The 72,089-nt window shown below is 35.8% G+C and overlaps 2 pseudogenes across 1 annotated transcript; both read right to left on the bottom strand.

Moving 5' to 3' along the window:
* Nucleotides 1-26,301: 26,301 nt before the first annotated feature.
* Nucleotides 26,302-27,201, bottom strand: LOC149204190 (pathogenesis-related 5 protein Cup a 3 pseudogene; annotated as a pseudogene). Its single transcript, XR_016253011.1, has 2 exons — nt 27,129-27,201; nt 26,302-27,014 (listed from the first exon to the last, which is right to left on the bottom strand). The product of XR_016253011.1 is annotated as a pathogenesis-related 5 protein Cup a 3 pseudogene (transcript).
* A 67-nt stretch (nt 27,202-27,268) lies between these two features.
* Nucleotides 27,269-53,383, bottom strand: LOC149204189 (pathogenesis-related 5 protein Cup a 3-like; annotated as a pseudogene).
* Between the last annotated feature and the right edge of the window lie 18,706 nt (nt 53,384-72,089).

Below are 72,089 nucleotides of genomic sequence, written 5' to 3'. Positions count from 1 at the left end.
TATCACCTCTAGAATTTCCTGAACTAGAAACCCTTTCAACTCCATAAAGAGTGATTGGAAATGATGGAACCCCTCTTCCGTCATGCCATTAAATGAGAGAACCAAAGAATTGTACATATTTCATTTCACAAATTGTGTTTAAATGTTTTTAATAGTTTGGATACTGATGAAAGAATTCAATATTATTATAACCATCTTTGATCCAAATGGCGTAACTCTTAAGCTACCAAGAAACTAATGAGTGTCCAGAAGATTCCAATGCATGTAGCTATAAATCTAAATAAGATAGAGTGCATAACACATGGAATTCATATGATGTTGTAATACTTAACCTCCTATAGTTGTTCTTTGTACTTTTCTCTAAAGGATTTGAACCATTTCATTATGGTTTCTTTAATTCTCACAATATTATCTGCAAATCGACACATAAAGGAAAATGGAGAAGAGGAAGTTGGATGTTCTTGCATATCCTCAATTATCTCTCTATAATATTCTTATATGAGACAAGAATGATTGAAATTTAAAGGATATGGGGGCTTCTCTCCTCTATAATCCATTTGAAAGAATATCAAAAAATTATTAGCTGACATTGACACAAAAGAATTGAACTGTCCAAAAGTTCCTTAAATGCTAGAAATCAATTTGGCCTTCTTGAAATCGTATCCTTTTTCACATGGAAGTTTCTCTATGTTTGCACTAACTTCACTAGTTCAACATGCACCAATCTATGATTAAATATCCTCCGGTTAGCGAGATAGGGTATTTCAATATATTAGTATCAACATAAATTTCCTAGAAAGAAAACTGATATGAATACGAGCCATAAATATTCAAAACAAAAATCCTTAGTCATAAATCTTTAATTTCCAACTAAATCAAAATGGTTGAGTTGAGTGCACATACAAATTTAGCCCTAAATGTTGTATTCCAACCCAACATAAATCTATCCAACTGAGCATATGCATCAAAATTACAAAAATATCAAGTTTGTAGCCATGGCTGCAAAATATCTTTGGTTCTAATTTTTTCCATCATTGTTTCCTGATTAAAATAATGTCTAGATTATTTCTTAAAATGACATTCTTTAGGGCTAGTTACTTACGATCACTTTCATCCCCTTTGGAACTAAGGATAAAACTTTCATGTGGTAACCCTTTTAAGGGATTTCCCTCCTCCAAGGTTCCTAGCAATAATGGACAACCTTCCTTTCTATATATATTCAACTACCTTCTATTGACCCTCCAATTGATTGTCTTTCCTTCTCGCTAGGTTGGAATGGATGGGATTGAGGAAAAACCCCCTTACGAATATGAATCATCCTTAAGCTTAACACAAGGCCTAACGACATAACCCTTCCTTATTGAAGGGCCATAATCCATGAAAAAAGTAGAGGCACTAGACACCTTTACCACTGCAACATCTAAACTATCAAACTTCAGAGGTGATGGGATGTGTTGAAGACAAAGGCAAGGACAAGTTTAAAACTTCGTAGAATTGTTAAGAAGGAGAAGCTAGGGGAGTGGCCATAGAAATGTGTGAACCCCTACCCAAGAAACAAAAATATTTGGGCCAACAGGAGAAACAAGAAACTCAGGAAGAGGGGATATGGGAAGAGAATTACCACAAACAGAATTTGAAGATCCATCTCCTTCCATTAAGATGGTCCTTGGAGCATCACCTATATATGAGGAAGGACCCCCTCCTATGACCATCATCTATGAACCTAGAGCCTGAAAACCTCCCTCCTAAAATCCGTTATGTCTTTCCACCTGAACCTTTCTTTCATTACTCACCAAACAAAATATCTTTCGACACTGTCTCTTCATATTGTTGACTTCATGATATATGATGCACCAAAATGGTATGCTCCAATAATAAAATTCTTGGATCCACAAAAAACCACTAAATACTATAGTTGTTTCTCTAAATGAACCATACTTAATTTCTACTTCAACTTGGACCCATGCCTAATTATGATTGGCCTGTGAAACATAGTTTGAATCTATCCCAACAAACCTTTCAAGTTTGTTACCAATTGTGACCCTAAAAATCTCATTCTAGAAAACTAGTGAAAGAGTAGGAAGGATGCCCCATTCCTACTGAATTCTAACTAGAGGCCTAACTTGGTCAAAATCAACCAACCACTTTTGAAGGACTCAACTTGAAGGACCACATCTCCATCGTCGACCCATAGTTATATTAACATCAACTTTTGAATCAAGCATAAAATAGATTCAACCTCAAAATTAGAACTGTATGAAAGACCATAAACTACAGTAAGATTGATGACGAATTAATTTCCAACCAGTGATTTAGGGAATCTTCCCTAACTGATTTCCAAATAATTAGAAAACCATAGCTTTGTGCAGAAAACTTGTAATGTCTTCAAAGTTACCTCACGTATTTCCTAACAACCATTAATATGTTCTCTCCATAGCTCAAATGAACTTCTTTTTAGACATAGTTACTGGAGAATCCACAGTAAAAACCATTTTCCGTCAATGTTTCAAATCCCAACTAGGATCCATCAAGATAGTCATGATGATGGATCCCAGTTGGGATTTGAAACGTTGACGGAAAATGGTTTTTACTGTGGATTCTCTCGTAACTATATCTAAAGATATATACCACAGATGTCTTAAATCCAGAACTTCTTTTTCCTTGTAGAACTTGACCTAAATTTTTCCCTCTTACTGAAAAATGAATCTACCATTTTTCTATATCAAAGCCTCTCAAAGGGTATGTATGAGAAAGACAATTGAATATGGGAGGGAATAGACGAAAATTAATTTAAAATGTTGATAAGAAAGTTCATCCAAATGGGGATCCTCTCTATCCTCATTTCTAGCCATTGACCCAAAAACAAAAAAAAGTCCTAGGAATATCTCCCACCTCCTACAAGAAGCCATCTGATCAATCTAACACCAACAACCTATTTCATCGCATGTATCGAAATGATCAAAATAAAAGTCAAAATGTAGCCTAGAAATGATTTTCCAGACATTGAATACCTCGACAATCTAGATCTTTCTCTTCCATGCAAGATAAAAATGATGGATGGCCACTAGAAATGGATAATCAAGGAGAAGATAACCACAATCTAATTGAATTGAAAGTCCCTTAGCATAAAAAAAAACTTCATTCTTGGCATTAGCACTTGAAATAACCATCAAATGGCATTTTCGATTGCCTAAAACTTTAATCAATCATAATAGAAAAATTTAAAACCCTACACATAAAAAAACAAATACAATAGTAAATACTATTTTTTTAAGTAAATTGTATTTTAAAAAGTGATGATATTAATTGGAAAAATAATAAATTTCTATTTTTCAAAAATAGTCAAACTAAAATAAATATATACTTACTTTGAAGGAAATTATATTAGTTACTTCGAATTTTCAATTGATGCTTATTTGTGAATGAAACCATTTTGTAGTTGATAAATATTAATAAAGTTGAAATTGCTATGGTATAAGTATTATGCTTTAATACTCACAAGATATCTCATAGTCATTATTATGCATTCATGTTGATGGCATCACATGAATGAATGAATTCATAACAAATTTGGACATATAATGTACTAGTATTTATATAATATATTGTTTTGTAGAAATGGAAATAAATTTGTTAACACTGATGAATTCGAACTGAAACAAAAAAGATACAAATTTCTTCTACAATTTGCGCAATACAAAATCAGAAGATAGAATCACATGCAATGACATGCAACCATCAAAACCCAAGGAACACAATGATCTACAAGGGAACCCAACCGAGAAAACCCCTCTTCTTCTTTTCATTAATCAGATGAGAGTGGGAAATTATTACAATGTCAACATCAGGATCTAAAGCACACCCTACATTATAAAATTGTTCTCTTGTTGAATGACTATCTTTGGCCAACACTTAGCCTATTCAAGCCCCCTATCTTCCTCATATTTCCTTGTGCTATCCTGGAGAAATTGATCTCCTAAAGAATAGGGTAATTCCCTATTTCCTTGTGCAAATATAAGTGAATTGATCGCTTTCTTAATTTCCAAGCCTATACATTCAACTAGTATGACTACAATGTGCATTTTCCTCCACTCCATCTAGGCAATTTGAATTCCATACATGACTAGGATATTTTTGGACACCATACCCAAATATCCGATGGACACCCTAATATCTAGGCAATTTGAATTCCATATATTGGGTAGGGTGTCCATCGGATATTTGTGACAAGTTTTGACTACAATCAAAAGATGCATTATGTTATGGGAGAACACATGTTCTCATGATAGATAACATTAACCAATGCAAAAGAGTGCACTAGAGCTTCCTCTAAAAGGTGTTCCAAGGTGATCTTAGGATATACAAAACAAGTTAAAATGAGACATGCAAGAGTGAAATAAACACATGTGAAAACTAAATAAAACACAAGTGACACATGCAAGAATGAAATTGGGAAAAATGAAACTTACAAAAGAAATAGCAAGCGAAAACAATAGATGCAAAAGCAAATACAATAGTTGAGAAACTCACCCTGATGATGGCACACTTACATACATGAGTAGGACAATGCTCCTTGTGCTCCAAAATTATACAGAGCTCAAAAGCAAAAGATGATTGTGAGATGAAATATGAGTTAGAATTTTTATATAGGGAAAGCAGACATGCAATTAGGATTTGTGAGTGTGCTTAGTGTATGTCAAGAAACTAGGAGTCAATAGTGAATTGATTACCACTAAGAGGTGTGATATTATTGATTTGAAGAAGTATACTCTCACCATCAACTAGGATTTTTCAATCACTATTTTCATAGGATGCCCTTACAATGTCATTGGGAACTGCACAATGACTATTAGTGAGAATGGCACAATCACTATTGGCAGGGACTATATAATGACTGATGGTAAGGATTGTGCAATCAATTTTGAGAAGGACTGCACAATCACTGTTGGCAAGGACTGCACATAGACTACTGATAAAGAGTGTGCAAAATTGTCATTATGAAGTGCACGTAGCCTATCTTAGCATGTGTGCTAGTGAAGACATCAAGAATTGGGCATGTGAAAGTAAGTAGATCAACACGTAGGTTTCCCTAAGGAAGACTTTAAAACGTAGAATAGATGTCTGGGAATGACATTAATTTCTTGAAACAGAGGATGGCATGATCATAAGGAGGCTCCAAAATTTGAATATAGGAAAAATTTTGGAGGAGTTTGTAGCAGCTACAACACTTAGTGACACACATGAAGAACCCCTACTTCTCTATTTAGGTCTAACTTTAGGCATGGATTCTTGATTTTTGGAAGTATTATCTCATCCTATAGATCACCCTAGATTCTTTACTTGGTTATATATGTAGTCTCTCCTATTCCTCTCATAAACTCAAACACATTTACAAAACTTTTGATATCTTAATTGTTTCAATTGGGGAGAAGGATAGTACATATTCACGAGTTTATATTGAACAGAGTCTTAGTGTCATCTCTAGTGTTACTCTGCTACGAAAATTCTTATTTAGTACCCTGATGGAGTCACTTCAAGGAGTAACAAGCATTGATTTTCTACCAATAAGATTTTTTAGTTCCCTGACAAAGTTGTTTGTTTCACCACTCTGTGTTGGAAGCCTTTCTCTTTTTTCATCCTTTATTATTTTATAACTTTATGCTCATCGGAATTTTATAGTCCTTTATTTCACTAAGGGAAGAAGAGGGATCCCAACTTATTAATGAGCACGAGAGGTTATTCCTTGTTCTGTAGAGATTCTTGTATATATACCTCTAAAATTAGTGTGCTCGCTTAAGTATTTTTCTTTTCCCTTCTCTTCTCGATTTCACTGAAATGTTAAAAACCCATTAATATAAACAATTGATTCAAGGAATGAAGATCATATCATAGTTATGAGCAACATAGATCCGCTAAAGATTTTTTCCAAATGAGTCATACTTTCCATCTAAGCATCATGGACGCATAATATATTTAGGCCTAAAAAAAAAGGGATTAAAATTTAACCAATCATTGTCAGTCATCATCGTGCCCCCTTTTAATACTTTACCCACATTACTTTAGAGCCAAACGAGGCAGCTTTCACACAAAGCCTTATTAAAATGAAACATGTGGAAAGAAGTGAAAGAAACATGAATAACATAGAAAGAAAGGATGAAAGAAAAGTAACATGTAAAAACTTGTAAGGGGATGCAAAGAATAAAAATCAAACGAGAAAGGGGATGCGGGAAAAATTGTTATAATGTGATGAAAAAGTGACTATAATGCAACTAAACCTAAACTTTGATTTATTTAGCTAGAAGGTCAGGATCATGTAAAGTCAAATTTCCAATGTAGCCACTTAATTTGTTCCCAACCTGCAAGTAGAAATATATATGTGATTAGAAATAGTATAAAACAATGTGTAGAAATAAATATGTCAACCTGAATAAGTTTCACAGGTAATTGAAGTTATTTCCTGCTAATAAAAAGGTGTGCCATAAATGCTTCCTTTAATCAGTGTGAAAATTTACCTTGTTTATTAGCACAACGATCATACAAACCTTGAATATTTCTCATGAATGTACATTGATTAGGTTTTTTAATCTTAGAAAACATCAAGCAATATCAAAACTTATTATTGGAAACAAAGTTTTCCAAGTAAGATTCCTCTATCCAACTAGCAAATTGATCCTGATATTTGAAACAACTTATTTGAAAATCCTGAAACACATAGGAAAATGAACTTCCAATCAACACAATCGAGTCATGGGGAGAATCTTGTAAGGGAAATTTTGTATGATCTTGTTCAAAAACCTTGTCAAGATCATGTGGACCTAACACAACCATCAACAAAAGTTGAAGTGCCTCAAATACTTGATAAGCATTTGAGTAGTAAAATGATGAATCATAAAAATTTATTGCCTTAACAAGATCAAAAAATTTAAAATAAATATCATGAGATGCACCGTTGCGAAAAGGATTAGTCGAAATACATTTGTTATAACTGGTGTTATGATTAGATTGGTGGGTTGGAATATAAGATTCTTAATTCTCCAATTGTTTCCTTTGTATTCGATTACAAGATAGACAGGAAACATGAAAGGTTGGGGGATTAGAAACAATTTTTGGCATCATAAATTGGGGAAACCAATCAGGGTACCAAGCTGAAAAAATATTAGAAGCATATGTTAAATCACATCGAACATTCATATCAATGTAAGTAATTTGTTTGTGAGCACACAAATTTTCTCCGCCAAATGATTCGATCATTGAACGAGACTCAAAAGGATTGATTTTCTCAGAAAATTGATTACTTTCATAATATTACAAGAGAGATAAGAAACTGATCATTCACAAAAAAAAATTGACATGGACAAATATATCAGTTGGTGATGATTTTTTTCTTAATAATCTTATCACAGGCTTTAATGTTGACCGGAATTTGTTTAAAATATGCACTGTGACCCTGAGTTTAATACAAGGGATTCCACGAAGAAGAATTAGCCAAACAAGAATCTTTCAGCCAACCTAGAAAATTTATCTAGAAGAATAAGAAAAAACATCTTGAAAATGCTTAAAATACTTCAAGAGTAAGTTCAAATCTAGTGATAGAATACTAAGAAAATAATTATGCACGAAAAATATAATCTCACCTAATTCAAAGGTCTCATCAGGATTGTGAGAACCTAACATAGCCATTAAATAAAGTTGAAGTTCCTCAACTTCTTGATATGTCCCTAAAATTTCCAATGTTAGATTATTGGATTTTGAGCAAATGTTCATATAAGAATTTGTGTGAGGACATCTATCATCAATTATGTAAGCAATTTCATTATGAATCAGATGGAAAGTGTTGGAACCAATAGTTTTAGTGGATGTCTCAACATCACCAAATAGATTAACCAAATTGTAAGAAATATATTCAATGACTACCACATCATCTTATTCATCAAAGGAAGCCTTAATACCTTGTATGGTATTTAGATCTAATTCATCTAAAGTTGCATTGGAGGAACATGATATATTAATTCATTTATTACACACATCTTGACATAAGGGTTGGTGGGATGAGAAAGAAATTCCTATGAGAAACTCTTCTATGATCAAATTAGATTCTAGATCAAATCTTTGCAAATACAAGTCCTCTTGCGGAAACAAGATATCATCCAATGTACTTGGGTGATCATCGTAATTTGTAGTGATGGAGTTATTCTCATCACAATGATGGTTTCCTAAGACATTATCTTGGTTAAGATATTTGGTTTTATTCAACTAATTTCCAAGATAAAAATATCCTTGATTCACCAAGAATGTAGAAACATCATTTCAACATAAAGGAATTTGAAAAAGGGAAGAGATATGGAAATATTCTTCATCCTTTTGGTCCTCTGCCTGTGAGATATTACCACCTTGTACCTGATCACTATTTCAACCACTAGATTGAAAATGAAGAGTGTATGAAGAAAATGGTGGTGGAGTGGATTGATCAAACAAATCAAAGTACATGGATCCATGAAGTGTAAACGATAAAGGATGACAGGTATCCATGGAAGAATCAATACTTTCAATAAAATCAGATTCAAGATTTAAATTATGCATGTTTATGTCACCTTGAAAATTATGGGATCAACCTTCACACTACGATCCATGAGATTATGAGAACATTCAAAGTTTTCCTTGATAAAATCTTGATCATTAAAATTGGGTGAATGAAGAAGAGGACCAGGAACTTGATTTTGGAATTTCCCAAATTCAATAATAACACTAGAGACTAAACTTTTCAGTAATGACAAGGGGGAGGAGAAGGGACATAATGGGGAGAAGATTCCTCCTTTGATATTTGAGGTGTATTATGACTGGGAAAATTTGGAAAACCAAATTAGGGATGAGACTTAAATATGTTTCAAATTCAAATTGTCCAATAGATATCTGAACCAAACACTGAAACTTTCCACTTGTGAAATCGCAATCCACATCTTCTTCTAAAAATTCATAGAAAAGGTGATGAAACTGATCAAGAATATCTTCTAACAATTCATCCAACTTCATTCTAAGCTAGTTGATCCTTCTAAGAATATCTTTATAATTTTACCTATCAAAAGCTTGATGAAGCTCTATAAAACGTTTTTTGAATGAATGAATAGATGCAGATGGTAAGGGATGACATCATTTCTTACCACAACCTTCAAATGTGAGGATGAATAATATGCAACAAACATATTCAAAATTCGCTTTATGAAAATAATAAAACTTAAGAAACAAAAATGTATGTTTGAATTTAGATCTTTCACCCTCACCACTGAACTTCAAATGTGACAAGCCATGAATTAGTTCCATGTGGATTGTAATATTTCCACTTTTAACAAAACAATGCAGGATTATGATTTTGGGATGAGCCATTCAAGATGAAATATTCAAAACAAAATCAATGGGCTCATCTTGTCATCTAGCCCTCCTTCTAGCTCCAAAATGTTGATAGTACTAGAAACTGCTAATATACAGGGGGTCTTTCCAATATGAAGTCCCAATTACACCTCACATCATTTGGAGTAGGAGACCCATCAAAATGATAGTCTCGACTACCATAACTTAAATATTTTCCTTGGTTACAATAAACAACATAAGAGATTATTCACACAACCTTTGAAACAAGCAAGTATGCTGACACCTTGAAGCATACAATGCAATTCATATAAGGTACTTTCACGGGAAAGAAGAGAGAAAGTGAGTTCTTAGAAGAAAATTAATAGTAATATCCTAATAAATATGCATAGGAGAATAGAATGGGTCGTTAATTAACCTGAAAAATGCTTCACGACGCAACAACGATCATGAATGCAAGTAACAATGCACATTCAACAAGATGTATACCAAATCCAATTAAATAGTTCATTCTCTTTAGCATGGATGAACATAAAAATATACCATAAACATTAAAATAATAGTCTTACAACATCCATGATACATGCATGAATGTGTGTCAACTCTTGGAGCTTTAAATATTAAGTGAAGATTACAAGTACACAATTAAAATGATGCAACACTAGCACTAGCCCCAATACTGGAACATTAATCCACAACTTGCTTATCCAAAGAATGATCTTCTGTCATATGGCTAGATTGAGAAGTCAAGGTGAAATGTCACTTTCCTAGGCTAGGAGGCTTTATTTATAACAAATGAGGTGATTATTCACCTCCCATATGACTCTTGACCTCCCTCATAACTCTTGAGTTCCCATGTGACTTTTGAGATCCTACATGACTCTTGCACTTCCTAGTGACTCTTCATATTCCATGTGTGACGCTTGGGATTCCACACATTTTACATTTTCCAATTATGTGACGAAACAACACTATTGTGTTGACACATTAAACAATTACAATTCGGCAACTATGACATGGGACTTCATTTTAATGTGTCAATGACAATCTCTTCTATTTGTTGCTATGTATTCAATATTCATGACTGATCTGACTTGTACTTCATCTTCACCATCTAAAGGTTTTGGATAATTATTAGAACCTTCTAATTCAACATGAGTTGTCATCTCTTTTTCATGGTCCAAGATTCATTTACTCCTACATCATAGCATCTTTGTGTCTTATCTCCACAAGTCTCCTCTTTAAAACCTCCTTGAGCATCATCTTGCCATGATAGGATGATAGCACCTAGAAATGAATTTCACTCATGAAATGACAACATCAGTCCCCAAAATCACTTGTTATATCTTATTTTCTCATGTAAGGTTCTTACTGTGATGATATAATGCGCAAATACTAAGAGAGGGGCCTTCTTGGATGCAGAGCGCAGAGTCAGGAGATAAGAGATGGAGGTATTGGCACTAGAAGTGTCCATTACACAATGGTAAGAGAAAGAGGCAACGCCCTGCATAATGGGCAAGTCTAGGAGACAAGGGTGACATGCTTGGGAATTGTGATTGTGCAATGCAAAATTGATTGAGGAGGAGGTTGTGGGGAATTCGTACATCACCAATTCAAGGGCCAAGGAATGACCCTATTTTCCTCTAGGACTGCACAATATGAACTGAAGGCAAGAATAATTAAGGAATTACGCGGAGGGAAAGTGTAAGCAACAAGGGTTGATTGATTATGCTCTAACAATGCACAATGCGCAATGTGAAGGGAGATTTCCTCAAGATGGGTGCAAAGGGAAATTATAAGCAACAAGAGGATCATAAATGCGAATTTAAAGTGCACAATGTGCTTATCACTTGACTAAATGTTAAAGGTGTTCATAACTTGCACACAATGTGAGGACAAGGAAGAAGCCCAAAATTAACTAAGTGTTAGATTAGTGAGACAAGAAGGAGAAGCTAAGAGCATGAAAATAGGTCCCAAGCATGATCACACATACACATTTACAATCAAACACATTTCAAGGATATGCACAGTACCAAAACCAACATGCATACATTAAAGTGGCAATAAAATGACACTTTCCTCCAAGTGTGATAATTAGGAATTAAGCCTTTGTGACACAAGTGTCAATTGTAATCAAAAGGTGTTATGCTATGAGAGTTTCCATCACATGTTCTTATGATAGATAACATCAACTAGTGCAAGAGAGTGTGTTGGAGCTGCCTATAAAAGGTGTTCCAAGGTGCTCTTAAGATATGCAAAAGAAAGCAACACCAACATATGCAAGAGTGAAAGCAACACATGCAAAAACAAAAGAAAACACAAGTGACACATACAAGAATTAAAGCAGGAAAAAGTGACACTTGAAAAAAGGAAGATAAAGTGAAGATAAAAGATGCTAAAGAAAAAGCGACAATTGAGAAACTAACCCAGATGATAGCACACTTCATCCATGAATGAGAGAATGCTCCTTGTGCTCAAAATGTGTTTATAGCTCAAAGGAAAAAGATGAATGTGATATAATCTCTCAGCTAGACTCTTTATATAGGGAGACCAGACATGCACTTAGGATTTGTGAGTGAAATTTGTGCATGTTGAGAAACTAGGAGTCAAGAGTGAATTGAATCCAACTAAGAGGTGTGACGGTATTGACTTGAAGAAGTATAATATCACTTTCAACAAAGAGTGATCAATCACTATCTACACAGGATGTCATTACGCTGTCATTGGGAACTATGCAATCATTGACAGTGAGAATTATACAATCGTTGTTGGCGGGGACTACGTAATCACTAATGGTAAGGATTGAGAAATCACTATTGGCAGGACTGCACATTCACTGTTGGCAAGGATGACACATTGACTGCTAACAAAGAGTGCGCAACAAAGTCATTATGAAGTGAACTTAGCCTAACTTTGCATGCACACTTGTGAAGACATTAAGAGTTGGGCATGTGAAAGAAAGAAGATCGACACTTAGGTTTTCTTAATAATACTTGAATACTTAGACAACATGACCGATCACGACATTAATGGTTTGAAATGAAGGATGACATGATCATAAGGAGTCTCAATAATTTGAAGATAGGAAAATTTTGGAGGGGGTTGTAGAAACTACAACAATTTCCTAACCCCACTTAATTGTATCTTGGTCTTGAGCAATGTTAATTTGATGACTTTGTAACCCTTGAGCAAGAATGGGCCAACAATTCAAGGTTGGGTGTGTCATCCAATCCTCTATCATTTTCCACCCTCTCCAAATCATATAATTAGGTTATTCTTTCCATAAATATTCTATTCTAGTGTACTGTTGCTCTAAAGTAAATTCATCTAGCCCTCGAAGTTTCCCATGGTCCCCGAGCCATGACATCTATTTCCAAGTGTATTCTAGAAGAGAGTGGTTTTCCTATTCCTGATCTCACATAAGGCATGGATTTGGATAAGAATATAGTTTTCACATGCTAAATTCCATATTGAGGAGCCTAAGTGATACTCTGTAACTCTTAAATTTTCCAACTAAGAAGGGGTGTGATAATATTTCATGTCCCAAATTATTTCCAATTCCATTGCCTCCCTAAAACCATATCAACCATAGTTTAGCTCCCAATGACATGTTCAAGATCTTCGGGTCTCTCAGTCCAAAACCCCCAAGCCAGTTTGGGAACATAAATATTTTCCCAAACAACAATTGACCATTTTTTTCTTTCTTAGCTCCTCTCCATAGAAAATATCTATGGAGGGTAGCAATGGATTTGAAGATTTTATTCATTTGTTAATGAGTTTTCCTTCTTCCATTATCAAGGCATCAGTGCATCATTCATAATGATATGTTGTTTCACTTGCTACATCCAGGTCTTCAAGGCATGTTTTCTTTGGATATATGAACAAACTCCTTTCTATTCCATTCTATGTTTGACTTTAAATTCATTGAGATTAAGTAGAATATGTGCATAGAATTTTGTCCTTGGACCTACAATTCTTCCCACCAACTTTTGGATTTGGACCATAAATCAAGATATTGTAGCCAGATCCTTCAAATTTAAAGGGTCGATTATGAGGAGCCATTTTCAAGCTAGCTTCAAGTGAATTGGCTAGTGGTTTGAGCTAATCCTTGGCAGAATAACGACTTAAGAAAAATGATCGTGTTCACGTAAGTATTCAGATAGTACAAATCAATCCAGTCTACTAGATACCTGATGTCTCCCTCCCCTGCTGTTATTCCAGTTATACACACTATTAATAGTATTTAGATTGTCCACTTGAAGTTGATGAACAAGGTTAGAAAATTGTTGTGCCTTAGGATCGATTCTTTTGATTCCCTTTCCACCCCTTCTTCTCTTCCAAGGATTTAATAAGGTTGAAATCTTCATCGACAACACAAACCTCATCTTGGTGGAGGGATTTAATAAGGTTTAAATCCCCACCAACAACTCAAAGTGGTCAATATACTATGTGTGGAAAAGGCTATAAAATGGAGTTACATGTTAAATATCATTTCTCCTCCATTGCTTTTAATTATAAATAGAAATATGGTATTTACCTATTAGATTTTAATTATCCAATATGATATGTAATTGGAAGTAGATTTTCATTATCCATGAGTTCATTAGTTAATCTATGCACTTGCTAGAGTGTCTTGGATAAACAATTGAAATACTGTTTAATTTTATGTTGAATTTAATCATGATGATATTTAAGCTCCCATGAGGAATAAAACTACACAAAAACAAAAAATCTTATTGCTTTTATGTGCCATTAAAAGCATCATTTGTACCATTAACTAATGCATAGGAAAAAAATAGTTTATATAAAAAAATATAAACTTATTTAATTTATAGATAAACATTATAAAATATTAAAATGAATATATAAATTTTCATAATTATTGTTAATGTGTAAAATAATTCCATTTTAACAACAAATTTACAAAGTGCAAGAGGGATCAAAGTCTTTAAGATGCAAATTTATTTTAGAGTGTAAAAATTGAAAAATAGTTTTCACCTCAAGAGATTTGATTCCTTATATATATATATATATATATATATATATATATATATATAATTAATTTAATTGCAACTCTGAACCTATAGATAGATTAAAATATTAAATTCAATGATTCGATGCCTTGAAAAGAGATTACACCTTGCAATTACACCAAATCTCTAATAATTTTTACATAAAATAGATTAAAACATATATTTAAAAAAAGCAGAAATGTAAAATAATAATACCATTTAAATGTTTTTAGCATAAGAATACTATTTAAATGTTTTGAGCATATAATTTTTTTGTTAATTTTTTTATATAATATACAAATATATTTGGTTTAGATAATAGATTTATTTTGGAATATATATAGATAATGATATTTTTCTTTTTATGGGTCCACAAGGTTTTATTTTTATTGGTCCACATGGTTTTATTTTTATTTTGAAAGATATTAAAAAGAAAGAATCATACAGAGTTATAGAATGCACTTAGCAATTATATAATTATATATGAGATTATCATCTTTTCTTGGGGCGTCATGAGGAAGATTCCAGGGATACAATAAACCACACCACAAAGTAAACTAATCCTCTCAGTAATTTACCTGCGAACCCTCCTTTGGCCATCAAATTTACATGAATGGACAAAAATTTGAAGCATAATTGCAGTTTTACATGTTTAATTTTAGTGTATAAGATCGCTATCACACTTTAAAAAAATTGGCTTCTCAGTAAATACCTGTGAACCCTCTTTTGGCCATAAAATTTACATGAATGGATAGAAATTTGAAGCATAATTGCAGTTTTAGGTGTTCAATTTTAGTGTATAAGCAAGATGTTTTCTTGATCCCTATCACACTTTAAAAAATTGCCTCTACCAAAATTTGTGATGCAGAAAGTGACGCCACTGATTGACGATCATAGAGGTCGGTCCCACTCGATATTCCTCCCTCTTTTTGGTTTTTCAAAGCTCTAATTTGGTTGTATGTTGAATGCAATTTGTGTAAGGAATAACAACTAGAATTGTATTCATGTTCGTCACTCCTCTTGGCGTTACGACGTGCCCAAAAGAAACCTCTACACGCAACCGTTAGAATCCAATTTTTTTGAAGTCCTGCGAGTCCTATATTGTACACTTCATCAAGCTCATGTGTCACGAGGAGTCATCTTTATTATTTACATTCCACGAACTATACATGAAAGGAATGAAAAAAATGGCATCGTATCTTTCAACGATTTCATACTGCGGTGTCACATTGAAAATATATGAGTGTTTAATAGCGAAAAAAGGAGTCAATGGATAGGAATGAAAATTCTCGCATGCTTAATGCGCAAGACTACATGACAATAATGGTAAAAATTAGTACTATGAGATTTGACAATTATCCGATCAAAACATTCATGATGATGAGATAATCTTATGAACATATGGGCAATACAAATTGATGTGGTTTGTAATTTTATAGAAATTTCTCCCTCATGCCTTCCTGTCCTATATGTCTACATTTTCTTTTCACTTTCAATATTAGAATGTCATGACTGAGATTCTTTTCATTTTTCCTTGGGTAATTCTGCACTCACCTTGATCTCTCTTAATCTCATAGCATGCAGAAACTGAAATCAAATTGTCTGCAATATTCATTACAATGTATGGCACTCTTTTTACGGTCCCTAATTCAAATAATAATTCACAGCAATTTAAGAAAAAAATAGTTTCAGGGAATTATAACGGTTGATTTTGCATCTTGGCAGTTAATGTGGCTTGGAGGGTTTTTGGAGCAACATGGTTGTTGGGTTGGCACTTTGACGTGAAAATATATTTTTTTTGATTTACCATTTCCTGTGGAGTTATAACCCGAGCTCGAGGGTGAATCATGCTTGAAATCTATGAACAAGTGTCATGGTTATTTTGTGGCATCTGTTTCTATTACTATTTCTTGTAATTATGAATTCGGGGTTAAAACCCTAAAATTAAGTATTTTGTGCAAATAATTGTAATTTCTTTATATCTTGTGTTGCAAACATTTGTGTTACTAGTTAATGTCATGATTAATTTATCATTAAGTGGCATTTCCGCTATACAAATTAAAATTATGAATTAAATGTGTAAATTTGGCCTTTATCAGAGTTTAGGTTTTCACTCCCATGTAGCAGTTGTGTGTTTTTTAATTGTGGTGGTGCTAGTAGTGTAGTTTTGGGCTTTTTAAGTGTGGTGGTTCAAGTAGTGTCGCCTAGTGGGAGGCTGAGGACATTGCAAAAATAATATGATCCACCTCGACATCCTCCCAATAAGCCCATTCAACAACAACATCTTCCTTGATGTGCTAGAATGAAGACGACTTCAAAATAAGAGGACCTTAAAACAAAGACCAAATTATAAAAACAAGAATAAAAAAATTACTAGAGAGAAATCTTGTCATGTAGAAGGCATTGAATAAATTAGTTGATTTACTCTACATAGGGGGTTACATGTAATGAACAAGCTTCCACATGTTGGGTGAGAGTTTCCTTTCTTGAAACATTATTTCCCCATCCTCCCAAGATTCATGTAACATGGAACTCTCAACCCACTTCCTTCATTATACCCCAATTACATGAGATCATTGCTAAAGGGGTTGCTAAAAGAGCACATGGTGCTCGGTAGTGTACACCCAAGATTGTTTTCAGGATGCTTTATTATCACCTCATGCGAAACTTTTAAGGCTTGTATTAGTTGTATATGAAACTTATTTTTGAATTAATTCAACATTGATTCAAAAGTTGTAAAAAATATATAATTATTGTTGTTTTTTTTATTTTTTTCTCAAAAGTAACTTTTAAGTTTATAGTTTTTGTTAAATATGTAAAATTTGTCTTATTTTAATGTCATCTAATTGTACATATCGCTTTTGTATTGTATTTAAAATGTATGGCACCACTTCTTAAAATCTATAAGGTCATTGTCAAGTTGGTATTATCTTGAGAGTGGAAAATTTTGGTTCCTCAACCTCATACATTTATTTATGTGACAGTTAAATTATTATTACTTTGTTATCCCCAGTTGATGTACAAGGAGCTTGTCACAAGTGATATTTGAACATGGGTAGGAGGGTAAAAATTCCTCCTCTTAGTCATCCAGTCCAAACCAATGAATAAGAAAATGTTTGAAGACAACTTGTCATACCCTAAGTCACTTAAGTAAAAATGAGATTATTGGTATCTTGCTAGCTCATATTATTCCATGAAAGGAAAACATGTAGCAAATCAAATGGGTCTAGGAGGAGAGGATGGAAACTTTACTAGTAGTAATCCCCCACAACCATAGTAGACACCCACAGAAAATGATGTAAATATGTAGTAGATTGATGTATCAACTATGCCTAACATGTATTACATATTGAGAATATTTTTATGGATGAAATTGTGTAGAGGGTTTTTTAATCCTATCCAATGTTCTGAGTGGACACTCCACCCATTAGTAAAGACCAAAAAATTTAATGGTCACAAATATGGTTTTGAAGACCTTTAATAGAGGGACAAAACCAATTATCCATTAATGGTTGATTATAAATTAATAAGCATAGGATCAGGTCAAAGAATTAATTAAAAATTAAAAATAAAAATAAAATAAAAGAGCAGGGAAATAAATAAATAAAGATGATGATTAGAATAAATAAAGAAATAATTTTAAAGAATCAAATCGATTTATTAGGATATAAATATGAATGAAGAAATGTGAAAATCCTTATAAGGATGGAGGAAGGAAATGAGAAATATAATCAAATAAATAATATATATATATATATCTATATATATATATATATATATATATATATATATATATATATATATATATATATATATATATATATATATATATATATATATATAAGTCAAGAACAAAGTGGAGGATTAAAGTGGTAAGAGGATAAAAAACAGAACCATCAAAATTGGAACCAAGTGACTGAAAAATGAGAAAGGGAAGCTGGGAAGGAGGAAAAGGAAAGAAAAGGGGGAGAGGGACGGAGAGGAGAGAAGAGAAGAGAAAACCAATGAGGATGCCAATGGATAATAGGTTTCTAGTTATGACTTCATTTATAACCAACTTCTCTATTAAAATTATTGTGGTGCTTTTGGATTTCGAGGATTTCCCAAATGATTTTAGAGTTGTCTCACATAAACAAACAAGAGAATAAGTTACCAACCTATCATCTCTTTTAATAAATAAAACCCAAAATATAAAGTGATAGAGTCCAAAATCATTAAGAAAGGTTGAAGCAAGGCCACCATGAAATTGTTAAACACACATGGACAGCAAGAGAAATATGAAAGATAAATCATGACAATACAATTTTTATTAACAATTGATATACATTGATAGTACATTGTTGTGACCGTTCGGTTTCACATCTCAAGGTCTCTTGGACTACTTTTGTCCATTCGGCTTCCACACTAACCCATTGAGGATTAGGTTTCCAACATTCCCCCCCTTAATCTGAAGGGTTATGTATGAGTCCAAGAAGAGAGCTATAATATAGAATGTGCAAAAATGCATGGCAACACTAGGCTGAATGTGCTCTCTAAAATGTTGGTATAAAGGGCAGTGGTTTAAGGATGACCACCAACACTGGAACGCTTAGTGTAGTTCCCGAAACTCTTCCAAAACTAGCAAGAAACTGAAGTCTTCTATTATAGGAAGTGCTCCTATTGTTTTAAAGAGGGAAACCTTCAACCATGAAAGGGAGGTCTAACCCATCATAAAAGGGAGAACTTCAACCTGAAAAGGGAAGTATCAATCTGTGATGGTTTAAGGATGACTGACAACTCTGGAATGCTTAATACAATTCCTGGAACTCTTCCAAAACTGGCAAGAAGCTGGAGTCTTCTCCTAGAGGAAGTGTTCTCAATTTTGTTCGTGGAATTCTTCCAAAACTTGCAAGAAGCTGAAGTCTTCTTCTAGAGGAAGTGTCCCAGATTGCCAACTGAAGGCATGTTCAGGGGCATCTTTGTCTCTGGCTACAACTCTAAAACTGGTGTGGCAGGTTGTGGCTCATGCTCGCTTGATGTGACTTTGAAGCTTGTAGATGATCATCATTTCCCCCCTGTCAGATACAAGGTGAGATGATGGAGAAAACTCAACTGCAAGACTATTCAATACTCTGGAACAAGTTCTGACATGTGTTTGGAATATATTCTTGGCTGTTGATGCCCATTGCCAAGAAGCGATCCATCCAAGATGAATCTTTGTTCTTGTGGGACGTTTGTTTCTGAAGCATCTGTGTGAAGAATGGCTGGTTTTATGACAGTGCTTAAATGGATGAAGATCAAACCAATGATCTTTCAGATGGCCAACTCGGTCACAGTGTTGGCATTTTATAATCTGTTGTTGTTATTGTTGTGGAAGAGAGGCAGAATCTGGAATAGCCAGAGGTGAACTGTCATGAGGAGCAGGTGAACTATCATGAATGAATCCAGCACTATGAAACTGAATGGGCTTGGCGTAGTCTGGAATATGAAAGGACAAGTCCTTGTCATATCCAAGACCAGTTATGTGCTTGTTGTGGAAAAGTTGTTCCCAAGGTCTGATGATGGGCTTGGGAAGTGCAAACTGAGTTTCTACATCTGGATGTACAACTGCTGCTTTATGGGGTACTAAATCTGAATGAACTGTAACATTATTGACTTGTTGTTTATGGGAGTCTGTTTCATTATTCTGAACAGAAACAGGTTCAGAATGATGATTCCTCTGTTTTAATTCTTCTTGCTGTAGTTGAGTTTAAAGCTGCAAAAAATCAATTTTCTCTTGTGCATTTTGTAGACAGACCTGAATGTCTGTGAGAGAAACTTTGCTGACTTTTAATGTATCATGATTAGAGGAATGTATCAGAGTTTTTAAGAACTCTAATATTTCAGTAATTCGAGCCATATTTTCCATTGTCAAAATTACACCTTTTTAAAAAAACTGATCACAACTATGACCCAATGAGTAAAAGGAACACCCACTCACAGTACAAAGACACAAAAAAATCCTTTGTAAATGTGCAGCAAATGATTCAAGGAATCAATGCATATATATGTAGACAGAGACTATAATGGGTTTTAATACCACAACTGGGGCAACAAAAACTGCAAACTTGCTTCGATCCTTCAAGTACTCCTTCACTTTCAAATCAGAAATGATGACTATCAAAACTTCAATAATTATAACACCATGTCATGGGTACATGGAAAATTTTAGGGGCTAATGTTCGCCCAGTGGGCTAATTTTCCATGATTTTTCCACAAAAAAGATTCGCCAATTTCCAATTTTATAAAAGACGATTCGCCCAAATTTTAGAATATAAAATTATTTTACCTTAAAAATCGCCAACATTATATAGAGACTATATATAAAATAATTATAAATTTGAATAATTTTACAAATATATCAATAAACATTTATAATTTGCATATTAGGGATTAGTGAGATTCGCCAATGTTTTAAACTTCAAGAAAATTTTCCATCCTTAAAATTTTCCTTGCATGGGTAGGACTTGAATACTCATATGCTTTGACTGGGGTACAAATTAATATTCTCTGATCTTGCCACTTTCTAGCAATGAAGAGAAGCAATGAGAGTAAATTCCAGCAAGGACTTTCGGACTCAGAATGCTGCTCCAACACTTGGTCAGGTCATAGGCATGGGAATGAGTCTCTAGCACGCTTAAACGACAGTGATAGACCTCCATACATGTCCAAATACTTAACAAATTGTACAGTGTTGGTCATATATACCATAACATTTTACCATGACCTTTCAAGAGCCTTCCAACTATGCACATTTTCAAGAAAACCTCCAGGAGATTAGAGAATACTCGACCCTACTTCAGATGTATATGCAACCAATTATTAAGGAGATTTGACTCTTTTACAGTGATAAAATCTGCCCACAAAGGACAACTCAAACACAAACTGATAGAACATGATTTGAAGATGCTTCGAAACCAACTTTTCCTCTTTGGATAAGCTACAACCAACTCAACCTCTTGAAATAGGCTCCTCTTTGTCTAGATAGCTGTAAATATATTTATTGAGTTTTACTCCAAATTGAGATGCACAATGAGAGTATAATGCCTCTAGAAACTTCTCAATCAGCAATATGATATATTCAATGAGGTCACCATTAAATTAAATCACCGTTGAGCACATTACATCAGTCACTTGGAGTAATTTACTCACTGGAAAAAACATTGATACTAGCCATGCATCTCTATTGATTTCTAAACTTACAAATAAGAGTTTATAGTATGCCCAACATCAAATCTGGAAATGACTGTGGCAGTTTAATGTCTTCAGCAGTAGAACACCCACGAAGGCTGGACTTGAGGACCCTCAGGAAGAAATGACCAAGTTGAAGCTCTCGATTTTTTTTCTGGTCAATAGTGATCCCTACGATTTAAAGATCTCGTCGATTTACATGTGTGGGTCCAAGAACTAAAAACTCACTCAACATATGCACCTCTGCACGTCTTTGTATTTGATGAAGGTTTCGATAGAAAGATGCACGTCTTTGTATTTGATGAAGGATTCCATAGAAAGAAGTATTATAATAATTTTAGGGTTCTGTTTTCAAGACCCAGATGAAAGAAAACCAAAACAGCATCATAGCGTAAATCTCTTATGATTCCTTACGTTACAGGTACAACAAGAGAGACCGCTAATGTGTATTACAATTACAATTTACAAACAAATTTCTAAACCTAACAGTCTGTCCCGAAGGCCATTTGGCTCTTTAAAGATTTCACACATATAATATAATTCAACGTGTTGGTTTCAATTATTGAGAGGTGCACGATTTTAGCCCAAGGCCACTGCTTCTCTTTCAGTGTATTAATTAACACATCGTGTGGATCGCCAGAGGCCAATTCATCGTCTACCCCACCAAACACCACCAAATTTCTGAGACCCCGAGGCGTAGGAAATCCCTATTAATAGTCGCTCACCATAATTTGCAGAACATACTGTACATGAAACTTTGGTTTCATCTCAATGCAGAAGAAGTGAGATCCAATTCTGTTATCGAACAAAATAACTTCAGGGCGGCGTAGTATATAATGAATTCTTCAAGCTCTCTTTTTGCTTCCATGGTGCAGAGTATTGAAATTTGACAAAACTGAGAGAGTAAATTGGTTCTTACTGCAAGGGTGTTATGCAATGGGCAGCGTTCAATGGAGGTGTGGGAGTGAGGTATACCGAGGGACTGGAGCAGTGGGAGAGGAGTGGATTGTGTAGTCTGATCAGCGAGGATATGGATACAATGTTCAGGAGTAGTGCGTTGTGGTGCTAGGGACAATAATGATAAAGCGGTGAGGAGCAATGTTATATGACTCATTTGGGGAGGCCAACCGATGGTGGTGGAATTAGACAGAGGAAGTTAAGCGGAGAATACTCAATGCTTTCTTTATTTCACCAATTCAACTCTAGCCATTCCATTCTCAATATAAAATTAATGGTAAAATATTACAGTGCTCTTAAAACATTATAAATAAAGAGCATTATAGGCTGAGCAAAAGAAATTAACTCCATTCCGATGCTGCTAGCTTTCTTTAGGCGCAAGTCTCTCCACTTCCACCCAACATTTGACAAAAACTCAAATTATCATACTGTACAGTTGAGCAACAATACGATTCCCAGTAAAAATATTAAAATAGTAGAAGGCCTAGGCGAGCAGTAATGTTTCCAACCTCCAACGATTTATTAGATGGGAGGTTCACGTCGGGTTCACCATTGAAACGTACGCGCCAAACTCTTTTTTTTCGGCCCAAAAAATACTTGTTAAACACAGAATCTAACACATACACACCATGGCTTTTCAAAATAAATCAGTGTACATATGCATTCATCAGACACCATTCCATCAACCAGCAAAAATTTCAACGTACATGATATAATGGATTTCGGCAATTACATAAAGAGACTAACCAAACGCCATCAACATCTAAATACAGTCAATGCATAGCAGTACCACTCGAACAATCAGTGGTCATTGTTGAATAGCGGCAATCGAATAGGCTCAAGGTATTACAATGGTCGCTGTTGAATAACAACAATCGATACCTTAGTGATTCAGAGGATTCTCCAGGCCAGCTCTAGAATTACCATGTCAGAACAACGTTTCTTTTATGAAACGTTTATGAACAATTAGGATAGCCAGAGAGCGCAGGTAATGCAAGGGTCAGGACTGTAAAAGACAGACAGGTGCAACGTATACAGTTCCAGAGGTCAGGTGACGGTTTAATGCTAGGCGCAGGTCTTATAAATGGAATATCGCAGAACAACAAACATTCATGAACAGACCTTCAGGCAAATAAAGAGCAGATATGTGAGTCAGCAGCGGATTTTAGGCAGAAAATTCTCAGGAGGTAGCGCATGCAGTGTCAGGAGCAACTAATTATATCGAGGAGCAGCGCAGGCAGTGTCCGGAGTATGGAGGCGCTTCTGTATGGAGAGAAGACACCAGCAGCGGTATTAACAGGTTGCAGCTAAAATTTAGCTGAAGAAATATTCATGAGAAAATATTCATGAATTTCATGGCAGAAATAAACTGCACAAAAAGGCCATAAAACAAATGGCTCAAATTAATTATGCAGGGCAGGAATACGCCTGCTCTGATACCATGTTAAACACACATGGACAGCAAGAGAAATATGAAAGATAAATCATGACAATACAATTTTTATTAACAATTGATATACATTTATAGTACATTGTTGTGACCGTTGGGTTTCACATCCTAGGGTCTCTTAGACTCCTTTTGTCCATTCGGCTTCCACACTAACCCATTGAGGATTAGGTGTCCAACAGAAATGAACCTAAGTCATCATGGTAACAAATATTCTATCTCTAGAAAACTATACATTGAGTTAAATAGAATTTCTTCTAGATCATTTTTTAATTAGGATAAAAATTTGAGTTACTTATTAAATATTAATTATTCACTATAATTTCTAATTGAAAATAGGTTGTCATTACGCACGAGATCATCTATGCACCTCATATAGTATATTGGATAGGAAAGAGAAATACTTCTTGATTTGACTCTAATTTTGAAGATATTTAACTTCCAATGAAAAGAAGAAACCCTTATTCCTTGTATAGCAAATTGAAATATTCCTTGATTTTCTCTTGAATTTTACTTTCTTGATATTTGAATTCCAATCTAAATAGAAAAAATTGTTATTGTTTTTATTTATCATTAGTTAATGTTAAGAAAAATTAGTTTATATAAAAAATAAACTTGTTCCATTGACATATAAACATTATTAAATCTTAGAATTATTCTTTTATAATAATTACACATATGTAAAATAATTTTAATAAAAAAAAAAAAAAATCATCTCTATTCCCATTAAAATGAATACAAACAAAATTACATTTATTCAACTAAAAATACATGGTACATAAAATTATTCTTAACAATTCAGTGAATGATAAACTAATAATCATTAAAAAAATTATACCACATATTCATTTAAAAAAATAAAAGGGAGGAGAGCCACGAAAAAGTTCAATCTCAAAAATTAACAATCTCATAGCATAATAGTTTTTAACAAAAAAAAATTCATTAAAATTTTAAATTTTCCAAAACAATATTTAAAACTTAATAAAGGAAAGGAAATAATTTTTTTTTTCATAATTTTAACAAATTAATAAATTAACCGAAAATTTATAAAATCCCAAACTTAAAACATTCAGATCAAGCAATCAAGATTTTTAGATTATATTGACGCAATTTGGTTTGGTGTTTATTTTTTATTTTATTTTTATTAGGGATCACAAATGAAGTAAAACCAAAATAAGGTTATTTTAATTGATAATTTATTAATGAAAATGAACTAAATTGTTTTTCAACATTTAAAATTTTTAAATAAAAGGTTTTGAAATTTTATTTTTTAACAGGAATTTGTAATTTGATTCTCACTCTAATTTTTAAATGAACCTATGCTTGCCACACTCACATTGTAAATCAGAGATCTAAATCTACAACATCAAATTTACCCAACATCTTCAACCATAACCAATTAAATTATATATATATAAACAAAAACTAAACTATTATTTTAAGATTTTAATCATATTTATTTTCCTTACACGTGTTTCATATTACTATAATCATATTACTATATATAAAACGATTATATTAATGTTTAAATTATAATTAATGATTATATGATTTAAAAATTGATGAAATAATTTATGGGTATGTGCTTTTAAATTTTTTTAACACTTTTATTATTATCTAATATATTAAATTTGTAAGCTACTTAATTTATTTATACATCAAAAAACATATTTTAAATTTAAAAGATTGCAATTTCATTCAAAAAGAATAATAATATATGTAACTAAAAATTTAAGGCTAAAAACAATGTTAAATCCTATTAAGACTTTACATTGTCCACCAAAAGCCGGTTAGTTATTAAAATTTAAAACTACCAAAATTATCATAGAATTACGAATGCCAGAACGGAACATCAATTCCAAAATTATAATCAATTATCGTCATCGTAAGATGAATCAATCTGAATCGACATACTATGTGGAACATTATGATTATGAATATCATGATATACTCTATTTAGGAAGTCCGAATTTGATTATGAATATCATGATATACTCTATTTAGGAAGTCCGAATTTCACTTACAATATTCAGGGAAGGCGCGTAATCATTCAATCTTAATTAAATTCCACGCCCTTTTATATTTCCTATTTCCAATCCTACTGCATATTTAATGCGCTTGAGATGCAGGGGCGATAGCCACCTGCAACGCGCTCTTTTATATTTCCTATTTCCAATCCTACTGCATATTTAATGCGCTTGAGATGCAGGGGCGATAGCCACCTGCACGGCGCGCGTTGCAGATGGCTATCGCCCCTACATCTCAACGTGCATTAAATATGCACTAGGATTGGAAATAGGATCCGCCGGATTCTACTGTACCCTTATTAATGATTATGATTATGATACTACGGAAAATAAATATATCTATCTTCAGTGGGATGCATATTATCATCTCTTATTAACCGCAAAAGGCGATGTTATAATTAGCACCAGAAGTGCAAGTGAAGGTGCTAGTATTATCGTCTTTGGCATAGCTATAGGCCTGTGGGCACAGCCCCTTGAAAAACTTGGAATAGTTGGTGGGAGGGCAGTTGCTGGCGTAGTCTCCCGTGCAGCAGTATTGGGGAGTATTCAGAGCAGCACAAGCACTATCGCATCCATCGACCACTTTCAATTCCGTAGGGCAGCTCGCAGTTATGTTGCTGCTGCAGTCAACTGTTGGGCAGCTAGAGTCCGAGGGAGTTATGGAGAGAGGCAGATTAAATCCATCAACGAGAGAGATGTCATATGTGTCTCGACCGTTGGCCCCATTCAGAGTATATTCAACCAGCGTTGCAGGAGACCGTCCAGCGGCTTGACAGCTGAGCAAGCCACCGCAGTCACCAGTGTTGCAGCTGCCTTTACCAGAGGCGTCGAAGGAGCAGCCCGTACGTCCCCAAAATCTGCCTGCACTTGTCCCTGCGGGCACGTCCACACTCCATGATTGGCCTTGTGTGAGTGCTTGACCGCCACCTACGGAAATTCCCGCGGCCCACACAGTGAACGAACACTTATTCTGGATCACAAATGTTGCAGCTTCAACTCCTGCGGTTGGGAAAGCAAACACATATTTATTGATGACATATAAGTAAGATATACACATCGCTCGTTAATGTAATTCTCATAAAATAGAGTAGATTTGAATTGGGGGAGTACCACCTTGAAGATAAACCAGTAATCCTAAAGCTAGAGTTGCTGCAACTGAAACCGAAATATCTATTGTTCTTCCCCATTATGATTATGATACTACCGAAAATAAATATATCTATCTTTAGTGGGAAGCATATTATCATCTCTTATTAACCGCAAAAGGCGATGTTATAATTAGCACCAGAAGTGCAAGTAAAGGTGCTAGTATTATCGTCTTTGGCATGGCTATAGGCCTGTGGACACAGCCCCTTGAAGAACTTGGAATAGTTGGTGGGAGGGCAGTTGCGGGCGTAGTCTCCCGTGCAGCACTATTGGGCAGGGCAAGAGCTAATCAGCCTGCTATCGGGTCTTTCATGCACCCGATAAAGGCCTCACCATACATACACGCCCATGCCATCCATGGTTTCTCCGGGACCTCGACTGCAACTTCCGGGAACGAGTGAACAACCACCTCCGAGCGGGCATGCTGACGCATTTTCAAACCAACGCTCACTAGTTTTCAAACGATCCCTTGCACCAAACATTCATTTGCTCCTTGCACCAAACATTCATTTGCTCCATTCGCCCTCAAGGAACAAGTCCTCTGCAACACTCTCAAGCATTCGTTTCTCCTGCACACAATGCTGATGAGATTAGAGCCCACATCGACGGGCTATTCTTTGTTATATAAGACACTCCTCCTCCTGCACACAATGCTGATGAGATTAGAGCCCACATCGACGGGCTATTCTTTGTTATATAAGACACTCCTCTCCCTGGCCTGCTCTATTCTCATCTTCATTTACATATTCTAAATCACTAGAAATCTTTGTATCCATTCCACTGTGAATGAATTCCATTATTGTGTGTTTGAATGATAAAATGTCTCATCACCACCACCACAAACATTATGAGCACGGGCACCACCATAGCAGACACCATTAGAATGAAGAGAAAATCAGAAGGCCGGGAATTGTTTACTATGGTGAACCGGCAGCCCAGGGAGCAAATCTGTACGCTGTAGACTACGAAAGGGCTATGAAGGAGCAGAAGCATCATAAACAGATGGAGCATGTAGCGGAAGTGGGAGCAGTCGCTGCAGGAGCGTTTGCAATGGTGAGATATCTTTTCGAATCCTTAATCTCAATTTTCAACCCATATACAGACCTGAATTTATTTTAATATACCATAGCTAATTCTGACAGAGATCTATTAAAAACAAAGCAATACATATAGGGGATATCAAAGAGATCATGATGGTTGATAATGCCAATAAATTCGATCGATGGGATTTAAAGTTTAAACTTGTGATTTTTTTGGTAAACCACTGTTAAATTTAACTTGATTATTGATTTCTGCCATATTTCGTAATAGGATGAACTGAAATATTTCAGTAATTTAGGTTTTGTTTTTTCTGGACATTTGTTAGATTGGAACTATTTGCTACATATTTTTGTATGTATACTAAACTTTATAAATATAAACTAGGATGTTTTTTCTCTCCTAAAAAATTATAAGGGAAAGATTAGCTTAAAAAAATATTTCCATAATTTACACTTAAGGGAAGGATTAGCTTAAATTATCAATAGGATAATGATAACCGTTATAAAATGAATGTGAATATTGATATAATATTTTGTGTATGCAATACGAGATGCACGAAGCAAAAATGATCCAGGCACGCTCATAGGCACAAGATTGAGGCAGAGATTGCAGCAGCTGCTGCAATCTGCAACCGGGTACACCTTGTACGAGCATCACCATACGAAGGAAGGTCATGGCCAAAAACAACACCACCATCATCACCACCACTAGCTGCCCACAACAAAGCATTTAAAATAATTTCCTTCTTTAGCAAAGAAGTTAGTCATTATTTGATCACTGGTTTCAGCGTCTTTTGTTGTTTGAACTTTATATTCAGTGTGGCGTTATGGGGTTCAGATGAAAATTGAAATTGAAATCAACTGATTCATCTGTCCTCTTCCGTATTTTCATATCAGTGTGCTTTCCTGTATGTGCCTTTCAAATCCATGAGATCGAATCCGTTTGAATCGATTTTGTTTTGTGAAGCCAGTAAAAATTTTATTGTGAATAATCCATCACAATGTGAAACAGTTATCATATTATTGTGAATATGAAGTTTCTGATTCTTCAACACTGTTCCAATATTTTATTTAAGGTAGAACTTGTAGAATTTCAAAAAAAATTGGAGACTAATCAGAGTCGGGTTAAACAATTTACTTTATTTTTATTAATCAAATTACGAAATATTTCCAAATTTTACAATCCAGTTAAATTCAACTCCACCATGAAGACTTTAACATGAACACAATTCACTCTGAGAAAAGCCATTGACAATGTTTGCATTACATGAACCCAAAATCCTTTTAAGTTGTGAAAGGCCACCATGTTTGCATTGCATGAACCCAAAAGCCCTTTAAATTTTGAAATGTTGATATCATGAAGGCAATGTCTTCAATCGTAACTCTGTAAAATTTATCCCTAACAATTTTTGCTATATAAGCATCGAATTGATGATACTCACGCTTTATAAAATGGATTGAATCTTGATCAGTCGAGGACAGATTTTGGGGTTTCAAAAAGGCATGTCAGACGAGAGAAGAAGAATTTGATACCAGGACGAAGGGATATTAGGGTTTGGAGAAATGGTCTTGTTATGGGAATCCAATTGAATAAATAGGACCTATTTTGGTAGTATAAATTAAGATAGAATCTCTTGAAGAGGTTAGTCATTATTTGATCCCTATACTCTAAGGCTAAATTCCTTGTACCAATGAAGATGTTTCTTATTTAACTTGGCTTGTAACATTCCTTAAACCTCCGCAAGCTGGGGAACCCAATAAGCAAGGATGTGTTGCTATCTGTGCTTTCTCTTTAAACAATCCCTGTTGTGTTCTCATCCATTCTTTCAAAGTTTTGATGTTAGAGATTATGGGTTGGTACGAATCCACAACCTATTTCTGCAAATTTATCTTTTCTTGGTTTTCATTCCAGAAACTAGTTTTTTGAGATATACTACCTATGGGGTGAGCCTGTTGTTTCCAGTTTTGAGAAATTTCATCTTTCACACCAGATTTTTAATTTAGCATAATTTAGTATGAAAAGTCCAATTTTGTGGCCATATCAAGGGTTGTAAATTGGACCCTGATTGTTGTTACAATTTCTGAGCTTCATACTATGCACTATGCAACTTAATGTTAAAACAAAACTAGCAGCTAATTAACATCTCTTAATCTTGCAGATTCATATAACATGTTACTTTATTACATTATGCCTAAAGTTATTTTATTATTTAATACTGCCATGTAATAAAAACATGACACATACAACGTGAGTCGTCCTAACAGTTAAGAACATGTAATTCTCTCCACAAAGGTCATATGTTCAATTCCAAACAGGGGTAAAATATGTACATGTCAAGTCGCTGTTTGTGTGGCAGTGGCAAGATATAAGAATTCCCATTCTTGCTTACAGGGTAGCGAATGGACAAATTATATTTATCAGGCAAACCCCAATGCCCAAAAATTTTCTAGAAAAAAATAAAAACATGATATGATCATTAAAATAACATTCAAGAATCCCATGAAGCCCATGAAGACACAAAATAACACCCCAGAACTACAACACTCACAGATAAGTAGAGCTCTTCATCAAATATCCAAGATTATTACCATGCACATTCCAAACCCATGTAAATACACAAAAACAAATTCTCTATGCCTTTTTCAAACAGTAAATCAAACTTTCTTATTAAAAGATTTTTATATTCTAATTCCCTCAATACTATGCATCGAAATAATATTACTTAGTCAATATATATTTTTTATTTTTCTTTATAAGTAATATTATGATTAATTCCTAAAAGGCATTTTACCAAAAAAAAAAGTATTCGCTTTTATCTCCTCGGCTTATGTCATGCTTGTATCCCTCTTATTTGTCTTCTTGTGATGTTCTTCACTGAGGTTGATGGGAGGAATGCCCAGTTCCAGCTTATATTTGTACTAGCTTTTTACCTTTAATGAAATGACACGTCACTTGGCCAAGGAACATGAGCCTACATAATTCATTTTAGCAATACTAATTTTTCTAATTTATGAATTCAATTTCTCTCAATCTAAGAGGAGTTATAAAGCTAGTAATAGCTCATTCGAAAGGGGAAAGTGTCTTCTACAAGATGGTGTTATTTTCATCCTTAACTAATATTAGTATTCTATCAGTAAGATTATATATGAACTGTAATCATTATTTTATCTGTGGCAGACTTTAGGATTTTATCATTATGTTTTCGACAATGTTTAGGGCTTCCATATTTTTAATCTTTTTGGCAATATCCAAAGATGAGTGTTTCTTCACTTGTTTTCTTTATTTATTAGGATTAGGGCATCTTCAAAGGCATCATGGCCATCTAGGGCTTCATTAATATATGGGTACATTGCATCATTCTAGGGCAAAGCATGTACCTAAGAAAATTCACTTCCTACTATGTCAACATTTGTCATTATTATGCATCAATGTTCCTAGGAGGGTTTCATGGTATGAGCTTCTTCATCTCACATTACATCATGCATCAACTATTTCCGGCTTGTCATAATATAGATATGGATATAGCTAGGGTTTGCATCAGAAATGACTTATACTTCTTAAATGTTGTGAAAACCAACAAACCAGATGTAAATAACCCTATTTTGTTACTTTCAATTATTCCCATGGCATCCATCCAGGTGGAATTCAAGATGGTATTAAAGAGGCAGCATCCGAAACTTGAAATTAAAATGAAATTCAAACGGAGCTCCAATAATCTTTGTTGAACCACTGGTAGGTTAAGAATAATTAGTTCACCTCAAATATAATGTATATAACTGAACACATGAAGCATGTTATAACATGAGTAGACATTTAAGGTGAATGATATTACAAAATGGAGAAAAAAAAAAGTACATTAACGGGTTCTTTAGTGAAAGAACCATGGTATGAGAGTCCCAAGAAAAATGACAACCATAGTGTATACACATAGTCGAGACCTATACTGATGCTGATGCATGTTTGCCAATGGAATGAATGGTGATGCTAAATCATCTCTAGCACCTACATCTACACTTGAGATTGCTCCAACCATTAGATCAGCAGACATTTTATGGATCTCCGCAAGGTGCTTTATCGTAAAAGAATTAAATCGAGCACTCCATATTTTTGCCTCTCTGTAGAGGGGCTTCAAATTGTTTGCACAAACATTGTAGATGCCTTCCATGTGATTACAGATTAAATATGAGTTTGTCAATACTGTTATGTAATTGACCCCATTGTGTTTTGCCTCTTTTAATCCTGCAACAAGTGTAATGTAGTATGCTTCGTTATTGGTTGTCTTTCCCTGCACTTCCCATATTCTATAAACCACATGATTTTTTTCCCCATTGTGAAGAACAAGTTTTAAAGTTGCTCGACTCGGATTTGGGCAACATGATACTTCAATACACAGTGTCCACTTTTCCACTATTCCGTGAGCTTAGAAGCATGCATAGTGACAACAACAAAATAGATTCATGTTAGAATATGAAATATGATAAAATATCCTGATTGAAATTGATTATTTTTATTCTACCTCAAGTTTGAATGCACATCCTTGAAAAATAACACAAAATCAAATATCAATGATAAGACTTTGGGCATAAAGAAATCATATTTATTTTTCTATTAGCATAAAGAGTTAATAATGCACACTCATGTTAATAATGCATGCATGGTCATGAAAATGAGTATGTAGCACGACAAGAAGAAATGAACCATTTAAGACAAACCTTGCCATGCTATCTGGGATTCTAAGGATTTCAAATTATCATCTTTTAGTAAGATTGACTAAAGAAATCTTGGAAAATGGTTTTTCCTATTACATTTTCAAAAACATTGCTATATCCAGCGATTCTGATTGCAGTTGATTGTTAGTGTTTTCTAGAGCTACTGCTCACATCTTGAAAGAGGGATTGCATTGGGTGGAGGGTTCCAAATAGAGAGAACACTCCTATGCTTATCCAGATCTCCATCAACAAGAGGCAATATCCAGGGAAGTCAAATCATGTAGGCAAGAAAAGTCCAAGAAGGAGAGATTGGACACCACTTATATCTATGATGGATGTTGAACTTAATTATCAGAGCTCTCCAATTGTTTAAAGTCCAATGAAACAAAACAATTTTTTTCTGATTCTACTTCCATTGTTTTGATAGTCATTCAACCTCCATTGCCTTTGTACATAAGATGAGAGGGCCCAGTTTAGATTGTATTATAACATGAGAAGGCCCTGACACCAGATAATTAGCATTTAGATGAATTCAGACAATGTATAACATGACATGATTGTTCAGTGAACAAAGAAGAGGAAGAGCAAACTGCTCTTTAGAACAGGCAAAAAAGAGCAGCCTAGACTGTTCTACCATACTATGTACTAGACTAGACTATGAATGTCTAGACATCTTGGATGAGTTTATGATATATGTGACTGTTGTTGCATATATCTCTAGGTTGTTAGTTTTTATCAACCATGGTTTTCTTTTAAAAAAATATAGAAAATATTACTATGGGTATGAAAAAAATTCTTACATGCTTTTATGAAGTTTGAAGCTTATGATTCTATGAAATTAATGTTAGATATTCTCATGCTAGAACAGTAGACTAACCCTTCTCAGTACAAGGCCCAATTATTGATTATCCTAACAGATTATTTCTTCTTCCCATGGTGCAGTTAGGCTGTCAATTAGCACTATTGGGCTAGTTTGTATTTCATGCCAATCCCATAACAACTTTTAGATTATCTGTATAAACAACATATCACTTATCTGAGCATTCCCACCTTTGGAATGGTGGATGTCACTAATGATGAAGAGTAGTTTAGTACATTGTAAATACGTAAATGAGCTAGCACAGTAGGTTAAGACGTGGTTGGTGAAAGCCATTAGGCATCTGCATCAGCCAACCTTTCATAAGAGCAGAGTGGAGAGGAGCAAAATTAGGCATTCCACTTTTCACTAATCTAATATGGTTATTGGAGTCTGCAATAACTAAGCTTTCATAAGATTGGAGTGAAGAGGAGAAGATCTAGGCATTCCACTTTTCAATAAAAATAGAGTGGAGAGAAGAAGAGTTAGGCATTAGAAATACTCAATCATATTTTTGTCTATACATAGTTTAAGGTTTAAGTTCTTAATGTTGCTGCACAACAAACACTCTCCCAAATGTGTGCCTCCCCATATGTCTCTAAAAAACACAAAAATTAACCATATAACCTACAATCCAATGGCCCTTCTTGTGGAACTTATCACTGGCAATAATTGATGGATATGCATTGCTTCTAAAGCCTAGTCTATGAAATTCTCTTGTTGTCAGTCTTTTTGTTGTAGCTGATGGGGTAAGGAGAAATTTACTGAACCAGGCAGTGGATCCATTATGCCTGCATGATTTACTAATTCTCTTATTAAAAACTCATCTGAAAATTCACTATTGCAGGTTACTGCAACATTGACTTTTGCTATTGCCTGTGCATAAGTGGGTACTACTATTCTCATTGGAAATGATTTAAGAGAATGTGCCTAGAAACACTGTGCAAAATATGAAACTGCTACAGCTATGGAATGCTTGATTTGGTTCATGGTTTCATTATCATTTTTTTTTTACATTTTGGATGTCGGAAAAGAGGTAATATTTGGTGTGCCTTGTTGAAGAAGTCCATTCACACTTAACACGACAAGTGTATGCAGCTTGATTTTTCCATGAGAATAAAGCTTTCTGCATCAAGCCAATTACCTTTTCGGGGTAATAATGTCCACTGGAAGTTTTGATATGGAAGACATATTATAGCTAAGCTAAAGGTTACGTAGATTGTCTAGAATCCATTTCTATATTAGCATGTTTTTTTTAGGGATCTTGGACATATGTCGATATGCAATATTAAGGGCAACCCCTTCAGGAACAACAAAAACATCCATATCATTGATTTAGATGCACCATACTTCTACCCAATCATATTTTTGTCTATACATAGTTTAGGTTTAAGTTCTTAATGTTGCTGCAACAACAAACACTCTCCCAAATGTGTGCCCCCACAAATTTCTGTAAACAACTCAAAAATTAACCATATAACCTACAAGATTCTTGTGGAGCTTATCACTGGCAATAATTGATGGATATGCATTGCTTGTAAAGCCCAGTCTACGAAATTCTCTTGTTGTCAGTCTTTTGTTGTAGCTGACTGGGTAAGGAGAAATTTACTAAACCAAGCAGTGGATCCATTATGTTTGCAGGATTTACTAATTCTCTCATAAAAAACTCACCTAAAAATTCACTATTGCAGGTTACTGCAACATTGACTTTTGCTGCTGCGTATGCATAAGCGAGTACTACTATTCTCATTGGAAATGATTTAAGAGAATGTGCCCAGAACTCGTCCATGCAAATTCGTGGAGACTATGAGGATATGTGGACTTATACGAATCTTACAAGAACAAGTCAAGAGTGAGAAAATTAGTGGGCAATAAAATTGCAGTTTTTGCAAAGTTATGAGTTCCTGACTTTGAACTCAACTACTATCTAAGAAGCAGAACGTAGTGAAAGAGAGGATTTTCAAAAGAGATATAACAATGTAGAACAAGCATAGAAGGACCAAAACTTACTTGATAAGACATTGGAACATGCAACATTTCACAGGCATTTGTTTTCAAGCCTACAAGTTGTACGCCAGTTTGCAAAAGCAACTCTGGGATTATTTCTGCAAACAAAGCCCTTCATTATTTCTAATTATGGTTAAATACCTACCAGCCATTTCTATCACATTGGTTAGGCAGAGATTAATGATGCATTTAATACTTTGCTTGTTTCGATCTGTTTTGGAATTATCCCTATTATACCTAGAATGGGGAAATAGGCAGGTAATTGGGATGTTTGAAATGGGGTGGGTTTTGAAGTGCCACTTTCAAAATTTTAGAAATGGGAAATTGCATGTGTTATCATGTTCTCCAAAAGAGAAACAAGTTGATTTACCTGGAAAATAAATAAATTGCTTTAGTGTCCAAGAAGATGTTAGAACCCCCAACCAAACTAACATAAATAGAACTTATGCAAGGATTTATAATAATATTCTTTGCGTACCTACTCTTGAACAAAATTTTCCCTAACTATCATGCCCTAAGTGTGTTCCTTCCCTTGAATAATTTGTTGAAAAGGTTTACAATAAGGATAACTTAGAAAATATTTGTTGAATGTAACGTGTTGATAGCCATCTGTTGTGATTGATGAGAAGGGGCAATGAAATGAAATCAATATGATCTTAATTGTCAATGAAGAAAGGTCATTTGGATTGGATTATTATATAATTTGACATCTATCTTGGTAGTTTATGGGTGGAAAAATTGGAGGAATTGGCTTCCAAGACCCATTTTAGTGGCATGTCCTGATTTGGAGAAAGGTGAAAGTGGATATGCTATTGGAGTGGTCTTGATGGCAAGGAGTAAGTCAGTATGCTATCATTCTAATATGTATCATAGGGGTTGGGGGGGTGGTGGGTTGGTTGTCCTGAACTACCTTACATATGATAAGGAACTCTATGCCTTGGTTCAAGTTGTTAAGGAGTTGAAGCACTATCTGATGAGCAAGGAAACCATTATCCACATTGATCACTAACCATTGCACAACAAGTCCATGGAAATTCGTGAAGACTCTGAGGAAATTGCGAGATAGATAGAGGTCCACTGGATTCAAAACTATTCAAGCCATTCCTGCTGAAGTGGCCTGGAATTTTTATTTTATTTGCAGTTTTGTCCACAAGTCCAAGCTGTTGCATTTTTCCTTTTTCTTTTGCCCTTTGATTCCCTTTGCTTTTATTTACGACTTTATTCCCATTTGCCCATGGCCAGTGGATTTCTCATTGTTTTTTATTCATTGATTGTGAAAAAATTCTGCTATGATGGTGTTGAAAATCGCCACCTCATAACATACATTAAGATTGCTTCAACACCTAAACATACACTAGGTCTCCCAAGGACAAGAAAAATGGTGCCATATTCATATCTAAACCTGGAGAATGAGAACTAGGAAATTCTTTCCCCCCATACCATTTGTTCCAAGCCATCCTCTGTTTTAGAATCTACATTAGTTAACAATATGTCCTTATCATAAACAGATTCTACCCTCAAATATGAAACCCCTCTCATATACCATACGAGCCAGCAAAACTCTAGTTCGTTTCTCTATCACGGGCAGTCCTTTGCAGTCGGTCTATAGACCCATTTATCTTCTAATTTGCAGCTGTTTTTAGTGGAGAGATGAAGATTTATGTGGAAAAAAAGGAAATACAACTACTAAATAAAAAAGTACTAATCTGTATCAGTTCTCAGGAACTCAAGTGATGTACCATTTGATCCCTGAGGAGCAAGCTCAAAATAGGTGAATTTAAAAAGTATATGAGAAGGAACAAAAAATTCAAAAACCTTTCAAAATATGGGAAATTTAAAGGCTAAATACTGAACTTATGCCGGAGACGCTGATCAGATGGTCTAATTGAGAAGCAACAACTTGAAGAACCCATGCTGAAATTGTAGTTTCTAATCTTTTGAATTAATTGCTACTTTATGCTATTAAGTAGCAATAACATCCAAGCCCCCAGTACAAGGGAAAATTAAGCCATTAGCATTGGAAAAGACTAGAATATTCAGGGATACATTATAATTTTTTATTATGAGACAACACTGGGAGGAAGCCTCTAGCATGACAGAAATATTATAAACAAAGGACCACATTTCATAATTACTCCATACTACTGCCAATTTGTTTGCAGTATGATGAATAAAGTTGTTTGATTATATTATGTTGCTTGAGCCCACATCCTGACTCACATAGGAACTGAGATTCTATCTTAATTTGTATTACCAAAATAGGTCCTATTTATTCAAATGGATTCCCATAACAAGACCATTTCTCCGAATACTAATATCCCTTCGACCTGGTATCAAATTCTTCTTCTCTCGTCCGACATGCCTTTTTCAAACCCCAAAAGCTGTGCTCGACTGATCAAGATTCAATCCATTTTATAAAGCGTGAGTATCATCGATTCGATGTTTATATAGCAAAAACTATTAGGGATAAATTTTACAGAGTTACGATTAAAGACATTGCCTTCATGATATCAACATTTCAAAATTTAAGGGGCTTTTGGGTTCATGCAATGCAAACATTTTCCATGGTGGCCTTTCACAATTTAAAAGGCTGTTGGGTTCATGCAATGCAAACATTTTCCATGGTGGCCTTTCACAATTTAAAAGGCTTTTGGGTTCATGCAATGCAAACATTGTCAATGACTTTTCTGAAAGTGAATTGTGTTCATGTTAAAGTCTTCATGGTGGAGTTGAATTTAACAGGATTGTAAAATTTGGAAATATTTAGTAATTTGATTAATAAAAATCAAGTAAATTGTTTAACCTGACTCTGATCAGTCTCCATTTTTTTTTGAAATTCTACAAGTTCTACCTTAAATAAAATATTGGAACAGTGTTGAAGAATCAGAAACTCCATATTCACAATAATATGATAACTGTTTCACAATGTGATGGATTATTCACAATAAAATCTTTACTCGCTTCACAAAACAAACCGATTCAAACAGATTCAATCTCATGGATCTGAAAGGCACATACATGATAACACATTGATATGAAAATATGGAAGAAGACAGATGAATCAGTTGACTTCAATTTCAATTTTCATCTGAACCCCATAACGCCACACTGAATATAAAGTTCAAAAAACAAAAGAAGCTGAAACCAGTGATCAAATAATGACCAACTTCTTTAGCTAAAGAAGGAAATTAAATTAAATGCTTTGTTGTGGGCAGTTAGTGGTGGTGATGATGGTGGTGTTGTTTTTTGCCATGACCTTCCTTCGTCTGGTGATGCTCGTACAAGGCGTACCCGGTCGCTCCAATTGCAGCAGCTGCTGCAATCTCTGCCTCAATCTTGTGCCTATGAGCATGCTCTAGATCCTTGTTTGCTTCGTGCATCTCATATTACATACACAAAATATTATATCAATATTCACATTCATTTTATAACGGTTATCATTATCTTATTGATAATTTAAGCTAATCCTTCCCTTAGTTGCAAATTATGGAAATATTTCAGTTCATCCTATTACGAAATATTGCAGAAATCAATAATCAAGTTAAATTTAACAGTGGTTTACCAAAAAAATCACAAGTTTAAACTTTAAATCCCATCGATCGAATTTATTGGCATTATCAACCATCATGATCTCTGTGATATCCCCTATATGTATTGCTTTATTTTTAATAGATCTCTGTCAGAATTACCTATGGTATATTAGAATAAATTCAGGTTTGTATATGGGTTGAAAATTGAGATTAAGGACTCAAAAAGATATCTCACCATTGCAAACGCTCCTGCAGCGGCTGCTCCCACTTCCGCTACATGCTCCATTTGTTTATGATGTTTCTGCTCCTTCATAGCCCTCTCGTAGTATACAATGTACAGATCTGCTCCTTGGGCTGCCGGTTCACCATAGTAAACAATTCTCGGCCTTCTGATTTCCTCTTCGTTCTAATGGTGTCTGCTATGGTGGTTCCTGTGCTCATTATGTTTGCGGTGGTGATGATGAGACATTTTCTCGTTCAAACACATAGTAATGGAATTCAATCATAGTGGAATGGATACAAAAATTTCTAGTGATTTAGAATATGTAAATGAAGATGAGATTAGAGCAGGCCAGGGAGAGGAGTGTCTTATATAACAAATAATAGCCCGTCGATGTGGGCTCTAATCTCATCAGCACCGCGAGTAGGAGAAGGGAATGCTGGAGACGGTTGCAGAGGACATGTTCTGGAAGGGTGAATGGAGCAAATGAATGTTTGGTGCGAGGGATCGTTTGAAAATTAGCGAGCGTTGGTTTGAAAATGTGCCAGCACAGTGGGTGCCAGCTCAGAGGTGGTCGATGGATGGGAGTATTCAGAGCAGCACAAGCACTATTGCATCCATCGACCACTTTCAATTCTCTAGGGCAGCTGGCAGTTATTTTGCTGCTGCAATCAACGGTTGGGCAGCTAGAGTCTGAGGGAGTTATGGAGAGAAGCAGATTAAATCCATCAACGAGATGATGGGGATTTTTCTGTTAAAATCCCAAAAACAAAATAAACTGAACACAGAGACAATGCTCTATTTCTCTCCAGGATCTTAGCACAGGGAAGCTTTAATTTATTTCTAAGAATAGAGTATTGCACACCCATAAAGAGATTTGTATTCATTAAAGTAAAATTCCTGATACAAAATTCATCCTCTTTCACTCAGAGGGATTCACCAAAAGAAATATTTCAACAACAAAATATTACTCTGTCTCCTCCTGAGATTTTACACTGCTGTGTGTGAAAATCTCATTTTCATTTGCTGCTGTAAAAACAGACTTTTACATATACTGCTGTAATAAAAAATCACATTATGCACTTTGCATATTACAAAAAAAAACTTCCAACACTCAAAACATTACTTGCCCTGTTCTAGTTTCACTTCAACTTCATCTTTTCACTGTTGTACGTTCTTACCATTACATTTCATATACCATACATGGTCAACGAATTAACAAAAAAAAATTCACACAAGTTGACATTGCGTATATTTTTAACAAAATGACCATACCTCTCTTTTAATTTGCCATACCTTCGTGCATAAAAAAACATTAAAATTGAAAGTCTTTTACCTATATTCTACCAACCGGAGTAAATACCATTGATTACTTTACTGAAGTAAATGGCGGAAAAATTCACTTATACATGCCGTTACACTATCGCAGGTGGAAACCAGACTTGAAAGTATATGCACGGGAGATTTGGGATTCTATCGGGTCCGGCACATCGCATAGCGCGCATATATGAAAGTGTTGAGCACCCTTGGTTTCCCCGATAGCAAAATGCCGATTTGCGACCCGCCGATGCGATGGATATTAACTTAAGCTTGGAAAACATTGAAAACACGGGAAAATGGTTCCTGGCTGAACTGAAAGAATATACAGCAGAGCATTATATAACCATCGGGTCTGGTTATCGCATCGGCAATATGTATGTGGAAAAGGCCCGACCCTTTGAAAGCCGTAATAGTGATATGCCGATGCGATGTGATCGCAATCACATATCACAAGATATAAAGGTCCCGATCTCTTTGTAAGTCCTCCATTGCGACTCGCCAATCCGATCATCGGCGATCGCTAATCGACGGTATCCCTAGTCGTTGCCACTATGCTGCCGTCGTTGTCCTGCACTGCAGTTGGAATAAATATTCTAACACTCTCATTTAATTTCAACTGCTGGGCATTCAGTCATACCCAAACACTTCCTCAAAAACTCAAAGCTTTTTTGATCCAATGGCTTTGTCAAAATGTCTGCAACCTGTTCCTGAGTCCTGCAATGTTGTAAAGTGATTTCTCCATTGCTTACCAATTCTCTTATGTAGTGAAACCTTGTGTCAATGTGTTTCGTTCTCTTATGAAACACTGAATTCTTTGATAATGCAATAGCTGAGCTATTGTCACAAAAAATCATCATTGCTTTTGCCTGCTCATGGCCTAAGCTCCTTAACATCGTTCTCATCCAAACTGCTTGACATGCTACTACTGTAGCTGCCACATATTCAGCCTCAACTGTAGACAACGCCACAATAGGCTATTTCTTAGAAGCCCATGAAATGGCTCCTGAACCCATGTGAAAAACATAACCGGATGTGCTTTTCCGATCATCTACACTTCCAGCCTAATCACTATTAGTGTATCCAATTAAATCTAAACATTCTGAGACAGTATATAAAATTCCAAACATTTTAGTACCTTTGACATACCTCAAAATTCTTTTTGCTGCTTGCCAATGTGCTTCTTTTGGCCTCTCCATGAATCTGGAAATTAAACTAACAGCAAACATTATATCTGGCCTAGTTGCAGTTAAATACATAAGGCTGCCAACTATACTCTTGTACAAACTAGGGTCAAAATCCTTGCTACTGTCCTCTTTGCTGAGTTTTACTTCCATCACTGTGGGAGTGATTGCTGCCCTGCACTCTTGCATGTTAAATCTGCCCAACACTTCATTTACATATTTTTCCTATGAGATAAAAATTCCATTTTCATTTTGATATACTTCTATTCCTAAGAAGTATCTTAGCAAACCCATGTCAGTCATTTCAAATTCTTCTTTCATGACTGATTTAAAAATTTCAATAAGATAAACATCATTGCTTGTGAAAATAACATCATCAACATACAACACAACAATCATAATTTTACCATCCTTTTCTTTGATGTAGAGGGTGGGTTCTCCCACACACTTCTCAAATTCTTTTTCTAGTCGATAGGAATCTATCCTACTGTACCATGCTCTTGGCGCTTGCTTCAGCCCATAAAGAGATTTCTTCAATCTGCACACTTTGTGCTCTTGCCCTTTCTTCTCATAGCCTAGAGGTTGTTCAACATAAACCTCTTCCATTAACACTCCATTTAGGAATGTCGACTTCACATCTATTTGGTAAAATTTCCACTTGTTTTGAGCTGTTATGGACAGCACTGCTCTCACGGTTTCCATTCTTGCAACCGGTGCGAAAGTCTCCTCATAGTCTCTCCCATACTACTGCTTGTATCCCTTGACAACCAGTCTTGCCTTGCGCTTTTCTATCTTGCCTTCAACATTACTTTTGGTCTTGTAGACCCATTTGACTCCAATGACTTCTTTACCTTTTGGTAGTTCAACCAAATCCCATGTCTTGTTTCTCTCTATGGCATTGATCTCCTCATCCATAGCTTCTATCCATTTCTTATCTTTAATTGCATCTTCGAAATGAATAGGGTCATCAACATGAAAATACAAAGCAAACAATGAATTCATATCTTCATCATAAATGTCTCTTAAATTTCTAAATTTCTTACCCCTTTCATTTGGTGTGCAAGTGCTTGAAGATGCACTTGAATTTCCTCCTTGTGGTGTGCTTGGAGAACAACTCTCATTTCTCCTCAAGGGTGTCTCTTGTCGTCCTTGTATTGGCGCTACTGTTTGGGGATGTATTTCAGCCATCTCCTCATCATCTTCATCATGAGACAAACAGTTTTTAACATTCATTGTTTTCTCTATGCTTCCATCCCAAGCTTCCTCCTCGATGAATTGAACATCTTTGCTCACAAAAAACTTCTTGGTAGATGGGATATACAGCCTGTAAGCTTTGAACTCCTCACTGTATCCAATGAAAATACATTTCTCCCCTTTTCTGTCCAACTTCTTCCTTCGCTGATCTGGAATGTGTGCATAAGCCACACATCCAAAAAATTTCATGTGGGTGACTCCTTGCTTTCTCCCACTCCATGCTTCTTCCAGCACTTTGTTCATGACTGCTTCTGTTGGACACCTATTCAAAATATATACTGCACAGTGTACAGCTTCAGCCTAATAATCATTTGGAAAATGCTTTGCCTTTAACATGCTCCTCGCCATATCCATGATTGTTTTATTCTTCCTTTCGGCAACTCCATTTCGCTGCGGGGTGTACCTGGCTGTAAATTGCTTATGAATTCCATTTTCTCTACAAAAATCTAGGAATTCCTTGGAGATATACTCACCTCCTCTATCATTTATCAAAACTTTGATATGCAACCCGCTTTGGTTTTCTACAAATGCTTCGAAATTTCAGAATTTTTCAAACACTTCACCTTTGTTCTTCAAGAAATAAACCCAAGTATTTCTTGTAAAATCATCAATAAATGTTAGAAAATATTGGTTGCCTGCTAAAGATGGGGTTTGCATTGGTCCACATAAATCTGAGTGGACAATCTCTAAGGGTGCCTTTGCCCTTATGTTTTTCTCTGATGGAAAACTTTATCTGTGTTGTTTCCCTAAGATACAACCTTCACAAAGGCTGTCCGGTTTCTCTGTCAATGGTAATCCCCTTACCATTCCTTTTCTACTCAACAAGTTAAGACCTGCAAAGTTGAGATGTCCAAATCTCAAATGCCACAACCAATTTTCATCTTTTGGTATGCTTTGGAAAGCCTCTTGGATAACTGCTGCAATTACTTTTTTGTTTTTCAAATCTGCCCTTATTTTGAGAGGGAACATTCTATTCCTTGTCATCTTCACTTCAGCAATACATCATTTGCTGGGTGCTCTATCCATGATGGTGCATACATCATTCTCAAAGAACACATTGTACCCCTTTTGAACAAGCTATCCAATACTTAAGAGGTTACACCTCATTCCAGGAACATGATAGACATCTGCTATGGTTTTCCTTTCACCTTTTTTTGTAAATATTTTTACCTCTCTTTTTCTCATGACATAAATTTTGCTATCAGTTCCAAGTGTGACTTGTGATTTCACATTTTGATCTAAAGGAGAAAATAGGGCTATGTTTCCTGTCATATGGTTGCTGCAATCGAAATCTAGAAACCATATATCATCACTATTTGTTTCAGCCATATTACAAGCTAACATCACATTATCTTGGATGATTTTTTCTCTAGTGATATTTGCACTAGATCTATTATTCATATCATGTTGCTTCTTCCTACATTCATTTTCATAATGTCCATATTTTTTACAATAATAACATTGGACATTGGATTTTTCATACCTTTGTCCTTGAGCATGATGTTGTCCACTTTGATGGCTGCTGCCTTGGGCTTGGTTCTGATTTGGATTTCTACCTCTTCCTTGAGCAGTTGTTGGATAGTTCCTTCCACCTCTGTTTTAGCTTCTGCCTCTTCCTCTCTTGCTTTATCTGCCTTGACCTCTTCCTCTTCCAAACGACATCTGGGCCTTGAAGGCTTGTTCTAGAGATGAAATTTCATTTCTACTCAATCTCTGCTCATGTGTTATCAATGATGCATGAAGTTCATCAACTAAAAAGTTTGAGAGATCCTTTGTTTCTTCTATGGTGGTGACAATCACATGGAACCTTGAGGGTAGGACTCTCAATATTTTCTCCATAATCCTCCTTTCTTCAAGAGTCTCTCCATGAGTCCTTATCTCTGTGACCAGACCAATTTCATGTCTGAAGAATGAGTCAATATTGTCTGACTCCTTCATGCACAGGTTCTCAAAATCTTTCCTCAGCAGCTGTAGTTTTGTTGTCTTCACTTTCTCCATGCCTTGATAGGTTGTCTTGAGAGTTTGTCATGCTTCTTTGGATGTCTTGACTGCTACTATTCTTGGAAACACACTCTCATGCACTGACTGATACAATACAAGGGATTTTGAATCCTTCTTCCTGTTACTCTTCAATAGATCTTTCCCTACCTGAGTTAACCTATTAAACTCATTTTCATCTGCTGGTTCTTCAAAACCATCTTCAACAAGTTCCCATAAATCTTGTGAGGCAAATAGGGCTCTCATGGTTATTGCCCAATAGTCATAGTTTTTCCCATTAAACTATGGGAGCTGGGTATTAAACATACCCATGCTAGTGCTTGTGCTGGCCATTCCTTGCATTTTCAGCTATGCTTCTAAATCCTTGACTTGGATTCTTTTGCCTCAGACTTCACTATTCTGGAGAAGTTGTTGTAGCAAAAAAAACTCCTTCCTTCAGCTTCTATGAACCCTTCAAAGAGCCTGGATTTGCTCCGATACCATTGAAGGGGATTTTTGTGTTAAAATCCCAAAAACAAAATAAACTGAACACAGAGACAATGCTCTGTTTCTCTCCAAGATCTTAGCACATGGAAGCTTTAATTTATTTCTGAGAACAGAGTATTACACACTCATAAAGAGATTTTTATTCATTAAATTAAAATTCCTTATACAAAATTCATCCTCTTTCACTCAGAGGGATTCACCAAAAGAAATATTTCAACAACAAAATATTACTCTGTCTCCTCCTGAGATTTTACACTACTGTGTGTGAAAATCTCATTTTCATTTGCTGCTATAAAAACAGACTTTTACATATACTGCTGTAATAAAAATTCACATTATGCACTTTGCATATTACAAAAAAAAACTTCCAGCACTCAAAACATTACTTGCCCTGTTCTAGTTTCACTTCAACTTCATCTTTTCACTACTGTGCGTTCTTACCATTACATTTCATATACCATACATGGTCAACGAATCAACAAAAAAAAATGCACACAAGTTTACATTGCGTATATTTTTAACAAAATGACCATACCTCTCTTTTAATTTGCCATACCTCCGTGCATAAAAAAAACATTAAAATTGAAAGTCTTTTACCTATATTCTACCAACCGGAGTAAATACCATTGATTACTTCACTGAAGTAAACGGCGGCAAAATTCACGTATACATGTCGTTACACTATCGCAGGCGGAAACCAGACTTGAAAGTATATGCACGGGAGATTTGGGATTCTATCGGGTCCGACACATCGCATAGCGCGCATATATGAAAGTGTTGAGCACCCTTGGTTTCCCCGATAGCGAAATGCCGATTTGCGACCCGCTGATGCGATATCCACCGATGCGATGGATATTAACTTAAGCTTGGAAAACATTGAAAACACGGGAAAATGGCCGCTGGCGGAACTGAAAAAATATGCAACATAGTATTATATAACCATCGGGTCTGGTTACTGCATCGACAATATGTATGTGGAAAAGGCCCGACCCTTTGAAAGCCCCAATAGTGATATGCCCATGTGATGCGATCACAATCGCATATCACAAGATATAAAGGTCCCGACCTCTTTGTAAGTCCTCCATTGCGACTCGCCGATCCGATCATCAGCGATCGCTGATCGGCGGTGTCCCTAGTCGCTGCCGCTGTGCTGCCGTCGCTGTCCCTGCACTGCCATTGGAATTAATATTCCAACACGAGAGAGATGTCATATGTGCCTCGACCGTTGGCCCCATTCAGAGTATATTCAGCCAGCGTTGCAGGAGACCGTCCAGCAGCTTGACAACTGAACAAGCCGCCGCAGTCACCAGTGTTGCAACTGCCTTTATCAGATGCGTCGAAAGAGCAGCCCGTACGTCCCCAAAATATCCCAGCACTTGTCCCTGTGGGCACGTCCGCACTCCGTGACTGGCCTTGTGTGAGCTCTTGACCCCCACCTACGGCAATTCCCGCGGCCCACACAGTAAACGAAAACTTATTCTGGATCACAAATGTTGCAGCTTCAACTCCTGCGGTTGGGAAAGAAAACACATATTTATTGATGACATATAAGTAAGATATAGACATCGCTCGTTAATGTAATTCTAATAAAATAGAGTAGATTTGAATTGGGGGAGTGCCACCTTGAAGATAAACCAGTAATCCTAAAGCTAGAGTTGTTGCAACTGAAACCGAAATATCTATTGTTCTTCGGACTTCCCCCCATTGCTAAGACCAGGAAGCAAGTTAAACACAATACAATGAACAAACACTACTCAAACACAGCGCAATCAATTGCAAATGAGCTTGCTTAGCTTTTATGCATGGATACCACAGGCCAGTCACATACTATATATATAGACAAGGTAGTAGCGATCCACACACATGAACCGAGGAGTAGCGTATGAAACACGGATGAAGTTCAGATAAGATTATTGTATTTTGTTGGCGCGCAGTGTCGAAAATTTCGGAGCCCTCTTTTGGCCATAAAATTTACATGAATAGGCAGAGATTTGAAAAATAACAGCAGCATTAGTAGGGTTCAAAATTACCCCTTTTTTTAAATCCCAAACATCCCTATAAACTCCCGACTTCTACCAAAATCAATAACTAAGACTTCTACCAAAATCAGTAACTTAGAAAGTATGGCCACGTGATTACCCGGTCCATAATAGGCGTCGCTGCCCATGTGTTATTTTCGCCTTCTTTTTTGGTTTTTCAAAGCTGTTAATTCATAATTTGTTTTCGTCCAAGGATGGAATTTGGTTGTATATTGAATTCCTTTTGGATTTTCAAAGGTGTTATCTGTAATTTGTTTTCGTCGAAGGATATGATTTGGTTGTGTATATTGAATGCAATTTTAGTAAAGACCAACAACTCGAGTTTACTTGTCTTTTTTTGCCAACCCAATGCTTGCATAAAAGACCTATAATCTCACTGTGACAGTTTTTACCTGAAGAAGTATAATCTCACTGTCAAGCAGGAATGCTCAATCACTATATGCAGAGGATTGCTATCATTGGGAACTATGCAATCACTGATAGTGAACTGTACAATCGTTGTTGGCGGGGACTGCGCAATCACTGATTAGGCAATAACTATTGGCAAGACTGCACAATCATTATTGGCATGGACTGTACATTGACTGCTAACAAAGAGTGTGCAGCATGGTCATTATGAAGTTCACTTAGTTTATCTTTGCATGTGCACTTGTGAAGACGTTAAGAACTTCGCATGTGAAAGCAAGTAGATGGACACTTACGTTTTTTTAAGAAGACTTGAACATTTAGATAACATGATCGAGCATGACATTAATGGCTTGAAACGAAAGATGACATGATCTAAAGAGGCTCCAAAAATTTAAAGATAAGGAAAATTTTAAATGAGGTTGTAGAAACTACAACAATTTCATAACCCCACTTAAGTGTATCTTGGTCTTGAGCAATGTTAATTTTATGAATTTGTAATCTTTGAGCATATCTCGGTCTTGAGAAATGAGCAATGTTAATTTTATGACTTTGTAACCCTTGAGCGGGAGAGGGCTGGGCAGTCAAGCTTGGGTGCGTCAGCCAATCCTTTATCACTTTCTACCTCTCCAAATTATAGGTTATGGTTTCCATAAATTTTCGAGTGTAGTATAATGTTTCTCTAAATTAAGTTCATCTAGCCCTCGGAGTTCCCCATCAGATAAAATGTGAACAGAATTGAAAAGAAAGAGATGTAGCTCTCAGGTGTGGCCTGCACCTGGAGACTACACTCATCAAACTTGAGAGATCACTCTCGTCCACTCTATTCCCAATCAATCAAAGATTACATCATTAAATACAATACTAGGAAATAGGAAGTTGCACCCAAACCCCATAATTATAGGAACTAATCCTAAACTGGGGAGAAAGTTACAACAACGTAACTATTTTCTCCATTAATATCAAAATAATATTAATTATTCTCAACTCCCCGCCTTAATGGAGAAAGGGTTCTCCTGGACTCCTAGCATCTTTCTAAACAATTCAAATTTTACTCGTGCAAGAGGCTTTGTGAAAATATCAGCCACATTGTCACAAGTTTTACAATATACAACAGTAATTTCTTTAGACTATATTTTCTCTCTAAAAAAATGGAACTAAGTGTCTATATGTTTGGTGTTTTTGTGAAACACTGGATTGTATGCTAATTTAATGGTGCTCTTGTTGTCGCTTTTGATGGAAGTGGGATTTTTCTGTTCTTTTCCTGCATCTTTAAGAAGCCTTCTCAACCAGATCGCTTCACACGTTCCTGCACACAATGCTTGATACTCAGCTTCACATGATGACAGAGCTACAGTACTCTGTTTCTTGCTGCTCCAAGCTATGACCCCAGAACCTATGTTGAATGCATAACCTGTGATGGACCTGCGATCATCCAGGTTACTTGCCCAGTCTGAGTTTGAAAAACCTGCTAGAGTAACATCAGATACTTCAGTGTATAAAATACCAAAATGAACAGTACCACAAAGATACCTCAACACGCTTTTTGCTGATGTCCAGTGACTTTCACGCGGTTTTGACATGAATTGGCTTAATACACTAACTGAGTATGCCAAGTCGGGTTTGGTTGTTGTAAGATATATAAGGCTGCCAACTAGCTGTCTGTACATTGTGGCATCTACCTCCTTAGTGCCATCGTCACTGCTCAATTTCAAATTTTGCTGCAAAGGTGTTGCTGCTGCTCTACACTGATCCATACCAAACTTTTCCAACAGATTTCTCGCATACTTCCCTTGGGTAAGAAAAGTTTTCCCAGTATCTCTAAATACTTCTAATGCCATACAATAGTGAAGGCTTCCGAGATCCTTCATTTCAAAAACTTGTGCCATAAGCCTTTTGATTCCTTTGATTAAATCATCTGCATTTCCTGTTATAATCATGTCATCCACATACAAAGAAATCAAAATAATCTGCCCCTGATTATTGTACTTGGTATACAATGTTGGGTCATTTAAGCTTCTATGGAAACCATACTCTATAAAGAAACAATCAACCTTTTCGTACCAAGACCTGGGTGCTTGCTTTAAACCATATAAAGCCTTTTTCAATCTGCAAACAAGATGTTCCTACCCCTGCTTTACATATCCTTCTGGCTGTACTAAGTAAATTTCTTCTTTTAAATCTCCATTTAAAAATGCAGATTTAACATCAAGCTGGTGTAATTCCCAATTACGTTTAGTAGCTAAAGAAATAAGCATTCTAATTGTATTTAGCTTTGCTACGGGTGCAAAAGTATCATCAAAATCTATACCTTCCTTCTGTGAATATCCTTTTGCAACCAACCTAGCTTTTAACTTATCTATACTTCCGTTTGCATTCATTTTTGGTTTCAACAGCCACTAGCTTCCTATAGGTGTTTTATTTTTAGGCAGCTCTACTAATTCCCAAGTATTATTTCTAAGAATTGATTCCATCTCCTCATTCATTTCAGCTCTCCATTCCTCAAATTGACTAGCTTCTTTATAATTATAGGGCTCTATAATGTTCAAAACTTTTGACATCAAAGCATAGTTTCTCAACTTCAATGGTAATTGAGTCTTCCTACCTGACCTTCTTGGTAGGGGACTTACCTCAAATTTGTTTCCTTCTGTAATAATTGGGCCTGCTCTTTCACCTTCTTGTTGTTCTTCCTCATTCTCTTCTTTCTGCTCCTGTTCCTGCTCCCTTTCATCCTCGCTGCTTTCCTCCAACAGAAATGGAATGTGCCAATCATCTCCAACATCAGCTTTCCTTTCCTGTACCTGTTCATGAAAGACTACATCTCTACTTGCAAATGTCTTACGAGACTCAGGATTAAACAGTTCGTATGCTTTAAACTCTGTGCCATAACCAACAAAGATGCATTTGACTGCCTTAGGGTCTAGTTTCTTTCTATCAGCTTTGGGTACATGTGAAAATGCCTTTGACCCAAAGACTCTTAAGTGATTTACTACTGGTTTAAATCCATACAAGGCTTCAAAAGGAGTTTTGAAGCCAAGAAACCTAGTAGGACTTCTATTTTTCAAATATACAGCAGTATTTATCGCTTCTACCCAAAACGTATTAGATACACCCTTACCTTGCAGCATGCTCCTTGTGCACTCTACCAGGGTTATGTTTTTACACTCTACAACACCGTTTTGCTGTGGTGTGTGTGGCATTGTATACTGCTGAACAATCCCGTGAGATTTGCACTATTTCATGAATTCCTTTGATTTGTATTCTCCTCCTTGATCAGATCGGAGAATTTTAATACTTTTTCCAAATTGTCTTTCCACTAGGGTTTTGAAATCTATAAAACATTGGAAAGTCTGACTTTTCTTGTTTAAAAAATAAACCCATGTATACCTAGTGCAGTCATCAGAAAACAACAAAAATTAGTATGCTCCCCCTAGCGACCTTTTCTGCATGGGACCACCTACATCAATGTGCACTAGCTCTAAGATTTTTGTTTGCCTCCTCCTATCATGCACAGGGAACTGTTCTCTGTGCATCTTTCCTAAGGCACAACCATCACAGTTTAACTGAATGTTACGAAAGATGGGGAGACCTTAGACCATACCTTTATTTTGTAACAACATGAGATCCTGCAGATTCAGATGACCAAACCTCTGATGCCAGAGTTGTTCAACTGTCGACTCTCCTACAACCATGGCTTGCTTTGATATACTTTTTGCATCCAATCTGTATAGGCTTCCAACTCGCATGCCTGTTGCAACAATTTCATTCCTGCAATCCTTTATCACACAGTGAGTCTTGAAGAATTCGACATGCATATCTTGATCAACCATCATGGATACAGATATCATGTTTTTCTTTATTCCAGGTACATATAAAATATTTGAAAGGTGACTAATTTTTCCATTTGGTAACTTAACTGAAATCACCCCATGACCTTTAATCTGATATCCATTATCATCGCCTAGATATATTTTTGATCCATTTATAATTTCTTCAAGACTGTCGAAAAATTCTTTATTACCTGTCATGTGAGAGGATGCTCCGGAATCGACATACCAGATTTCATCTTCATTTGATGCAGAAAGGGCACAGTCGACTGTGAATAGTCGAAATTCATGACTTAAGTCTTCTTCTTCAACAAAATATCCTCTGTGTTTTGGATTTGCCTGTCTCCTCCTTGCTTCATCAGCGTGCCTCTTATGATAACAATCTCTCTGTATATGACCCTTTTTTCCACAATAAAAACATTTCTTTTCAGAATGATTTGCAAGCATACCTTTATGACAGTGATGTTTATGTGTTGTTCCTCCTTTCTGGACTGATTGCTGCTGTGACTACTTCCCTTTAGATAGTCGTCGTTTTGCCAGCAGCGCAAGATCGTCACTTTGGGGGTTCAGATTCAGATTCTACCGTCGCTCTTCCTCTTGCTACAAGATCGCAGTGAGATCATCAAAAGTGGGTGTTTTCTCCCTTGCCAAGACTCCAGTGATGAAGGTTTGGAAATCATCACGCATCCCATTCATTGTAATTGCAACAAGATCTTCATCAGCCACCGCCACTCCAATGGCCACCAATCCGTCTTTAACATCCTTAATTCGCGCGACAAATGCAGTAGCAGACTCCCTTTCGTCCATCCTCATTGAAAATAGCTTGCTTTTAAGAGCCAAAACTCTATTTGTATTATGGGTCTCATACAGATTCTTGATTTTCTTCCAAATCTCTGCGGACGTTTTACAGTCTCTGATGTGTGCAATGACATTGTCTTTCACAGACATCTTTAACAGGACCTTAGCCTTTTTTTCTCGTTTTTCCCAGTCTTCCTTCTGCGTGCTTGCAGTCAGCTTCTGCTCATCGCCTGTCACTATATTCCAAGCGTTCGCACCTTCGAGCAGGGTCTGGATCTTAAACTTCCAATTCGTGAAAATAGACCCGTTGAGTTTACCAGACTCGTTAAGATAAGATTCCATCGTATTACTCATTGTGAATCTTCTTAACAGCAACAACAAAAAAAAAAACAATACTTGTCAGATCGATCTGTCACCTCTGCCATCGATCTGCAGTGTCTGGCACTCCCGCTCCAATGAGTGAATTCGGCGTTTTCAACACAGCCGAAACAATGATCTGGCCACAATTGATCCGATCCACCTCTCCCGGATTGATCTGCCACTTCGTCCATTCTACTTCCCTTGCAGATCGCCAAACGAAGTCGAAGTTTCTCGTAGATCTCCTCTAGCGCTTTCCCGATCTATCTCTCTCGGACGGGTCTGCAACTCCGCCGATCTGCACCGTTTGCAAACCGCCAAACGAAGTTCACGCTATTCGCATATCCCTTGGCGCTACCCCGAGCGGAAAATCTGCGCTAACTGAAAATCGCTTAGAGTATTTCAATTGGCGCTACTTTCCCGATAAAATCCCGCGCTAATCGGGCTTTCTGGCGCTCTCGCGCAGTCTATTCCTCAAAATCCACGCTAATTCCTCTTCTGGCGCGACTGTCAGTGCAAAATCCGCACGAATCCGTGAAAAAACCGCGCCAAAATTTTCAAGTCCGAGCCAGGTGTTCTGCAGTCCACCTGCTCAATCGAGCACACACCTCTCGTGTACACACAGCCACAAAGGCACTTCAAGCCACACAGGCTATTCCAGCCACACAGGCAAGCTAGCTACTACAGGCACTTCAGCCTCACACGTGACAAAAGGTCAGGCTCACTCACTCTGAGCTCTGATACCAAGATAAAATGTGAACAAAATTGAAAAGAAAGAGATGTAGCTCTCAGGTGTGGCCTGCACCTGGAGACTACACTCATCAAACTTGAGAGATCACTCTCGTCCACTCTATTCCCAATCAATCAAAGATTACATCATTAAATACAATACCAGGAAATAGGAAGTTCCACCCAAACCCCATAATTATAGGAACTAATCCTAAACTAGGGAGAAAGTTACAACAACGTATCTATTTTCTCCATTAATATCAAAATAATATTAATTATTCTCAACTCCATCGTCCCAGCCATGGCATCTATTTCCAAGTTTTTTTTCTAGCAAAGAGTGGTGTAGACATTCTTAATCTCACATAAGGCATGGCTTTTGATAAGACTCTAGTTTTTCCGGGCTAAATTCCATATTGAGGAGCTTAAGAGATACTCTATAGCTCTTAAATATTCAAACTAAAAAATAGTGTGATAATATCTCGTCTCAAATTTCATTTGCTCTCTTAAACCACCTCCACTATAGTTTAGCTCCCAATAACATATTCAAGATATTCAGTGCTCTCAATCCCAAACCCCAAACCAGTTTGGGGACAAAGATTTTCCCAAACAACGATTGACAATTTTTATTTTCTTAGCTCCTCTCCACAGAAAATCTCTATAAAGGGAGCAATGGATTTGCATATTTTATTTATTTTGTTAATCAGTTTTCCTTCTTCCATTATGAAGGTACTACTGCGTCATCCATAATGATATGTTGTTTCACTTGCTGCATGCGGGTCTTCGGGCATGTTTTCATTCGAGATATGACCAAATTCCTTTCTATTCCATTTTGAGTTTGACTTTAAATTCCTTTGAGTTTAAGTAGAACGTATGCATGGAATTTCATCCTTGGACCCATAATTCTTCCCACCAGCTTTTGGCTTTAGACCGTAAATCGAGGTCTTATAGCCAAAGCCTTCAAATTTAAAGGGAGGATTACAAGGAGCCATTTTCAAGCTAACTCCAAGCGGATTCGCTAGTGCTTGGCAGAATACCGGCTTCAGCAAAATGATCGTGTTCACGTAATTCTTCAGATATTACAAATCAATCCAGCCAACTAGATACCTGATGTCTCCCTCCCCTCCAGTTATTCCTAAGTATGTCTCCCTACCCTCCAGTTATTATTCCTGAGTATACACACTATTGATAGTATTTAGATTGTCCACTTGAACTTGATGAAAATGTCAGAAAATTGTTGTGCCTTAGGATCGATTCTTTTGATTCCCCTGCCCACCCTTTCTTCTCTTCCAGGAAAATCTTCTTCGACAACCAAAACCTCATCTGGGTGGAGGGATTTCATAACATTGAAACCTCCGCCAACTTGAAGTGGTCAATATACTAGGTCTGGTAAAGACTAAAAAATGGCATTACATGTTAAATATCATTTTTCCTCAATTATTTTTAATTATAAATAGAAATATGGTATTTACCTATTAAATTTTAATTATCCACGAGTTTATTAGTTAATCCATGCACTTGATAGAGTGTCTTGGATAACCAATTGAAATACTTTTTAATTTTATGTTGAATTTAATCACGAAGATATTAGAGTGTCTTGGATAAGCAATTGAAATATTTTTTAATTTTATGTTGAATTTGATCACGAAGATATTTGAGTTTTCATACCAAAAAAAATTTAATGTTTGGAAAAAAATAGTTTATATTCAAAAATATAAATTTGTTTAATTTATAAATAAATATTATAAAATTTTAAAAGAATTATATAAAAATTTCATAATTGTTATAAATGTTTAAAATAATTCTATTTTAATCACGGTTCTACAAAGCCCTAGATGGATTAAAGCTTTCCAGATTCAAACTTATTTTAAAAGGTAAAAACTGAAAAATTATTTAAAAATTACTAGATTTGATTTTTTCAAGAATATATATATATATATTTGAAGTTATAGATAAATTAAAATTTTAAATTCAAAGATTCAATACTTTGAAAAATCTCCATATACAATTTTTATAAATTACACCCGGCAAAAATATTTGATAATTTTTAGACAAAATAAATAATAAAAAATTTAAATAATTTTAACATATAATTTTTTTTAATTATTTTATATAATGTATAGATAAATTATATTTAGATAATAGATTTATCTTATTTTATTAGTGATATATATATATAGATAACGAAATTTTGTTTTTTATTGGCGCAGATTTTTATTTAAAAAATATTTTGGTTTTTTAAAGGAACCACATTATTATTTTCAAATAAATTTTTAGAAAATATTTTGTTTTTCTTTTTGGCCATAAACTTTACATGATTTATTAGAAATTTGAAGCATAATTGCAGTTTTAGATCTCTATCACACTTAAAAAAATTCCCTTGTACCAAAATCAGTGACGCCACTGATTTATGGTCTTAGCGGCTGCTGCCACTCGATTTTCCTCCCTCTTTTTGGTTTTTCAAAGCTCTAATTTGGTTGTGTTGAATGCAATTTAAGTAAATACTAACCACTAGAGTTGTATTCATGTCCGTCACTCCTCTTGGCGTTACGACGTGTCCATCTGATTGTGCTACAGTAGAAATTTAAATGGCTGTATTCAAAAGGGTGCCGCTATATTCAAAAGAAACCTCAACACGCAACCGTTAAAATCCAATTTTTGAAGTCCTGTGAGTTGCAGAGTGTACACTTGATCAAGCTCACGTGTCACGAGGAGTCACCTTCACCAAAGATTGTGGAAATATCGTCCATTGCTATCATTATTCACATTCTGCGTACTATGCATGAAAGGGATGAAAAAAATGGCATCGTATCTTTCAACGATTTCGTACTGCCGCGTCACATTGAAAATATATTAGTGTCCAATAGCGAAAAAGGAGTCAATGGATAGGAATGAAAATTCTCACATGCTTAATGCGCATGACTACATGACAATAATGTGATAAAAATAGTACTATGAGATTTGACAATTATGCCATCAAAACATTCGTGATGAGATGAACCTATGAACATATGGGCGATACAAATCGATGTGGTTTGTTATTTTATTGAAATGACTCCCTCAAGCCTCCTTGTTTTACATGTGTAGATTTTCTTTTCACTTTCAATAGAGATGGTGGAATGTCATCACGCAGTCTCACCATCTAGCAATTCTGCACCGAGCTTGACCTCTGTCAATCTCATAGCACGCAGAAAACTTCTCACTATCAGTTATTATTTCCCTTGGGTTTATATAGAGAAGGTAGTAGCCATCCACAAACTTGGTAGTAACGTATGAAACACGGATGAAGTTCAGATAGTGAAGATTATTGTCTTTTCTTGGCGCGCAGTGTGGAAAATTCCAGCGCTCCAGTAAACCAAGCCACGGAGTAACATGAATAGGCAGAAATTTTTAGTAGGGTTCAAAATTTCCCTTTTTGGATCCCAAACATCCATATAAATTGCCGACTTCTACCAAAATCAGTAACTTTAAAAGTATGGCCACGTGATTACCCTGTCCGTAATAGCCGCTGCTGCCCATGTGTTATTTCGTAATTTGTTTTCGTCCAAGGATGGAATTTGGTTGTATATTGAATTCCTTTTGGCTTTTCAAAGGTCCTATCTGTAATTTGTTTCCGTCGAACGATAGAATTTGTTTAGTTGTGTGTATTGAATGCACTACAACTCGAGTTTACTCGTCTTTTCCTGCGACGGTCTTATTTTGCCCACCCAACGCTTAATAAAACTGGGATGCTATACGGAGTCCACGTGGATGCTACATTTTCTAGGCGTTTTTAGGTGCCCATCTGATTGTTGTAAGTTTAAGCGTCATGCTCGAAGTTTAAGGGGTTATATTCAAAAGCATCATACTCTATTGTTAGGTCTTGGAGGGTTATTGGACATTTTATTATTTAATTGGACAGAATTTGGTTCTATAGCGTGATACTCTACTCGCTATATGTTTTGAAGATTTTTTTGATATATTTTATTATCTAATTTAACATAATTTGATAGAGATTGGTTAAAATTACGAATTTAATTGTTATTTCAAAACTAGAAACTAAGAAAAAAATTATTTCAATTCAACCAAAAACTACAGATTTTCTTAAAAAAAAAATAGCTTCAAAAAATTGCGACTATATTCAAAAGATTTGTCCCTTCAAAAAGTTGTGACTATAGTATTTGGTTTCCCAAGATTTTAGAAGTGACATGAGTTATTATAGTCCGTTAGAGAGTGTACATTGGATGATCATGAGGTGTGTTGGAGTCGAATTCCACAAAATATTGTGGAAATATACTCCATTTGTATTTGTATTAGCTTTCACTTTCAAAGTAAAATAAATGGGATTATAAAATGGAGTTGTCTATAATGCGACTTTTTGGAGATTCCGGTGACGGCGGAAGAAATTGAGGTTAAATCTTGATTTGTTGCAGTTAAAATGGTTTTTTAACTGCATATTTGGATTGCAGAAACTAGCTATCAAACTTGCGATTCCAATAAATTGCTGCTGGATTTTGACGGAAAAACTTCCAAAAAGTCGCATTATAGACAACTGCTTATAAAATAAGACATCCTCAACATTCGTTTCCACTATTTGGTGATGAAGGGGCACATCATTGTTGTAAAAAAAAGAGAGGAGTAAACGGATACAAAATGAAAACTCGCACGAGTAATGGCCAAGACAGTAATGAAGGACTACAATGAAAATAGTTACTACCAGATCTCGCAATTAAAAATAAATAAATAAATATACAAAATACAAAATAATAATACTATAAAATTTAATGGATAGATTTATAATAATATATAGAAGGATAGAAAGTTAAAAAAATATAATATATAGATTAGATCACATGAATTGATAATTAAGATTAATTTTTTTTAGTAAATTTATATGAACTCAAATAAATTAGCGCAACAAAAAAAATGATGCGTGTTAGCGTTAATTTTAATAAATGGCAAAAATAAAACATATATTTATGAGGGAAATCAATAATACATCAAATTTGATTTTTCTGGCAAAAATAAAACATATATTTCCAGGTAGGGAAATCAATAATGCATCAAATTTTAATTTTGACTTCAATTTGATAAAGTAAAATAAATTTCAATAGTTATAATTATAGAATTCGAAAGGATTTATTATAAAAAAAAATATAAGGTGAAGGTAGGATTACTTTATTGTAAGATAAAAGTGTTATAGACCCTTATAAACACATACAAAATAACACATTGTAATACGCTTATTCATTTATTAGAATTAAGCTAGTTGAGATTGTTAATATTGTATTTAAAGTTAAACATTAAAGTAAAGGAAGTGTGTTGTGATAGATTGTCATGATTGTACTTGTTTTGTTGTTCATCACCTCTCTTTCATTCACACTTATACTTTCAAACTATTAGCAGACTCGATTTATGCATATTCTTCAAGATGAATGCAACTGCAGTCTATACATTGTAAAACTCTTGCTGTAAAACAATTATCTTCAAACAAAAGTTTTTCAGTTTTGATGAAATTTAAAATGTGTTGGTGCATTTGAATCTTGTTGGATTGTGTACGTGGTTTTGAGTAGGAAATGTATAATAACGTTTAATTTATCTATAACACATAACACATTGCATTAATAAGGGGCCACATAGGTTTTAATAAATTTAGAAAGTAACTAATGTCAAGATGAGGGGATCATGAGTTTGTATCCCTCTCTTTATGTTTAAGAAAACAACTGTGAAACCCCTTTTGTGCATTTATTCTATGAACAATATTATTCACGCATTCAAATTGTTTTACTCCACCTACAGAGTCAAGCCAAAAATGGCATCTCGACTATGTTCTTGATGAATGTAACCCCAATCTATGATTTGTTTATATATTCATCTTGCGACACAGACATCTTCTGCGGCTAGGGTTTTCCCTCTCAGTCGTTATCTTCAAAACCCCTAAGGTGTAGCCTCACATTGATTTTGTGACACTGAATACAACACTCGCAGGTGGTACACTTGTCAAAGACCATCAACAGTCCATGGTGCAACAGATTTTGGTACTTGGATCTAACCTTTGCGGAATTGTAGACTTAATAAAGGAGAAGTTTTCTGTTGGTCCAAGTATTACGATTTCTGATTATGTTTATTCACAAGATGAAAAAAAAACAATACAAAAAGGAGGAATAAGCGGTAGTGTCGGTCTGCGGTGCCATATTTGTGAAGAATAACAAGGATTCGGGTCTGCGATGTCATCGATTCGGGTCTATGGTTCAATCATCTCTGTGGTTCGAAATTTGGTTTTATAAAAATCTTGTGTTAGGTTTGCAAATTGGGTCTGTGGTACGATTTTTCCAAATACTTTTCCAATCTTTGCGGTCTCAGCCATTCATCTTTCTAGATCCAATCTGATCTATGGGCTACGGTTCAATCCAATCTGGGGCACGTGCAGTCTGCGGTTCGGTTTGTTGATATCAAGTGCACACATTCTTTATATTTTTCTAATACATTTTTACCTAAATATATTCAAGTATGAATAATTTACCACAACTACCAAATATTACCAAAGGTAGACCTAGCACACTTACTCTATGCCTTTATGAGTATATAGAGTCTTTAGAGAAACATAGAGAAGAAAGAGAAGTCAAGCTACAAACAGAGTTAGAAGCCATGTTGGAAAATAAATTCACATCTCTTGAAGACAAGATCCAAAAACAAATAGAAAATAAAATAGAACTATTGGAGAATAAAATGGAGGCAATGGAGACTAGGTTGCAGGTTATAGAAAAACAAAACCAAGATATGAACCAAACATCTCAGCAAGGAGATGTTGATACTTTAGAGAGTCTTAAAATGAAGGACATGATTAAAGACCTAGAAAAAAAATTAATAGTCACCTCACCCTAAATATTGTGACATGTAAATTAGATATCAAACCAATTAAAGATGAAATGAAAAAATTGATAGAATTAGATGATAAGCATAACAAAAGGGCCTTGAAGCTTATAATCTTCGATTTGAAAGAGGAGGTAGACGAGGATACTTTAGCCATAGCCCAGACATAATTACATAATAGATTACTAATTGAAACAACGTGTTTCACAGAAGCAACAAGGTTGGGGAAATTAACTGAGAATAAAGGAAGGTTGATCCGAATAAAGGTGAGCTCTACTGACCATAAGTATGACATACTAAAACCTCAAGTCTAAAAGGAACAGGAATATTTATAAATGAAGATCTCTTTCTCGAAGATCAAGCAGAATTAAGAAATGAGGTTCAGAAGGTAAAAAAAACTAGGAAGGAAGGAAAATGGGCAATAATCAGAAATAGAAAAGCCGTTATTCTAGATAGAAACCAAAAAGATAGTAATAAATTGCAATTTAACATGCTCTAGATTCTTTCTTGCAACTACTAGGGCTTTCCATGGAACAAAGGCCCCAAGCTAAGTTGGATCTTGAATGATGTTGATATTATATTACTTGTTGAAACTTGGGAGCACAAAGAATCTAAGTTCCCTAACATAGATGGATTTTCACTATGGTCTACCTGGAACAAGCGATCCTCCTGTAGAGGCGTTGGGGGTATAGCTTGTTACATTAAGATTAAAATCTCCCCCTCATGCTAGGATTTATAAAAATGAATCTTACAACCAATATAGTTGGATAGAGATTACTAACATTAATGATAAAAAGACCTACATGGCAATTTTTTATTCCCCCCCATCAATTCTAACTTCTATAAGAAAAAGAATCTAGATAAAAATAGTCCTTACAATGGTTTAGGGAATGATATTTATAGCCTAAGGAATGAAGGTAATATCCCTTTAATGGGTGACTTTAATGCTCAAACTTCAAGCAAACAAGTTATTCTTCTAACCAATCATTCCAACCCTAATCCTCTTTGGTTAGACGAAGACCTTACTCTGGCTAGTCGGTACAAAAGCAGCTCTAAAGACCTCGGGGAGAATTTATTTGGGTTGGAGCTAGTCAAGCTCTGTAATCCTCAGGATCTCATAATTTGCAATGGTCTAAAGAAGTGGCCCAATTCCAGTCATATGACCGACATCCATGGGCTTGGTAGCAGTGTGGTAGACTATGTTATTTCCGATCTCCCTTTATGCAATGAAGTAATAAATTTTGACATCTTAAACAACCACGAGCCTGAATATGATCATAGGCCTTTACTTATAACTCTCAATTTTGTCATGCATAGAGATCCCATAGAAGATAATCCTTATAGCCACAAGAACTTAATGTTTGATAGAAATAAAAATGATCTCTTTCTAAATGAATTAAAAACTAATTTGCTTCCTTTATCTAGTATAAACAACATAGAAGACCTCTATCATAATTTTACTACAACCCTCTCATATTCTGTTAACAAGTTCTCAATTGAAGATTCAAGTAATAAGAGAAATAGAAAAACCAACCCATGGTATGACAAAGATTGTAAAAGTGCGAGGAGAGAAATTAAGGAAGTTGTTGATGAACCTCTTAAAATTGGCAAGATAAAAATATACAAAGTCCTAACTAAAAGGAAAAAAAGGCAGTATATCCATAAAAGACAAGAGAATCTATTACACCTCTCTAAGGTGTAAGAGATTCTGGAGGCAGATTCTAACTAGGATAACTTTGAAACCCTGCTCACAACGAAAGAAGTTTTCTCATTAAAAGACATTGATTTTGGGGTTAAACACCTGGCAAATCGGAAAGCTAAGGACATTGAAGGTTACCAGGCGGAAATCTTAAAAATTGGAGGTCTTGTTCTCATCCCCACATCCACAAGCTTTTCAATCGAGCGATCAAGCAAGGGTTCTCTAAACCATGGACTCATAGCCTCATTATCCCTATTTTTAAAAGTGGGTATACCAATAACCCCTCTAATTATCGAACAATTATGATCAGCCCTCTCTCAGCCAAGTTATATGGTATTATTTTGGAAAAGAAGTTGAGCATATGTCTTAAAAGTGAAGGTAAGTGGGCTAAAGTCCAAGCGGGTTTTAGAAGGCTTCACTCAACAACGGACCACCTCGTTACGCTTAGGATCATTGTTGAGGAATGTCGTATTGATATATCCAATCTCTTTTGTTGCTTTGTGGACTTTAGAAAGGCTTTCGATATGGTTCCTAGAAACAACCTATGGAATATATTAGAAGAGCTAAAGGTTTCTTTCGAGTTGAGAGTTGCCACTATAAGGTTATATGAGAATGTAATTACCAGATTAAAGAGCAATGAGGGGTGGTCGAAAGATATTAAATGTAATATCAGAGTTAAACAAGCTTCCCCCCTCTCCCCTACCCTATTTGGCATTTACAACAACAAGCTAGAAGGTTGTTTAGAGGAAGCAGGCTGTACTGGCACGATCTTAGCTGGGATAGTCATCATCCTTCTTCTCTATGTTGATGACATTTTTCGTCTCGCAAGGTGCCCATATGATCTTGAAGCAACTTAGACTTCTGAAGGATTTTAGCTCTACCATGGGTATGACTGTTAACACTCACAAAACAAAAGTTATGATTATCAAACCCAAGAAGGACACTTACGCTAATTTTATGTATGGAAATAGTAACTTGGAGGAAGTATCTTCTTACAAGTACCTAGGAATTGATATTCATCACAAGCTCAACTATAACTATAGCATTGAGAAAAGGGTCAATGGGGGGTGGAAAGCTTATTTTGGTCTTGAAAATAATTGTAAAATGACAAGCCTCGTAATGTGGGATAGAAAGAAGTTCCTCTTTGAAACTTTAGTCACTCCTATTATCTTATATGGATGTGAGATTTGGCGTTGCAACATCTCTAGAGAATCCTGGAGAAAGATTGAGCAAATCCAGAAGCATCTTATAACATATAACCTCAAAATTAAAAGCAATACACCCTATCCTATTCTCCTTATAGAAGTGGTTCTTTCCCCTATCGAGAGCCTAGCTATGACTAGGCTTCTGTTGTGCAAGCACAAACTCAATAACATAGGAGACCATAGACTTCCTAAGCTAGCTTTAAATTCCAGCCAAAACCAACAAAGGCTCAAACTGTAGAAATTCCCACTGTAGATCAACAGATTATGCAATAGACTAAAGCAAAATACAAGATCTACTTCTACAACAAACTCTGTGGAAGCTTAATCGAATTGAACAAGATCAATGAGAACACATATAACTGAGAATGAGAAGCAATCACACATAACGCAGAAATATAATCCAGGGAAAGCCTCACCCTAAAACCCCAATCTTTGTATTATCATATAAGTGGAAAATAGTCACAGAATTACACAAATCCTTAGCTTGGAAGCCAACCAGCTCTCAGTATAATCCCTCTGCTGCTCATAGACAGTTAAAGGCCTCTCACAAACCTTCTCCTCTGCCCTCCAAGCCTCATATTTCCTTGTGTAATTTTTCTTGGGGTTCAGTGCTTCTAAACATGTGAATTCCACCTCACACTACTCACTTGGCCCAGTAGTAACTACGCAATCCTGAAGGAGATAAATCCTTTTGCATAGATGAGTTTCCTTTATAGGAAAAATCCATCCAACAAATAGTACGTTGTCCATCCTCCGATCTCAACTAGGTCTCTGTCTAAACTGACATGCATGAGTTATTTATGAGAGAATATTCATTTATCTGAAGTGCAGCAATTACATGCATGCAAACATTAACTAACTGAACTCAAAATTAATTCCACAAACTATTTGAATTAATATAACTAGACTTGACTCAGTTAACTGAGCCAACTAATTACAACTCATCCTTATCTCTTTAACTGATGGATAAATTCCTAAATTGATGGAGAAACTGTTGCATGTCCCCACATAGACTTCATGTTTGATTTTCCTTAACTAATCAACTCAAGATGAAATAATTAATTATTTTACAAACAATTTCTAAGATCAAATTCTAATTTTACTTCACTATTTTAGTTCAGGGACTAACTAAAATAGGAATCTATCCCGAACTGCTAAAATAGCAATGATATTTTTAGCACTTCCATTTTTCATTCCTTGTTGTTCAGTCTAGCAATGGTACTTGAACTGCTATTTATAGCAGTGTTATTTTTAGCACTTCTATTTTTAGCATTTCTTGTTGCCATTTTCAACACTCCCTCTCAACAAGAAAGGCATTCAACTCGAACCCGATCCTGAAGTTCTACATGGAACACTTCTTCCAAGTGTGGACGCTCCAGCAACTATAGAAACAAAAAAACTCCCAACTGACCTCTCTGTTGGGCTAGAAACATACTTTGATGCTGAAGCTCCATCTACTGCTGACAAGTGCTCCCTCTCTGACCTTTGAGCTGCTGTAACATCTCCATGCATCTCGCACCATTGCACACCTCTCTGTGCCATCCTACACTGGTGCAACACTCCTGTGCCTCTCGCATTGCTGCAGCCTGCTAGCTCTACATAGTCTTGGGACTCCTGCACTATAGCTCTCTCTGCTGCTCCATCTGCATCTATCTCTACCCACTCATCCAATCCTGCTACTCCTCGTCGAGGCTCCAGTAGCAAAGTCGAATCAAAGAGGTTGGGTACCTCAAGGATTCTGCCCCTATTCCAGCCTTCTTGAGACGATCACTCCACATCGCCCCACCTCCTACCTAGAGGTATGGATGCATGTGATCCCTCTACCCACTTGGCTTGAAATTTCCCTCTACTGGAGGTCTTTGCATGAGTGGATGCCTCCACTCGGTCTCCTCTCGGCTTCCCCAGTTGTGGCTGCTCCACAACCTCCTGAATTTGCTTCACAAATTGTGGCTCCTCCACAATCGTTTGAGACTTCTCTTGTGGCTGCATGTTGAGAGGTAATGTACTCTCCCTCTAAACCACCAAGTCTCCATCAGTTGCCTTGCTCCTCAAGGCTTTGCATGCATATTGAACCTCAAGAGCATACAGGTTCTTGACTCGTGAACCGATTTGCTTCACCTGTCTTTTGGTGACGTGTCGAAGGAAAACCTTTCCCTTGCTGGAGACCACATCATATCCACTGTCTTCTAGCATCGTGATCAACACCAATTTTTTCGTTAGTCGTGGTACATACTTGACATCGGTCAAGGTAATCCGAGCTCCATGCCCCCTCTAAAAAACAACTGTGCCTACACCTGAGATACTATACTTTTCATCATTACCATCGCGATCTGCATCTGGAGATCCTTCTCCTCCAAGGTACTGAATAAAATCTTGTCACTGGTCATGTGGAAAGAAGCTCCACTGTCAAGAAACCAACCACTTCCCACCATGGATGAAACCATACATGCAAAAAGTGTGAAATCCAAGAACTGTGAGGCCAGTGCCTCACCTTCTGATCCTTCCACGGATCCCTTCTTGGATTTCCTCAGTGGACAATTTGTAGCAAAATGGCCCACCTCATGACAATGAAAGCATCACACTTTCGATTTGTCAAACTTCTTTCCACCATGGGAAGAACTCGATTTTGGATGAGAATCCTTCTCCTTCCCTTTCTTTGCCTTACTTTCTAAGGCATAATTTTCTTCATCCTCCTTGGATGAAGAAGATCCATCTCTGGTGCTTCTTCTTATCTCCTCTTGCATCAGATCTAACCAAAGTCATTCCCAATCTGGCAATTTTTCTCTTCCATTAACTGAGTCTTGGTAGCTACACCAGCTCTTTCGAAGAGAAAGGAGTGCAAGACTCACCATGTCATCATCAGCGGTCATGATCCCTACACTTCCAAGCTCATCCCTGCAGGTGGTGAGCTTGTCCAAATATGTAGAGATCGTGTTGCCCTTTTCACACTTGATATTCCGAAGCTTGTCTTTCAGTGCCAGCTTCCTCTAATCGTTGCTATTCTAATATAGATCTTTCAATGTTTTCCACATCAAAAATGGTGTCTCCTTCCCATGTAGGATCGAGACAATGTGGTCTCGAACTCCCTCTAGGAGGATTCTCCTTGCTCTAGCCACACATTTCTTCCATTCCATCAGTTGAGTAGCATCAGTCGGCTTGGGGACTTCTTGATCAATGAATTCCTTTAGACTATTATGCTCTAATACTGTCTCCATGCGATCCTTCTGGGCTATATAATTCGAGCTGCCATCAAGGGCATACTCGAGTCTTAAACCGCTGAACACCATTGGTGAAATTGAGATGTGATAAGAACTCAATTTCTATATTCAGGAACCAAAACCTTCGAACCCCTCCTTCTTGTAAATAGTTCTTCTCCTTGATCACCTTCGCTTTGATACCATGTATAACTTTTTCTACAAAACCTTGCTCTGATATCATGTAGAAATTCCCACTGTAGATCAACAGATTATGCAATAGACTAAAGCAAAATACAAGATCTACCTCTACAACAAACTTTGTGGAAGCTTAATCGAATTGAGCAAGATCTGAGAACACATATAACTACGAATGAGAACCAATCACACATAACACAGAAATATAATCTGAGGAAAGCCTCAACCTAAAACGCCAATCTCTATATTATCATACAAGTGGAAAATAGTCAGAGAATTACACAAAGACTTAGCTTGGAAGCCGGGCAGCTCTTAGTATAATCCCTCTGCTACTCATAGACAGTCAAAGGCCTCTTACATACCTTCTCCTCTACCCTCCAATCCTCCTATTTCCTTCCGCAATTTTTCTTGGGGTCTAGTGCTTCCACACATGTGAATTCCCACCTCACACTGCTCACTTGGCCGAGTAGTAACTGCGCAATCCTAAAGGAGATAAATCCTTCTACACATATAAGTTTCCTTTATAGGAAAAATCCATTCAATTGATAGTACATTGTCCCTCCTCTGATCTCAACTGGGTCTCTGTCTAAACTAACATGCATTAGTTATTTATGAGAGAATATTCAGTTATCTGAAGTGCAGCAGTTACATGCATGCAAGCATTAACTAACTAAACTCACAATTAATTCAACAAACTATTTGAATTAATCTAACTGGACTTGACTCAGTTAACTGAGCCAACTAATTACAACTCAATATTACAACTCATACTTATCTCTTTAACTGATGGATAAATTCCTCAATTAATGGAGCAATTGTTGCATGTCCACACATAGACTTCATGTTTGATTTTCCTTAACTAATTAACTTAATATGAATTAATTAATTATTTTACAAACAAGTGCTAACATCAAATTCGAATTTTACTTCACTATTTTAGTTCAGGGACTAACTAAAATAGGAATCTATCTTGAACTGCTAAAAATATAAATGTTATTTTTAGCACTTCCATTTTTCATTCCTTATTGCTCAGTCCAGCATTGGTACCTGAACTACTATTTATAGCAGTGATATTTTTATAAATTCTATTTTTAGCATTTCTTGTTGCCATTTTCAACACAAACAAGGTTGGTATAAAGACACCAGGGCCTAGTTAAACCATTGGGACATCGACGAGAATGTTGCATTGCAAAACATTATTATCATAAAAAATATTGTTAGTTCTAATTTCAAAGAAAAAATGTGGTGTGAGAAAGATTTAGTAGCTAAAATAAAATTAAGATACTATAAGGAGGTCATCAACCCCACCCTAGAAGAACAAAAGTATCTCTTTGTTTTAACTGTCTCAAAGAAGAAAATTAAGATAGCCAAGATTAGAACAAACTCTCATGAGCTCCATAGTAAAACGAGTCGTTGGGCAGTTCCTAAAACACCATGGATGGAAATGATATGCCATCTCTGTGAGAATATGAACATCGAGGATGAAAATCACTTCCTCTTAGAGTGCCCCGCATACAACCACATTAGATCTCAGTTTCATAATCTTTGTTGCAACACTGACCTTCCTAGCCTTTTATGATGTCAAAATTATAGCGAGCTCGGGCGGCTTCTCTCCAAGCTTTTTGAGCATAGGAATAAAATCTTAAATCAAACTAAATAATTTGCTTCTTTAGGTCTGATAAACCAAAGTTTGGTCTCAGTGGATGTTAATCATCATCATCATCATCATCATCATGAACAATCTTGTTCATGCATTCAAATTATGCTATTTTTGGTGTCAAATAATTATCTTCAAACAAAATTTTCTCAATTTTGATGAAGTTTAATATGTGGTGGTGCATTTGAATCTTATTGGACTATGTACATGGTTATGAATAGGAAATGAATAGGAATATTGAATTTATCTATAAAATAATGCATTAATTAGGGGTCATCTAACCTTAGACAAATTTAGAAAGAAGCTACAGTCAAGATGAGGAGATCATGAGTTTGGATATCTCGCCTTTGTGCTAAAAAAAATCAAATGTGCAACCCATTATGTGCATATTCTATGAACAATCTTCTTCATGCATTTTAATTGTATTACTCCACCTAGAGTCTCAAGCCCCAAATAGCATCTTTGTTCTATTCTTGATAGAGCCAATCACTCTCTATCTGGCCAAATAGGTAAATCTGAGTAAAAATCATGCATTAAACAAATTTAGAAAGAAGCTAATGTCAATATGAGGGGATCATGAGTCTCGATATCTCGTCTTTGTGCTAAAAAAAGCAAATGTGCAACCCATTATTTGCAGATTCTATGAACAATCTTGTTAATGCATTTTAATTGTATTAATGTATAGTCTCAAGCCCCAAATAGCGTCTTTGTTCTATTCTTGATAGATCCAATGGCTCCCTACCCGGCCAAGAAGGAAAATCTCAGTAAGAATCTTACACATAGGATGCCATATCACCAAGCTTAATAATTTTAAAGAGAAGTTCCAAAAACAAATGCAACAAAATTGCATAAGAACTTAGATGTTTGCTACACATTTTCTTCTTTATAAGAGTACCACCAATGTGCTTTCTCTTAAGTCTCAGGACCACCTACAAAGCATCAAGCAACTATTTACATATGCATAAAATAAATGTGGGAATATCTAGTTCAAATATTAAGAGCCAATACCCGTGCCACAAATGTGAAACAACATAAACATGATGAATAACTCCATTAGAAACATTCATGAGGATTCAGGGCTTGTGATGTGCACATTATATTTTGGCTACATGTTTTATGGCTAAAATTTATAACCATAGAAATCATTGGATGCAAACTATAACTAGTGGCTTTTACCTTTGTTTCATTTGAACTTCAAATCTAGAACTACATTAACATTAGAAGTTAATCTTGCACGATATCAAGAAGCACAGGAGTCCAAGAAAATTGTCTTGTATTCAAAAATAAAAATTCACTTACCAACTATGTATTATCACATAGCCAAAGCCTATATTAATCATTCATGTTATAAAAACAAATGAATTCTATTAGAGGTCTAACGCCCCCCTTTTCCATCTAAAAAAAAAATAACTTTAGAGACAAACCTTTAATCACTCTCATATGATCTTCAATGTTTCTGCATTTGACATGTTCTCTTTAGGGAATGTGTGACCATTTCAAAAGTAGACCTTCAATCACCCTCAATAAATATTAAACATAACCAAGTTTTTGTACTTAACTCTAGCATGCTATCTTTAAAAGACACACTTTTTGTAACGAAACTCCTTATCCTACCCAGGAAAATAGCCCCTATGCCCCATAAATTTAAAATTTTTGTCTTGATTACAGTTAAGATTTCACAGTCATTGCAAGTTCAATGAACGAAGGATCATAACCACTGTGAAATATCAAGGTAGCGAATCGTACACCCTGGGCGTAATATCACATGCACTCCTGACATTCAACCCTTACAACTACTTTAATGTCTTCATTCAATATTCCATGCAACATAAATAAAACATTTCCTTACATCTAATTCCGATAACATGGGTATGCATCTTACTTCAGGCATAATCAAAGCTACTATTGTCTTATCTATTATGCACATGCAAGAATACCTACACCATCCGTAACTGGTACTAGGATGAGGGCGTGTAGATCCAGTTGTCAAAAATTTTTAATTCAAATCAACCACTTACGTTTTGGAGGAACAACCATTGAATCCTTTGAGAACCCCCTCACCATTGTTGGAAATACTAGGGGGGGGGGGTGAATCAGTATTTCTTATTATTATTTATTTTTTAATTGTTCTAGTAATTGCCAAAAGCATATATAGATATGTATATGTATACACAGAACATAGAAATCAATAGCTGGAATTAATGCTTTTATTAAAACTCAAGACAGTGCAATGAAATAAATACAATATAAGTATATATCTGATTGTGAATTGTTTCTAAGCTCCAACTTGGACTTCAGTGAGGCTCCAACCTCCAAAGCACCAACTCTGTTTTGCAGTGGTTCTACACTTACGAGCGCCTACCCCCAATGACTTCAATCCTATTCAGTTCTGAGGCTCCAACCTCTTGGGCTCCAACCCAACCTTAGTATAAACTGGTATGTTGCTACACTCTATTCAGCTGAGGTTCTCTCACTCCTACTCTCCTGCCTCTGCTGCCTCTATAGCCTTCGCTGCTTTTGATACCTCTTCTACCTCTACTGCTTCTGCTACCTCACACTCTCGTTCTTCACCACAACAACAACACCAACAGTTCTCTATTTTTATTGTTTTATACATTCCCATGCCTCTATCCATTCGTTTCCGCTTACACCACCTCTTAGGCTTCCTCCTCAGTCGTTGCAGCTTCCTCTGCACTGTCCAGGTTCACTGAATTTCTTGGGATACGTTGATTCTTTAGACTAGTCCAAACGATCCACGAAGAACAAATCCTCCCGGTTTACTGTAACAGTGATCCTTTTGGCAATGATTGTGGCATACATAGAGTTCTTTCAATTAAACGGAGATGTTTTGTCTCGATCACAATCATAATTTCCATGATTCACCCCTTTTTCACTGACGTTTAACCTTTTGAAATATCAGAACAGCCATCATAAGCCTTTCGGCTTAAAACACCTTGTGCAAGCCAGACATTCCATTACACAGAGAATATGAGAAAAAAATAGTCAAACAGACTAAAAGGCAGAATTAAGAAAATATTACAATCGCACCTATTCCTGTATCGGGTCCACACTTAAATCACAATCAGTGATTCGAGACTCCCGGGGCTCCTTTATATATCAGATTCATGAATCTGCCGATGGCTGACGGCCGATCCACTGCTCAGATGGACTGGATGCGATATGGTATTAGACCATAGTTAATATGCCCGTCGGGTCCACAGCCTATTGCAGTGGGTGCTTCCAATGTGGCAAGGCTTTACGATTTGCGATATGCAACGGATGCGATCATAGATTAAGTCATCTTTGTAATGTGAGGCAGGTCCACGTGGATATGCATCGCAATCAGGAGTTTCCCCTGGTGGAGGTTCG

This window comes from Pinus tabuliformis, chromosome 1_2 (genome assembly GCF_031772625.1).
Source record: "Pinus tabuliformis cultivar Carrire ecotype Pingquan chromosome 1_2, CPIR1, whole genome shotgun sequence".
NCBI lineage: Eukaryota > Viridiplantae > Streptophyta > Pinopsida > Pinales > Pinaceae > Pinus > Pinus tabuliformis.
This window is presented reverse-complemented; position numbering and strand designations above follow the sequence as displayed.